At 33.7% G+C, this 72,089-nt stretch overlaps 1 protein-coding gene across 2 annotated transcripts; it reads left to right on the forward strand.

The window, feature by feature from the left end:
- Positions 1–1,892: 1,892 nt before the first annotated feature.
- On the forward strand, positions 1,893–54,654 carry LOC128224611 (uncharacterized). Of its 2 annotated transcripts, none has more exons than XM_052934534.1 (7): positions 1,893–2,043; positions 14,797–14,859; positions 44,889–44,997; positions 45,657–45,789; positions 50,613–50,684; positions 51,788–51,895; positions 52,615–54,654. In XM_052934534.1, the coding sequence occupies exons 3-7, from the start codon at positions 44,910–44,912 to the stop codon at positions 52,742–52,744; spliced, it is 531 nt and encodes a 176-aa protein (XP_052790494.1). In that variant the 5' UTR covers positions 1,893–2,043; positions 14,797–14,859; positions 44,889–44,909; the 3' UTR covers positions 52,745–54,654. The 2 variants fall into 2 exon arrangements, with proteins under 2 accessions (XP_052790494.1, XP_052790495.1); XM_052934535.1 differs by having other exon boundaries at positions 51,803–51,895.
- Positions 54,655–72,089: the final 17,435 nt, after the last annotated feature.

Genomic DNA, 72,089 nt, shown 5'->3' on the forward strand with positions numbered 1-72,089 from the left:
AAGATAGCACAAGAAACGTTGACGTAGGCAATTTTAAGGCATTGCCAGACACTAAATTCATTAACAACCCGAGCGCTCAGATGAAAAAGCAGTTTGTCTAGACATAAGTGTCAATTAAGAGCGCAAACTTTAAGTCAGATCGACTATTAGCGGACAGCCAAACAGCACATGGTACGACTTGATTATGAAGATATTTGAGCAGTATATTGTCTCTATCGATTATTCGATTGTCTTTCGCGATACATCCTTAATTTTATTTGTCTAGTCTTTAGCAATACGCTTTTTTATATTCAAATAAATCTTAGTTTTGGCTGATAAATCGTGTCCTGGAAGTTGGAGATCCAAGATTTCAAAATCCGAAAATTATGTCCAGAAAGATGCACGTTTCAAACCCACTAGTTACCAGACAGCCTGATTTGATTTGGGTTTGAATTTGAAATTTAGTATATAATCCCTGTTAGGAATATTGTATGACTTTCTAAATATGAAATCACTAGTATAAACACAATGTTTAAGAATTTTAAGAAAGTCCTTTTATGCAGGCATGTCCGTCTGTATTTCAGCCCAAGTCTCTTGGCATGTCTTACTTAGTACAACAGGTTCGATAAGTGTTTACTGGATAACTTCGTTGTGTACACACACATATAAATTAACAGCAATAAAGTATACTGAACAACAATATTTGAAAAAAATATTGAACGGTAAAAAGGTGAAATATTTAGGTCGTTGAAAGTTTCAATGTGAAATGTTTTAACAATGTACGAGGTTCTCATTTGTTCGCACGGCTTTATCATTAGAAAAATAGGAAGAAATTTGTAATAAATATTATATACATCCGTTAGGGAATATGTTTTTAAAGACTAAATCTGAATATATATCAATTATGCTGACTAATTGTATTAATAATCATGACTTGGTCTCTCATATTTGGCCTTTAATTTAAATGTATTTAAAGCTTTTTACGCGATTTGCTTATTTTATTCATTACTCCAGAATCGGTGATTTTGGTGTAACCATAGCTGTAAAAAAATACTAGTGTGTCCGGAATGCAGACACACATGTTGAGTTTCCGAAAGAATCAGCTAAGGTTTGACTCGAGATATGACTGAAAAAATGACTAAGAAGTTTGGACTAGAACTTTTAATTGCCCTTAGTGTGTTCATGGCGTAAAACGTACAAATTCACACCAGTAACCCATCAACTATAGATACAGCGGTATAACTTTTTTAGATCTAGTTAAGTGTGTTTTATACTTCAAAGTTTACTTACGCTATCAAATACAGCTGTGGCTTTCCTTTTTACACGAAATCTACAACACCCTATATGTTTGAGCATATTGTTGTATGTTTTTGCTGAATATAAAACTACAGCACAGCCGTTATTTATGATTTTTGTTGTTTTTCATTAACAACAACAGCTGTAAACTATAGTTACAGTTATGAATATACAGCTGTAGCTGTACATTATAAATTACAAGTGTAGCTATATTTAAAGCCTTACTGTTGCTTGATAGTACATCTTAAATAAGCTTCTGTAGTTACTTGTTAGTAAAACATTCTTAGGAATAATGGCATAAACATTTCACGTACCATTGTTGTGAATGAGAATAAGTTTAAATCTTACAATACCATTTTCATATTTTTATTTTCGAACTGATCCTTTTGTGTGAAAGTTTTCAGCAAATAAATAATTCTCCTTACATAAGTGTTACTGCACGGCAACAGTATCAGACATCTGTTTGTCCGATAAAACCTGTAGAATCCTTATTCCAATAACATACCCTTCCTTTAGTGATGTCATGAACCAGTCCAATATAACTGCAATGCGAATATTGATAGTCTTAGAAGAGCGAATTGTTTAAGCCATGCTTGTAAATAGAACTTAGACGTTTTTATTTATTGTCATAGTTTTTCCTGTTTAAAACGGTTCCTCAAAAAGTATGATTAATTTTTGAATAATAAGAAAGTGCAGTTAGACACAAGGCATATTTTAAATGTACCTTTATAAAAGGTAAATTGGAGATATACAAATTGAAAAGACAAGGTATGTGCTCTATCTGTAGTTGTTTGACATCAAAAGCAAGTTTTAATCTAAACATTTTAACAATATTTTTCACAAGAATACAGATATGCAAACAATATGTTTTAATGTCTTAACTTTATTAACGTTAATTTTCATTTTGAATTCGAGAAAGCCTACATGGTGTTTTCTTATTCAAACAAATCATGTTATAGTGTAAACGGACATAAATATATGAATGAGTAAGTATCAATGTGTAGGATATATACGCATTTAGTAAAAGGAACACATTGATAGAAAAACTCATTTTTGAATGTTCTCAGTCTCTTTAATTGCTGATCGCTTTTTTTATTTAATCTATGATGTATTTGAATACAGCGTAGAGGTACACATGTCTGTGAATTTAACAGTAATTTAAATTCATTTAATTTATTTGTTAATTTAAGTTCAATGGTAGCATAGTTCCTGTATGGACACATAACTGATGATTTTAAAACGATGTTCGAGGTGCTTATATCCGCTGTGATTTGCTCATTTATTGATCAAGTGGTTATGCGAGTGTATATTTTATTGATAACTTTATTTATCTCTTAACTTGAACATTTTGATTCAAAAAGTACAGAAAACTACGCAGAAAAAAATATTTTGCCAAATTGCAATTGATGTTATGCTGTTTATTACTTAGGGTAAAAAGGCCAAGAAAAACCAGCAGGTGCCCTAAAAAAGCAAAAAGTTGAACTCAGATGCACAAAGACCCCTAAGTCACAAACGTGCACATTGTTCTTTTGCTAGAACTTTGAAAAATAAAATTGCTGATAAAGTCATTTAAAGAGGTTTTACCATTCACTATTAATATTGCATTCAAATAAACTATAAACACTTTTGTATTAAATTTGAATTATAATGTTAAGGAAATTCGCATTTCTGAGTCTGATCTTGAAAATCAGTTCCAATGTGTTTGATAATGTTGATTTTTTTTAAAATTAACGCTCATTTTTATTTAATATTTTATTTTATTTTAATACAAATGCAAATTGTTTTCGTCAAATGATTTAACTTAAAGTTGCGGATCAGTTGGCAGGATCTGGACTGGCCGTATTTCACATACAAAATTGATATTGAATTTAACAATTAAATTTTGCAATTACTTATTTAATCCGTAACCAATAAAACTTTGCCATTTAAAGTGAGATTAGGTTTGACACATCCCTTCCAGTTGTGATTTGAATATAAAACATTTAATAACCAGAAAAATGGGTTCTATTGCATGATGTACATCAAATAACTTTTTTCATTTATCAATACTACAGTGAAATCTATAGCAACAAACCCAGTAGTCGCTCGAAACAAAACCATATGTTTAGTGACACACGGTAAGTGCCAAAACGGAAAAGTACTAGAGACATAAACTGATAGACACCACATACACAACGATAAACACCATAAACAGACCATGGACGAGAGACAATAAATGATTAACACCATGTACGAACACAAAAACAACACAAAAGACCATGTAAGAAACTTATAAACACCACATACACAAATACAATCACCACAAACAGACCATACCATCATCAAAATAGGTTAACCGATAAATGATGGGATTACCGCTTAAGAGGGCTTCTCAAAGAATGTTAACTTAATTGTTTTACTACGCATATTATTGATCACCTGAATAATTCTTCTGTCAGCAATTGTACTGCTGATATTTTTCTCGAAACAAAGTTGTTAATGTCATTGGTTTTCCGCGGATGATTTATGATTGATACGATTAGACTTGATTATGATAAAATTCATATTGATTACCGTCAGAGTAATATCACGTTTTAAACGACATATATGTCATACCTTATTCTGATCATTAAGCAAAACATCACGACCACTCTTTATTTCATTAATAAAATATTAGCATACATCACCACAGTAGCTGCATTTAAAAAAATCCCCTTCACATAGAGCTCATTTTACATACTTTGTTAGGGTAACAAAATAACATATATATGTTTTTTGAAGTCTTTTTATATCACTCATTATTTAAAAGCATTTAGACACCCAATTTTAAACCTTGCCCAAAATGATGATAACCATAGCAAATGATTTCAACGAAGCACATCCTTATTTGCTGCAAAGGTATTAAAGTAAATAATTTCAAAGCATTTTTTTTCAAACAGAAGAAGGCTCTGCAGGAAAAGATAACATTGAAAATACTGTAAATAACGCAAAAACTGTCGTTCATAGCAAACAAACCGTAAAAGGAATATTGGTCGACACTCTCTTTGAACAAACACAAGAGATAACGTCTCAGATACGAGTGTAAATACGGACTAAAAGCAGAGTTATCAGAATCAATCAGATATTCGTGAATAGAATAGAAAATCATTTTGATTGCACGCTGTTTGTGTAAAATACGATTCATCAACGAATTGCTTTTATTAAATAAGTTGGCGATTCTTGAATAGACGTCAACCATTTTCAAATTTACCTTTATACGTCAAATAGGCGGGCTATAGGAAATTACCATTGTCTGTTGTTTGTCAATGGAACTCTTTCAATCAAACGTTAAGCAAACTCAAGATCTCTCAAAGACATGTGCTCTGACACGTTTTTGACATCCCATTGTTCCAACATAACAAAGTCTGCTTAAATAATGCCTTCCAATATTTGGTTTTGGGCAACTCTGACTCTGACGACTATTGAGAGGGTTGGAACACATTGTTTCAAAGACGGAATAAACAGTTGTGCGGCACTTAATGCAAACAAGAGAAGAGTAAATAATTATTACACTTCATTTAAAAGGTTGTTTCCATTGGTTCAGATAATACACTATTCTAATATTTCTGATTGATAAAGCTAAGAATATATCACTATTACAATTTTAATGTAAGTGGTTTTCAGTACTGCGTTTGATCCTGGAGGTTGTATTCGACATGAGTGGATTTTTGTAGATTCGGATTTCACGAGGCGCTATGTGACTGGTTCAAATTTCAAGGAAGACACGTTATAGTGCAATAAGCTATATTTTTAATGACGTTCGTTATTGTTTTCTGATATATTTAAGCTCGCACAATAACACTTGTCATGACGTGACGTCAGCTGAATGGCATACGTCCATAATGCACTAGATGGAGTACGAAGACAGATATATGTATTATTGGCTTTAAGACAATTTATTGCTTGCGAATTATTCTTCCCATCGGGGCAATTATCACCCAAAAGCCATTGTCAACCATATATAGTTTTATAAATTATTGATAAATGGCGGGACAAGTTTTACCTTGAGAACTTGTAGACCGGTTTACTATCCACCTCTCCCTATGATCTTTTGATTGATGAAGAATTATTAAAGATATTTTGATATTAACTGTCGTTGAAATGTGACGCTTTGCCTGGCTCGATGTCTACCAGGCCTTAAACCCTGTGGTTCTACGCGAGATATTCGTTAAATATTAAGCTTATGCTAGTGCCTGCAATCTGTTTTGTATGTTTCAACGACGACGTTCGATGTTATTCCATTAATAATACTTTATCCGTTGGCGAATTCTCGAAACATTAAAATATGCTAAAATATTCAAGAAAAATAGGGGAAAGAAAATTATATTACGTGAGTGAATATTGATCGCCTGATTAATTCCACAAAACAGCTACGTACATTTAGCTGCGCTGGTATGACTATAAATATCGAGTGGCTGAGTGTCAAAAGCTTATAACTGCTTCTTTTCGCAGTTCGGTTTAGATTTATGTCTCATTCGCCGATCTAAATCCACGTGTCAGTGTTTCCCTACCTAAGGCATTCCCAAGTGGATTGGGTTGTGATTGATTGGATTATAACAATTAATGAGACAAATGATATTTAATTATAATATGGCATGTCTGGAAAGCATTTTTCTTATAGGTTGAGGGATTTATGTCATGAACACAACGTATGTCATTCATAAAATATTCGAAATGCATCTGGTCATAATTAAAATAAATCTAAAAAATATTTCTAAATGCTGATGCCAAACTGTAGTAAGTACTTAAAATATATAGAAATTCTAACTACATTCTTTCAATAGGTCTAGTACGGGATTAGTGTCGATGTGTGTGTTGTTTGCTGCGGGAACTGGTGTGTCTTTTACAACAGTATTGATATCATGAAAAGTTTAAATCTAAAGTATGATCAATTGAGAGAATAGTAAACCGTAACATTACATGTTTTAGATAATAAGCTAATTACGATAAGAGTATTGTTTTTGTTCTTTCTTTACACAATATACTGTTGTTGTTTTTTAAATAGTCACGCGTCTATTTACATAAATGTTATCATTATAAAAACGTCATGCACTGTTTAGTAAATCTGTCTCAAAAAAGGAATTTAAATATTAATTGTCTAAGAAGCTTGTTTTCCCATCCAATGTTGTTTATTTGTATATATATATGACATGTACCAAATGTTGATATAACGATGTGAACTATTTCTCAATGAATATATTTGAACTAACAATGTCTTATGATTTTTTGACGATGCATTTTCAAATAAGTACGATTTGAGATACAATATGCAACTAATATTATCACCATGGCCTTAATTTCTCAAAAAAGATATGACACTCTAACTAAATAAAAAAAAACGTGTCTAGAAAATGGATACCATTGCATTACATAAAGTACATACAACGTTATCATCTAATAGGCTCCGCAAAGACAAGCACAGCTTAACCCATGTTTAAATGACACGGATCTCAGACGTATACATTTCTTTATGTTTGTAGTTCATAACAAGAAGTATTTAACACACTTTGAAAAGTATGTTTGTATTTGAAACTTTGAGTATCGGTCACATTGAGAAAGACAATTTCAGTATGTTCAACACTGTCCCTTGCATCGCGGCATTCTTTTTTCGAAAACTCATTTGAATATTTCAATAAATATCGTAAGGGTGACAATCGTTAATTTCCATAGGGAGTAAGCCCGTTTTGGGCGTAAACTGCGTTTGAATATAAAAATGTAAGGATATGTATTGCATTGATTCCGCCCGTAACGGGTATACCTGAGCATTCTCACTCAGTTTAAGATTTATGACCCAGATCTACTATTGAAACCGTTTTTACAGCATATTGCAAAATACACCTTGTACTTCTTCTAAAAAACTTTTCAAATAACTCCTTAATTTATATTTGACAGACATTGAAATACAACACGACGCCTCTAATTGTGTTCAAGAACTGTTTGCATGTGAATACGCCATTTGAACAATATGTGGTAACTGATAACATCATGAGGGGATTGAAAGACACATCAATTATACTTATAACATGCCAGACTCTCGTAAAATCCCTGACAGTGAAATTGCAACGCATTTCTTTACAAACTTAATCATCATAAATTAACGCATCCATTTAATATGTGTCTGTCAACAGAGTCTAGCTTGTGTATTACCTTGCCAATCTATTTGCATATTGATGGCATTTGCACACCATCTTTAATTCATTGTTCATTAATGATTGATATTTTTGTAAAGAAGATCACGTTGTAAATAAACAGGAGATAATCAATATTCATGGGTCATTGTTTCATCAAAAGTAATTCTTCTACGTAAGTTTAAATGTCAGCTGATATGCACTTCAGCTGAATAGTCGGATGTGAATAGAAAAGCACAGAAGAGTTAAATTTAAAAAAAACTAAGTAAAACTCAAAATCGCGTTTTGTGTATGCCATTTGATAGTCCCTGGTCCAAATAACTCGAACAATTTTAATTCATTTATAACATGATAAAGCTAAGCACACTATTCTTGTTCTGGTATTATTGATGAGTTAAATTCTCATTAGGAAGAGTAATAAGCCTTTTAAAGGAATTTTGATAATCGCGATAAATATTTTTTGGTAAAATCTAGTTTTATTAATAATTTGGCTGAATGCATTTTAATACCTAAGAATGTTATGCAATGTTATGTTATTTCAATCGAAAAATCGAGAATATTAAGCCGAGCCTCGCTATTATCTTTAAGGAATTCATGATCTGGTTGTTTTACTTCGTTCTATTGGGATATGGTTACATTGTCACTTTTACTCTGTTGCAATGAAACTTATGCCTCAATTGTAAGTATCAAACTATGCTAACTAAGTCCAATAACATGCTAAAAATCAACCATAAGTTGATCTGGAAGTGTGTTAAAGAAAATTTGTTAATTAACATTATTATAGATATTTCTTTCCAATTGCTGCAATGTTTTCGTGCACTCCGTTTTGTTTATTGGTGTCCATGACCAACTTGACGTCATTGGCCATAACGTCATACGTCATTACCTTGGTTTAGTTTCCACGATGAGTAAGTTATAGTTTTCAATTATGTATTTATTTTACACCGATTGTGATTAAAATTAGATTGACTTATATTTAGTCTCTCTTGTTTGCGCGATAATGCGAGTGTTGTCATTTTTTGTGGGGGTATTCGGAGAAAAAAACACAAATGTCCTGCTTGGTGACTACTTACCAAACTCACATGCGCCTAGGCCGGGAATTGAACCGCCTTGATGAGAAGCGAGTGCGCTAACCACTGCGCTAACCGGACAACCTTGACCTTTATAAAACACGATACAATGAATGCTGGTGATACATTTATATAGCCGAGAACTGCGGTAACCCCACTCACTGTGCATACTGTGTACTCCTTCGTATACAAATATTGCTTAACATATAACAGTTTTTGAGAGTGTGCTGACGGAATGCCGATTTTTTAATTACCGCGCATCCCGAAATATATTCAAATGTCGACCTACGCCATCCGTCACAATGACGTATTGAATCTATCATCGTTAGACTACGATCTCAAATATAGTCATATATAGTTAATATTGTATAAGCCATCCATTTGCAATCCTATCCGGCAATAAACAATAATTAAGCAACAGCCGTTGACATGCAAACTGTCAATTTGTGACTATTTTTAGCTTTTGTGTGACATGCTATAGACTACGTGTTTCTTTTTCGAAAGATTCATGTGGCAGATATCATTTCATCGTGAAAGAAATTGTATTTAAGCCGAATTGTTTTTTTAATCCGAAATCATTGAACACCACTGAAAGAGTAGGCCGTTTTTCTAGGATAGAAATGCCCTCCATTGTACCTTATAAACACAGACAAACACAACACACAGAAGATATTTGTTGATTTCAGTGTAAGGTCGTATTTTATTTCACCCAAATAATGATCATAGATAAACATATAATTGATATTTTCACTATTGTTTTTACACTGAGAACTTTCCATATTTCATCGATAATCATGAAAGAAATAATTCTACCTTTATTCTTCTAATATTGTTTGGTGTAGAGAACATTTAATTGCCATCATGTATAACCCGAATGGGAATTATATGCTGTCCTTAATTATTTCAAGACTTGGAGCAATTAGATTAGCGCTATTTTTTATACAATGGTATGTCTCCAATATCGATTCTTGTACGGACAATAGTCAGTTGCAGACATTTTCTTTTCTTATTTCAATCGGTTAAAAAAATGTAAATAAAACGATCGGTCGCATTTTTCGTTTGTTCATTCTGTAATCTGAAGAAGCTCTAGCGCGCTTAATGTAATTAACTCCCGCGCTTCCTACGGTAACATCATGAACATTTTTGTGATGATGAGCGATTTAGGGTCTATTGGTCTAACCGGAAACGTACACTCTACCTGACATGCCCATATACAAAGCAGAACATAATAAGTATCAAGTGATGATCACCCTATGTAAACATTGCCGTGATAGAGCTGACGCAGAACGTATACAGTATCAAGTGATGATCACTCTATGTAAACATTGCCGTGATAGAGCGGACGCAGAACATAATAAGTATCAAGTGATGATCACCCTGTGTAAACATTGCCGTGATAGAGCGGACGCAAAACGTATACAGTATCAAGTGATGATCACCCTATGTAAACATTGCCGTGATAGAGCGGACGCAGAACGTATACAGTATCAAGTGATGATCATCCTATGTAAACATTGTCGTGATAGAGCGGACGCAGAACGTATACAGTATCAAGTGATGATCACTCTATGTAAACATTGCCGTGATAGAGCGGACGCAGAACGTATACAGTATCAAGTGATGATCACCCTATGTAAACATTGCCGTGAAAGAGCGGGCGCAGAACGTATACAGTATCATGTGATGATCACTCTAGGTAAACATTGCCGTGATAGAGCGGACGCAGAACGTATACAGTATCAAGTGATGATCACTCTATGTAAACATTGCCGTGATAGAGCGGACGCAGAACGTATACAGTATCAAGTGATGATCACCCTATGTAAACATTGCCGTGATCGAGCGGACGCAGAACATAATAAGTATCAAGTGATGATCACCCTGTGTAAACATTGCCGTGATAGAGCGGACGCAGAACGTATACAGTATCAAGTGATGATCACCCTATGTAAACATTGCCGTGATAGAGTGGACGCAGAACGTATACAGTATCAAGTGATGATCACCCTATGTAAACATTGCCGTGATAGAGCGGACGCAGAACATAATAAGTATCAAGTGATGATCACCCTATGTAAACATTGCCGTGATAGAGCGGACGCAGAACGTATACACTATCAAGTGATGATCACTCTATGTTAACATTGTCGTGATAGAGCGGACGCATAACGTATACAGTATCAAGTAATGATCACTCTATGTAAACATTGCCGTGATAGAGCGGACGCAGAACGTATACAGTTCAAGTGATGATAACCCTATGTAAACATTGCCGTGATAGAGCGGACGCAGAACGTTTTTTGTACAATTGTTGTTTTTTTCTCCAATCAGGATATTTATACATTTGATTAATATCCGTTTGATCTGTGAGGCACGTATTTTGTTAAAGATACAATATCTAGGGAGATTAATTTTAGTGCATTATTATGTTTAACTCTTTTGAATTTTTTTAACTTCAAAATTATAAAAAGAAAAACACAAAAAAATGGTTTGTGTACAAATAAAAAAGCCTTTTTAATGAGGTTTCTAATGAAAAGCTACTAGGCTATCCTAAGTTGAAAAAGCGTTAAAAGCTAATATTGTTTTATCTGTACCGACATACTTTTTGTGGGGGGAGGAGGGGGAAGAGTATGTTGGGGAGGGGGGAATCATCATTAAATTCAAATGCGTGAAACATAGTAATGGTTTTTAAATTAACACGTTTCTTTTATGCGTCTATCTTGATTTGTGTCTTTAATATCTTCCATTGGACCTTTATTTACCACCTTCATAGGGCGTCACTTAAAACATATTACAGTTTGAGGACTTATTTAGAAAAATCACGTATTTTGTGATTTAAGATGCACACGAGTCAGGGTGTATATATAAACGCGATTTTAGTCTCATTTCGCAATTTTACAAGTACCTTATGATATTAAATAACCCATCAATCCTTTAGCAAGTGTAAACATCCATTGAAACAATACATGTTTTTTTAATGATTGGAGACCATAAATAGATTTTATTCCATGAAAGAGGGATAAGAAACGCGCGTATAAGGCACTATCTGGAGGCCGTGAGATACTGTGTTTCATTTTAATTACTTTGCTACAAACGAATTGGGTTACTTCTTTCTGAAATTTAATTTCAATTTCCTGTTTTAATCCATCTTGGAAGCTATGAAACAGTAAACGCTAACATCGTGAACAAATAGTTCCTTTTATATTATATTATGTGGTGGGATGATTAAAGTGAGAATCTTATTCGTTCGGGATTGAATCTTACATTTCCTTGTTCATTAGTGTTAGGTACTCACTTGGTGTTAACAAAACAAAATTGTTGTGTTTAGTAAAGAGCAATTGTACACAAATGAAAGCTCCGAATGTGCCATTTATTTATTTAAACGGGCAGGTATTTTTACACCACGCATAATCTTTGTTTAAGTAATGTCACAAGTCCTCAATTCTTACGTTTCCGACAATGCAACCCGTCTATAAAATGCATAACGCATTTCAACTATGACATACAGTAACAGAGCCAAGAAATGGATGCATCGGTCCGTTTACATCGATAGGTATACCATTAATGCATCCATCCAGCAATCGCAAGACAACTTAACCTCAGACATTATGTTTGGAGATCACCACAGATTTAAGATAAACAGTTGACAGTTACGATATGGGGATACCGTTAGTACTGGTTATTGCTCATAAACACTTATAACACTTCATCTGTCTGGCATAAAATAGCTAAAATACTGCTACAGTGCAATAACCCTGCCAATGCAGTACAAATCGGTCACATTCTGATGCCAACTGCGTAGGATGTTCAATGTTGTTCATACAGTTCCATGGTCTAAACTCCTAGTTCATCTATGCTTTTGGCATTTTCTTTACTTCGGAGTATTCGAATCAAAGCTGCTTTTCCATCAGTGCTTTCAGCACCTTGATTATTCGAATACACGATGACTGTCCAGAGACTCTGTTCATAAATGGAAAAGTGCGCATACAATCTTCACCTTTTCAGATTATTATTTTTGAAAAGACACAACGTCGCTTACATCTGTCATAATATTCACCACTTGCTTATTTGTAAAAGAGGTATTTGTAACTGCGTTGATAAACAAAACTATTTTGTTTATTTTTCAAAAACCTAATTCTAGGACCAAACCTTTTTTTATTACTTGCTCATAATTAGTCATTTAGTGGTACATATATACTTTCTTTGGAGTCTTAACCAATGTTTTTATTTTCGATTAGAGAATGCACTTTTAAGAACACTTTTGTGAAGAACTCATTCATAATGTAAAACTAGTTTAAGATATTAACATTGGTCCACCCAGTTGCGGCCCCTTGAATATTTTGTGTCAAAATAACCGGTAACAGTTTTTTGGGTGGCATTTGAACTCCTATTCAATGCTTGCATAACACTTCGACGTATTGCTCCGTGCTTTGCGCTGGAAACGTCCATTGTAATGTCATTTTAAAGTTTCTTTATCATCCTTCAGAAGATTTTGAAATCTAGCACAGAATGAATGATTGCATTGTTTCCACCAGGCTTGTTAAAACATGATAACCATGCAATAATACACTTATGTTTGCAGATTAACTTTAGAAAAATAGAAGTAAATGTATTAATTGTATCTTATCATATTAAATTCGAAAGGCATTGTTAAAAAATCAAATATATTGAGACTTCAGGGTCATAAAGTGACAGCACCATAGGCCAGTGATATATGGAATAAAATACTTTAGATAACGTTTTTTCAATCATGGGTGACATTATTTTATCCTCTAAAATGCCAGCATGATGCCTGCGAGCCTGCAGCATATCTTGTTTGAATCCATTTGCATATCGTGACAGAAAACAAGGAACGGTCGGTTTGCGCGGTTAATGGATTTTTGTAGTAACGCTGGTGGTCTTTTAATGTCCTGTATTGTCGAAGCAAAGTCACTTTTAATTTGTCTATCTATTAATTGGTTTGATATATTTGTGATTATTTGCATTTATTTGGTCGTTGGATGCAATAAATCACGTCTGCAGGATCGGGGATTTGATTTTATCAGTAATAAATAGTATTTATACTGTCATAAATCAGTCGCAATGGGCGTCTTAATGTACTCATTATGTAACAACACTCCTCTCTGACTTCGTTTGGATGTTACAATCCATTGATACACTGTGATCTCCTTTTCTATATGAGTATTTTTGTTATAAGGTCTGTTCTCTCAACGGGACGTGCTGAATTCATTTGCCAACTCAACAACAGAGAAATATTGTATCAACTGACAATGTATCACATTGTTTTGAGCTTGTTTTATGGTTTCAAAGCTGCGACTTTTTAACCAGTTTGATAGGGGCACTTTCTAGTGAACTTTTCGACGGTTTGTTGCTAGGTGTTTTTTGTTGATTGCCAGGTGATAAAACATAAAAGTGTCAACGGTAAGTTCGGTTTGTTGAACACACGCTTTACACCATACAAATAAATGTCAAGTTCGACTTTGGTTGCAAACCACTTTTTTACGGATTGATGAACACTTTTCAACTTAGAATTTGCCAAAAATACGGTTTCCGGACAGTTAAACTCAGGAATGGTTGTCCAGACGATTATTTATGTATGTGGATTTAAAAATATGTACACATGTTTACCTCAATAAAATACAGGTCAGTTTCACTTTATATACTTACCACAATTGTTGACGGAGTTATATATATTTATGGTCCCTTTCCAACATTTTTTGGCGACATGTGTTTTTTCCGGATAATACTTTTTGACGAGAAGAATGGATTTAGATATTTTTGTTACACCAGTTTTACACTATAAAATATAGGTTATGTTTGACTTTGGTTAGAATCCAACAATGTTTGGGGGAGTTATGGCACCCTTTCAAATAATTCGTTTACATTCCTACGTCCAGGTGGCGATTGGGGGTAAAAGTCCCTCCAGTGGCAGCTCTAATTTGTTTCGAAGTTTTAAGGTAGCCTTTCGCACTGCAGGAATTTCCAAAATTGAATTTATTTCGTGAACTCGGTAATCCACTTCTTTGAAAGCAGCCATAGTTTTACCACATGATTGAATATTATCTTCAAGGCTAAAACGTGGGCTTCTTCTATCAAAAACAAACAAATGATTATTGTAAGATTTACCTAAATTTTCTATTTTTAACATCAACATAGTTCTCCAGTTGAGATTTACATTGAATACTAAAACATGCATTCCAAGACGTGTATGATACGAAAATGTTCGGGAAAGGACGAACATATCCGATTAGCTGTTTCGAAAGGTATTCTAAGTGATATTATTCCTTTCGTTTATTTCGTTTCAGAAAACTGAAGAATCTAACGATCAGAAAGTCTAGTCCAGCTCCTTTCAGTACTAAAATCAACTGGTGAGTCTCGTTTGTATATATATTGAGTGTGTTAGAAAATGAGCATATATTGTGCGCAGTATTTGAGATGTGTTCTCGTTTCTCCGAGTAGAAGAGCATGTAATAGTGAAAAGAGCTCATTAGAAAGCACATACACGAGACGTGGACAGCTTTGATATATAAAATGTTAGACCCTGCAGATAGAGTCGGGATTCCTAATCATAGAAGTACTTCGGGTTTACCTATACGTTTATTGTTATTTGTTTTATTATTAAGCTTCCTTAAGTTAATTCATACATTGATAAGATTTTACACTTACGTACTAACTTTATTAGGTATTGTTAAGAAGAGTGAGGTTGTGCACATGAAATACTTTAAACCTCCAATAAATTTACATTTTACTCTATGGCGGTACCTACTTGATAAACACATCCATAGTGTTTTGTGTATTTATCGTATATATAGTGTGATGTTTGTGGTGTTTTGTGTATTTATCGTATATATAGTGTGATGTTTGTGGTGTTTTGTGTTGTTGTTCCGTGTTTCTTGTTTGTGATTGTTTATGTTTGAACTTTCGACTGCTGTACTTGTTTTGGTAGCTTTTCATATAAATATCAATTCGAAAAACTAAATTATTGACATCTACATGGTCGGTCATATTGGAAGTTTTTATGCTTAATATCGGATACATGTTGGTGTTAAATGGTCGGTCATATTGGGAGTGTTTATGCTTAATATTGGTAACATTTTGGTTATTTCAATTCACTGAAATGACCAAGGTAATCCAGCTGGTCTGTCGAGGTAACGAAAATAACAATGATAGGCTATATCATTTTAACGCTAAAGTTAAAACAATTCTGCATTAATCTATCATTAGTAACGTTCTTAATTGTTTTTGCTTTTCAATGAATTTCACCGTATCTGAAATAATATCGTACTGAAGTGACCGCTATTGGCAAAACGCTTTATTGTTATTGCCCCGAAGTAACTTGTATGTGTGGGGGGAGGGGTGTCATGGTATGTTAGTTTAGTTTAAACATATTTATTTTACAACGATTGTGAAACAAGTTATTACAACATTATATTAATCACTCTCGTTGGCCCGATTTTACGCGAGAGTGTGGTCTTGTCCGGCTTGGTGTCCAAGAACCAAACTCACATGCGCCCGAGCCAGGATTCGAACCCGGGTCGCCTAGGTGAGAAGCGAGTGCGCTAACCACTACGCTAACCGGACAACCAATGGTATGTTAGCTAATGCTTTTGTATACACTACAATTAAACACAAGAATCTCTGCCATTTATTCAAGTACGACTGCATAACATGGTAATATGTTTTTAATGTTCAACACATTTGCGATTTATTGACATTGTCCACGAACTTAACGGACATGACTCATACTATCAAAGAATGAATCGGATTCGACAGTATTGATTCAACAGTGTCCCCAGCGTAAATTGAATGTTGGTCATTTCTATGTTCCTGAAATCAATCAAAGTTTTACGATTACCAGACTCACCCTTACTGAGAGCTATACAGTATATGATTCATGTTATTGCAATGTACCCACTTTCTGATTAGTTATTGAGTAATCAAGTGGCCTGAGTCGATATTTTACGCATGCCTCTTATACATCTTTCATTGAGTAAAGTCATTTCGATATAAAGAATGGCTTCGCACTTTATTTATCAATCCTATAAATTCTGTAAATGTGATATCCTTCCTTACATTAAGAAAGTGGTACTTCGCTATCCGCATTACAGACGCTTTTGCTTTACTCGGATTCTGAAAGTCGTTATTGTGCGACAGCATTATAATTGAAAAATGACAATACCCTCTGTCGAAAATTTCTTGTCAAAGTTCACTCTATTATTACCCGATAAATGCACAACTCAGACGAATGTAATGTAAGTATATCGTACATAATATTTGTTCATTTTCTTGAAAATATAAACGGCAGAATAAATGTCGGTTTTGCTAGTTTCAAAAAAGGTGTTGAGTAACGGTGACGCCTGAACATTTTCATATTTGTGTGTTTTAATATTTAAAGTTTGTATAAAGTACGCATGTATCGCTGGCCAAAGCGATCATAAGCCTATCCTCCTATACATAGAAACTAAACATGTTCTGTTCATGTTCTCGATCTAATTCAATGAATGGAAATACTCATAAAGGTACTGAGGTGCTTTTTGAACCTTTTTTATCTTTTATGCAATGTCATGTCTATGAATAATTGAGCGTCAATCAAGAAACTCAATTCATATTCAATCACACGCTGTTGCTTCAATTGAACGCCACTAACTACCATGGTAACGGCAGTTGTCATAAATGTGTTCAATATATACTTTATAAGGCTGTAACATTGTATTATATGATCTACACCAAAATGACTGGCCAGTTGTGATAAATTTGTAAACTATACACTTCATAAGGCTGTGACATTGTATAACGTGATCAAAAAAGTAATGACTTAGCGTTGGAGATTAAAAAGTCTGTGTACATATAACTTGTATTAATTCACTAGGTTGGACCGCTATTAGCTTCCTCGGAAAAAATAATATGAACTGTAAACTACGTGATTGCATTTTACTATTAATCTTTATAGTTAATTCAATAGTGTGCAGGCAAACAGGGCCCAGAGCATCTTGCCGGGTTATTTAATTAATAACACCTTCTAAAACGCCACGGCGCCGGATGTAACATCCTGTTTTATTTTGTGTGTTGATGCATCACAAATGTTTAAAAGGATATAACTGTGGTTACCCTCAATATGTTTTAGATTAAAAAAAATAACTGCCTTCATACATTTGTAATTAAAACCACTGACCACCAGATTGTTAGCTATTAGCGCTACTCACTTAGCTATCTTGTCAACCCTCAAACTTTAAAGCTGCACTCTCACAGATATACCATTTTTACAACTTTTTTATTTTGTGTCTTGGAGGAAGCAAATTTTTGCGTAAATATCTGCAAACCAATGATATAAGTTTGCTGACAAAAAATCAGATCGTAGATTTTCATATTTCCGTTCGAAAATTAATGTTTTATGGCCTAAACCGTTCCTAACAGTTTAAGGAAAATGGATAAAACATGTATTTTTGAACTTAAATATGAAAATCTTTGATATATTTTTTTTATCAGCAGTCTTATATAACTGGTTTCCATGGATTTCGCAAAAATTTCCTCGTTCCAAGACAAAAATTAAAAAAAAATGTTAAAACGTTCAATCTGTGAGAGTGCAGCTTTAAAGAAGCATATTTAACTGAAATTTAGTGTCCCTCAAAAGGAAGAAGCAAGCTTCATCTATGCAAATTGCACAATAGTTTTATTTCAAGCAAACCAAAGCATGAAATAGTCTTAACCTGATGTACGTTACCGTGAACTGTGTGGGTTTTAAAGCCTTTTCCACCACAATATTCTTAGCCCGTAATGTTTGTATGTAATAACATGCTAAATCATGCTTAATTTGGTAAACATTAATATATCTCAAGCAAAACAAACAACATGCAATATACGTAACACAATGTACATTAAGTTAAAGAAATGTTGTTTTATTCCTGATTTGAAAAAGCCTATGGTTTTTATGTTTAAGATGTTCTTAATTGTGTAGTTTATGCCTTTAAATAGTGTCTTACTGAGAACTTATCATATCATGTTAACAAATGCCTTGTGTTCCAACAAACTCGTTATGATGTAGTGTAAAATTAATTTACTTTTTCATCAGCTTCAAAATAGATGTATTCATTTAATACCAAATATCTCACAGACAACACTCACTTTGTTGCATATAGCACCAATTTCTAAATGACAAGAACTTGAAAATGGTAAGTTTTGATATGTTTTTTTAAGGAACATCATACTAAATAAATTCCCCTAAGGGAGGAACTGGGAATTTGTGGCCCACAGTTTATACATTTGTTTGCTTATAGATCGTTTGACATTTTTACCCGATATGGTCAGACCTTTCAAACGACGCAAGTCCACTTAGTTGCCAGACACCAGAACTATATGGTTTGCGTAACTGTAGAAGTTTTATTATTTGCCAAACATATACATCAATGCCCGTACATGAATACTAGCATAATAACTATGTTCTTCAAAAATGTATTCGAACGGTCGGCGCAATTATAGCACCTTTTTGTATTTTAACGGAATATATGATATAACCAGACTGGCCATTCTCAGACTTGTTTAGCATACTTTGTGATAACTGGATTACAAATGAGAAACAATTAATGGCATATTGACAAAACCCTAATACCTTTCTCGGAAATAAGAGTGTTTTTGTCTGTCTTCTGGTTTGAGATTGTATATTGGCCAGACACAAATAAATCACCATTGTCTCTTCGAGCAAAGGAAAGTGTTTGACAAAAAATGCAATTGACCTTCCACACAATATTTTGTCAACATTCCAACGGTTTAGACGGGCATATATGGAACCAAAATGACAGAATTGAAATGGAAGTCGATCTGGTTTAGCTTGATATCGTTTTGCGGGAATTATATTGACCACAAAGCTGTTATATTTCACCATATTCGCTTTCTTGGCAAATATGAAATATCAGTGACATTGACTTCGGGGAGCAGTCTAGTTGCATTGCAGTGACAGTTTTCCACAACACTATAGATTAACTGCCTTAATACAAATGATTTAATGCTATGAAACGTGCCTCGTTGGCTCCCAGTAGTGATACATTTACAATTATAGAAAATACACTTTGAACTCTAATTTCCCCAGCCAGATTACGTTTTCTAATCTTGAAGAGTACATGTCGTCGTATGATGACAATTGAAATTCAATAATCGTGTGAATCGAAAGCTGGTTTGATATAAAACAATTGTCAAATATGACGACAGTTTCTAAAATGACTAATTGTCATACTTCTCGCCAATTCATAAAAAAATGCCTGTACTCTATTAATTGAAAATTGCTACCTCTTAATTTAAACTCATTTTTGGTGTTACTAGTAATACGCATGAGGTCATTGAGTCTGTTTACTGGGTGTGTTTTATATGAATATCATACTACATGTATATTTATTCAAATAAGGAACAACACATAAGAGCATAATAATATTGTTTATGTTTTTGCGGCCCGTAATGCAAAATCCGACCAAATGTCACGCGCACAATCCGGTAACGAGGCTCGCCAAGCTTCCGCCAAGCGTTTCCGAGGGTGGGATTTTCACATTATTTATATTTTATCTTGGACGCACTTAATCATCACTATGTTTGAAATTGACGTAGAACAAGTATTTTTATACTTTTCAATAAAGAATGCGTGTGACGTTGTTTACTGACGCCATGACGTGTAATTATTTGAGATCAAGGGTGTCGTCAAAACGTTCCTCTTAAAATTGCCTATTTGATGCTTATATATTTTAATTGTGGTATTGATGTTTATGTATAAATATATATTCGATCGTGCTCTATTGAAACATTAAATTTAACTTGGGATGTCGGATCGAACTTTCTATTACGCCCAATTTCAGCGGAAATACTTATCTGATGTGCAAGATATATGTATCATAGTATATAACTAAATAGGACGTAAGTGGCTAATATAAAGTCATAGTTGCCTTTTGTATATTAGCATACAGGAAAACCACTGCAATGCTTTTTCGATTACTTATCTTTATTATCTACGTCTCGTTAAGTGTTGAGCTATTGCTTCACTGACCGTAACAAGGCTGTATATTCATTTGGTATGTGCCTTTTGTCTTCAGACGTTGATTTTTCTCGGTTGATGTCGTTTTGCTTTGCATCATGATTCCGCCTTTAATCAAGTTTTAATTTAGTCAATTTCTTGCAATGTATGGTGATGTATGGCAATGTATGGTAATGTATGGCAATGTATGGTGATGTATGGCAATGTATGGTGATGTATGGCAATGTATGGTGATGTATGGTGATGTATGACAATGTATGGTGATGTATGGCAATGTATAGTGATGTATGACAATGTATGGTGATGTATGGCAATGTATGGTGATGTATGACAATGTATGGTGATGTATGGCAATGTATGGTGATGTATGGCAATGTATGGTGATGTATGGCAATGTATGGTGATGTATGGCAATGTATGGTGATGTATGGTGATGTATGGCAATGTATAGTGATGTATGGTGATGTATGGCAATGTATGGTGATGTATGACAATATATGGTGATGTATGGCAATGTATGGTGATGTATGACAATATATGGTTATGTATGGCAATGTATGGAGATGTATGGCAATGTATGGTGATGTATGGCAATGTATGGTGATGTATGATGATGTATGACAATGTATGGTGATGTATGGCAATGTATGGTGATGTATGGCAATGTATGGTGATGTATGGCAATGTATGGTGATGTATGGCAATGTATGGTGATGTATGGTGATGTATGGCAATGTATGGTGATGTATGGCAATGTATGGTGATGTATGGCAATGTATGGTGATGAATGGCAATGTATGGTGATGTTTGGCAATGTATGGTGATGTATGGCAATGTATGGCAATGTATGGTGATGTATGGCAATGTATGGCAATGTAAGGCAATGCATGGTAATGTATGGCAATGCATGGTAATGTATGGCAATGCATGGTAATCCATCACGTGATTATTAAAGTAAAGGTTTAATATGAATCATCGTTTGTTAACATTTTACAGTTTGGTATAAACACACATGTATATAACTTGAGAGTATGACAATGCTCTTTGTTTGATTAAGACAAGTTCATAAACAATAATGATTCAAACTCTGCCCTTAACTAAACGGTGATTATTTCAATGTTATCGAATCTAATTAAATTCAAACAACTTGCACGCGCACTTTGATACAACGGGATGCAATCTAAGAGTCATTTTATGGCAATCTACCCGGACTGATAGTTATTTAGGAATGATTGTTCATCGTCTGAGTAACGATTGGAAATCAATATTTTACTCACGTCATGAATCCAGCTACTATTGAATAACAAATTATCTTGTGTCAATGGAGACTTTCTTCCATCAAACTATTAGAATGGTGACATTCATGTACATGCAAGTCACCGATCCTCTCAATTTCAAATATATCACTTTCAAATGTCAATATTATATCCTATGTTCATCCTGAATTCACGTGATTTTCGGGTGCATTTCAGAATGGTCCCGAAGATGGCCATTACACGAATTTAAAGGGACTTGCCCATTACTTTTTTGTATAAATCATTTTTGTATGACGAATAAAGTAGGGCAAATAATTAGGGGTGTAATATCAAAAACTTGAACCCTTCAGTAAATGTTGATGTTAACTTAAATATCGTCTTTAAAGACGACATTTTTCATTAGCTTTTAAAATGGCTTTGCTGTAGCGAGATTGGTTGATTTACATTATTATGTGATGTAATCAATGTATTGTTAGAAGGATAAGTCCTCGTGGCGTGGTGGTGTAGGCGTCGGTTTCTATTTTTTCTTGACTATACCGGCATTGGATTGCACCCCACTAAAACCAAAATACTTCAAATAAGCGTTTTTGATGTTTTATCGGGGAAACATATTTTGATCCAAAACATGAGCAAGTCCCTTTAAAGACACGTGAACGCTATGAGTAAAACCTTTCTCGAGGGTACATTGGAAGGAACTACACGGCAAATATAGCTCAACATTTGGTAGTCAATTTTGGAAAATATCAATCAAAATTCATTCGTTTTTAAAACTTTGTTTTTTGTTTGAAGTAATACTGGTTGAAGGGATCCAAAGAATAACTCATTGATAAGAACTGTTACCGAAGAACGGACCCGACTTTTTCCATTTGTTTCAAAATAACAGTTCCTTTCACTCGGATTCAGGAAAACCCAAAACCACAATTCGATTGTTTCCATCATTTTAGCTTAATCTAATTAAGTTAATGGAAATATGCAATAAGCTACACACAATAAGAAAATATGATGAAAATAGATATCTTGAAACTCGTTCTACATGACCTTTAAATTGTGTTCTCGGGTGAGTTCCACTTAATTTTAATTCAAGCAATCAAGTTTTAAGTTCAATCAAATATAGTATTTAATGGACAATTCATAAGCCTGTCTGTCCATTGAAATATATAATCTGCTTGGTAATCCCTTAGCTTTACGTTTAGATAATTATAGTTGATGCGTTAAAACTTGATGAAATTACCCTGGACTGCGGTCGCTTTGCGCTCCCAAATTATAACATTGAAGCTAATTATGAACTATAGTCTAAGTATTCGACGTACACCATTCATATTTATAGCCAATCAGACTAAAGGAAGATATGATATAATTTGATTACGGGTAATGTTTGCCTATTTCAAATATGTATAGTGTGTTATATTTCTTTGAATAAACTTTCTTTTATTATTTCATCGTGTTATCTATTAGCGTTCAATCGCATTTTGTAAAACAACCCCGATAATTCGTTTTATGAGACAACACCATTTGTAATATAGGTAAACAGAAACACGATATCACTTAGCATGTAGTAGACATTTAACAAAAATAATCTAAATCGAGAAACTCCAGCGTGTTTATTTAACAACCATATTCATCCAGACAAAAATACAACCGTGATTAGATAAATGTCGTCAAAAATGCATTGGGCTTAGTTATGGCACTTGAGTCATCTGGGAAACATCCAGGCCATCACTCATTTGATAAACCGTATATCATAGGTTTTGTATTGATACATGCTACTTTACACGTGTTGTCAAGGACATGGTTCGTTGAAATTTTCAGCGTCCTGATCCTGTCATCTGAGGCAAGTCATGCCTTTCAGAATTCCTTTACTAGTTTTCTCACCACTACCTGTCGCGCTACGAGGCGCCCACACGCCTGTCACGTTATGACGTTAAAAACTTAATGGCGCTGGCTGTTTGATGTATCTGGGCAAAACAAGGATGATTTGTGCGACTTATTGATATTGATGTCGTTGTTTGGTGGAATTATATACCCTATTTAACAGAACTGTTACAGATAGTGTCCATTTAATAATATGGTACATACTAATTGTTTAATATTTATTTTATTGACCTTTTTAAAAGGCTTATATTTTTCAAATACTTGCAACATTGTCCTCAGTAGAAAGACATGTTTTCATAACAAATAAATATGCAATGCTGTGAAATTATATATAATTCAAAAGTTGAAGAGTGAAAACAGACACAACAATACATGTGAATGAAATTTTACAGTTTGATAATATAGTGTTTTTTTTAAACAGAAAATTTCAAAAACGATGAAATTGTATATAATTGCTTTTATTCAATTATGGCTTCCATACCAATCACTCTTTGTTAAACGTATATAAGACCTCGACGGTTTTGCCAAAAATGTCCGTGTCGCGTTGGATGTTGTTTTCTATTTCTGTTTAAATGTACGTTGTTCACAAGCAGGCATAGTTATCTGACGCTTTCAGACAAAACCGACTACAGAAGCTTTACTGTACAACATATATTGTCAGGCCGCACCGACTTCACACGTGTTATTGTCCACCGGATATGTCAAGCCGTACCGACTTCACACGTGTTATTGTCCACCGGATATGTCAAGCCGTACCGACTTCACACGTGTTATTGTCCACCGGATATGTCAAGCCGTACCGACTTCACACGTGTTATTATCCACCGGATATGTCAGACCGTACCGACTTCACACGTGTTATTATCCACCGGATATGTCAGGCCGTACCGATTTCACACGTGTTATTATCCACCGGATATGTCAGACCGTACCGACTTCACACGTGTTATTATCCACCGGATATGTCAGGCCGTACCGATTTCACACGTGTTATTATCCACCGGATATGTCAGACCGTACCGACTTCACACGTGTTATTGTTCATCGGATATGTCAGACCGTTCCGACTTCACACGTGTTATTGTCCACCGGATATGTCAGACCGTACCGACTTCACACGTGTTATTGTCCATCGGATATATCAGACCGTACCGACTTCACACGTGTTATTGTCCACCGGATATGTCAGGCCGTACCGACTTCACACGTGCTATTGCTCACCGGATATGTGGACATTTCAGACTGTACCGATTAAATATGTGTTTTTGTTCGCCGGTAATTTCAAATCGTAACGAATGTACACGTGTTGTTGTTCGCCGGTAATTTCAAATCGTAACGACTGTACACGTGTTTTTGTTCGCGGGATATTTCAGTTTGTAACGACTGCACATGTGTTTTAGTTCGCCGGACATTTCAGACCGTACAGATTACTTATGTGTTTTTGTTCGCGGGATATCTCAGACCGTACCGACTGCACACGTGTTTTTGTTCGCCGGACATTTCAGACTGTACCGACTGCACGAGTGTTTTTGTTCGCGGTTCATATCACAGCACGCTTTTTATTTTACGCGGGACATTTCAGACCTTACCGACTGCACACGTGTTATGGTTTGCGGGACATATCAGACTGTAGCGACTGCACGCGCTTTATGGTTCGCGGGACATATCAGACTGTAGCGACTGCACGCGACTAATGGTTCGCGGGATATATAAGACTGTAGCGACTGCACGCGCTTTATGGTTCACGGGACATATCAGACTGTAGCGACTGCACGCGCTTTATGGTTTGCGGGACATATCAGACTGTAACGACTGCACGCCCTTTATGGTTCGCGGGACATATCAGACTGTAGCGACTGCACGCGCTTTATGGTTCGCGGGACATATCAGACTGTAGCGACTGCACGCGCTTTATGGTTCGCGGGACATATCAGATTGTAGCGACTGCACGCGCTTTATGGTTCACGGGACATATCAGACTGTAGCGACTGCACGCGCTTTATGGTTCACGGGGCATATCAGACCATAGCGACTGCACGCGCTTTATGGTTCACGGGACATATCAGACTGTAGCGACTGCACGCGCTCTATGGTTTGCGGGACATATCAGACTGTAGAGACTGCACGCGCTCTATTGTTCACGGGACATATCAGACTGTAGCGACTGCACGCGCTCTATTGTTCGCCGGATATACATTATATGGTTAGCACACACATGAAATCAGTACGGAACTACGAAATATTTGTTTTCTTTTGAATAGAGCATATACTTGTATTTGTTGTCCACTTAGAATTTGTCTCTGTGTAAAGTTAAAAAACCAACGTACCTTATATTTGCTGACTTCGAACGTGCTCCACCCGTATAAACACAATAATGTAAAAATAAGTGTTTTTTTCGGTTGCACGCCTTTCGAAAGATTCTCGGCCATTTTTCGTACCAGGGTTCCTTTTCCTAAAACATCTTAAATCATTTCTTAGCTCAAAAGTCAAAATGTTTGTAACATAAAAACATGAATATGAAATACAATTCATGAAAATGAATTATTTTAGGCAATTTAAAGTTATTATATCATATGGGTAGTGAGATACTTAACGCGCGGAACTGATTTAAGTATAGTGAGATACTTAACGCGGGGAACTGATTTAAGTATAGTGAGATACTTAACGCGGGGAACTGATTTAAGTATAGTGAGATACTTAACGCGGGGAACTGATTTAAGTAAAGAAATTACTTAAGGTGTTTTATGAATACCGGCCGAGTGTTTTTTGTTATTAGACAGAGTACAGTTTTGGTTGGAAATTTATCTTCGACAGTTTTATATCCGTACGAATCATGTCAGCTTACTTGGTATGAAAATTGAATTGTCCATCCCACTATCCCCGTCCATGAAAAGTAACAGTTGTGCGGTAATTGGATTTCAAATGAGAAACAATTAATGACATATTGACAATAGCCTAATACCTTTTTCGGATATAAAAGTACTTATGCCCTTTTCCCGGTTGTTTGAGATTGGATACTGGCCAGACAAAAAAAATAACGAGTTTAGCTTAAAGCAAGCAAAGGAAGGCTTTAATCCAAAACGCGACTGACACCCCCCACGCCCCCTTGAAAGTTGAGATGGACATAATTATTTTGTGAACTTTGAAATTTTAGCCAAGGATTGCGGCATTAAATTATAAACAAATCTGAAGTAATTCACACGTTTAGAAGCAGAAAATAGAAGAGTATTTTAAAGGCTAAGAACTATTTTCATATTTGTTCGGTCAAAAAGGTTATTTAGAAATTAACATCTCTTGCTTGTTTGTAAACATCAGTAATAACCCGTGGTGTCCCATGGGAAAACCCCTCGCAGGTCACCCTGCAAATGTGAGTAGTATTCATTAAACAGGAAGTATAGAGGCACAAGATTCAATGCCTAGCAGACAATTTACTAGAAACACACAGTGTGTACGACTGCCTTCGAGCACATGAGCGGTTTTCACAACGCAATACATTATCGGTGCAGAAGTAAACAAGTGGTATGATGACTTTCAAATTTGGAAACAAAACAACATTTTTATTCATTGCATAACAAAATAAAATGAAAACTTGGGTCGTTCGAACTATCGGATCATTCGAGGTTTAATCTCGGACCCTGGCGTCCCCGGGCGATCGCGGTTTAACTTTTTTAATGGTCAGGTTGACTGGACAAGTTAACCAAGTAGTTTGGTACACAATCGCAAACTTAATACTTTTAATGCCAAAGTCTATCTTTATATATGTTTTGAGTTCATTATTGACATTGATTAGATAGACAGAGTACCGTTATTCTTTCTGGTAACATGAAGCTGGTATGAAGATTAAGGGTCCGTGGAAGAACATATTAGTGATGAAATATATCTAGAACGTGCAAACAAACATGTTTAGAAATTTGGAAAACTTAAATCCTTTTTTCTCGAGGTACTCTTTCTTGCATATGTAAAACAGGTATCCTTTGCTACTGCTACATGATTTTCTGTGTTAAGAAGTTGGGCGAATTTAGTCGAAAGAATATATGATCCCAGTTTTGTTAGAATTCCGTTTGAGTCCAAGCGCAAACTTGCTTCGAACGTCAAAGTCATTTCAACTTTAAATATATTTCTATCTTTTAATTCTTTTGACTTAGCCGATGGTCGTCATTTTGTTTAGAGAAAATAAAAGAGTACACTTTCTCTACATGGAAGGGGCATTTGTTTCACCATGAGTTATAGAACATGCACACTAATTTTGTCAATTTTAAGTGCTAGTAGTATTTTGTCTCTGTTTTAATACTTTCATGTTTCAACTTTTACACCATGTTAATGATGCGATCCACTTTGATCATGAATAATATAATTGTCATCTGGTATCAAGGGTTTTAGCCTTTTATGCAACTGTAATTATACATGTAGTTGGTTCAATGTTGCATATTTGGGCGATAACTCGACCTTGTGTTGCTATGGAATCTGTCTTGGACGGTCCCTATATTAGGTATACCCAATTTCGAGCAACTAAGATAATGTGCTTACAAATTATTATAAATTTCATGCATTGACCACCGAAGCATTGACAATATAATGCCAAAACAGCGAACTATTTTCTTTTAGGCAATTAACTACAATTACAATTGTCTTCTAAAGCATAATAAAGATACTTTGTAAATACAAATTAAGGTAGACGACAATGATCGTGAGTTAAATGTAATATGTATACCCGTCCTTAAGCCCCCCCCCCCCGAGAATAAATAAATAAATGAATATAAAAATTAATAGAATAATTGATTACTAAATCGTCCAACTTAACATTGTGTTTCAGTGAGGGTGATGAAAAATACACTATTTAGGAAAAGAAATTGTTACAACTATCTGTGTGAAGCACCCCCCAAACCCTCTGCCAACAGTTTAAACCAAAATAAATTTCGGATCTGAGAGAGGGTCGCAAGTCAAAAGGTTCCGCACCTAAGTTACGCCCCCACCCCCCCCTCTAACTTCAAGTCCTGAATCTACCCCTGCATAGTGTGACTGTCCAGGATTTTAGGACAGCGTGTGTTTTGTTATTTCAGAAATGCAACCTGAAAATCAGAAATTCCAATAAACTGTTCGAAATATAAATACGTGGTTAAGTTGGATGTAAACTGTTTGTTTTTCTTGTCTAGTAAGGGAACCATTATTGTTTGTAGTAATTGTGTCACTTCTTGTTGTATTCCATGTTGCATACATAAAGTCGTAGTTTGAATGATATAGATAATTGTGTCTTTTTTCTTTAAAGTTTATATATTTTCACGCATGCTTTCTGGAACAAATATCGCTTGGATGCACAAAATAAAAGTAATATAGTGTGAGAGGGGTCTAGTAAGTATGAGAGTGATATAGTTGCAAAGGTGTCCGCCTCTCATCCAAGAAGTTCAGGGTTTAAGCACTGCCATGGTTATTTTTCTCATGACCTCTCAAAAGGATGATATTCGTTATTATACGTAGGAAACTATAAGCTCACAGCCTTCGTCACAAACGAAATAAAAGACATGGTTATTATTAAAAACTGAAGTAAAGGTACAAGCATAAAATGGCCCCCACGGCTGAGTACCGACATTCAGAACTCCTCGGCCATTTTTTTTTCAAAAACAACCTCGGATGTATTTGGACGGTTTACATACTCAAAAAGTGGTACGTTTAAGTCCTCTGCAAGTAGATCGCGTAATAATTTTATTTAGCAGTTAAACTTTGTGACTAAACTCTTGGGATTCTTAATTATGTTTGCAATAATAACAATTCAATGGCAATCAATTTAAAGTTAGATCAATATATACAACTCTAAAACACTACAATTAATTAATGATATAATTCAAAATTTTACGAACTACTTCAACTGATGTAACGGCATACATCCGAGGTTGTTTCCAATAAAATGGCCGAGGAGCTCCGAATGGAGTACCGATTGGAAATCGATAGTATACGCACGTCCGTATTACACCTACCATTGATGAAAACTCATTTTGATTAATAATTTCTTGACATTGTTGTATTGAACCAATCCTCTAGAGATAATGGAGATTTTCCTTAATCAAACAAATCATGTTTCAACTCTTTCGCCAAGTCATACGATGAAGCACTCGACTAGAAGCATTGACATTTGACAATGTGCCCTCATCCTGATTATTGAGTAATCAAATTTCACTGAGTGCGCAATGATTGAAACTTCTTTTAATCGTGTATATTGAATTAAATAATCATTTTAAAGAAAAAAAACTGGTATTGTTTCATTAAACCAGTTAAAAATCGGTCAGTATGGTTACAATATGTTCGTATGCAAAGCGCTAAAAGTAAACAAAAATAGTAAATAATAGCAGTTGTATTGTTTACTAAATATTCAATTATAGAAGTTAATTGGGATTTATCTTTGTATACAGGTAACATGAAATTGGTGCAGTAAGATTTTATTTACATATTTTCCTGTTTTGTTTTGTAGTTTATGTTAAAAAAGTATAATTAGTATGCTTTTAGTCGAAAAAGATCCCATCTTACTAAAATTTAGTATTTTTTTAAATGTTGTTTTCAAGTAAATAATCAATCTGTATCAATTTTCATAGGATTGTCTGGTGGCTTTGCAATTCTCATTTGAACATTATTGAGTAACTATTATTTAACTCGCTATTGTGTCGTCTTCAATCTTGACAACACGATGATGCTGGCTAATCTACCTTAAAGGGACTCGCGCATGTTATTGGACCAAAAATTAAAAAAAATCCCGTTAATGTATTTGAAACCCATAAATTGATCCCGTTTGTAACGGTAGGTGCGGTTTATTGACAATAGTTGAGCAAATATCAAAATTTGCTAAAGGGTTCCATCTGTGAGGATCTAAGTTTTAACACTTCTAATGTTTTGCATTTCTTATTCAAACTAGTATTTTTCGTAAAACGCGCATTTAATAAAGTATGGGCGAATCCCTTTAAATATTTAGGCAAATTCTGGCTACTGGTACTTATGGCTGAGTTTGCAGTCCTTTCGGGCAGTATTACCAGACATAAATCTTTGATTATGAGAATTTCTTTGGTTTAATAAGACACTGGTCAGAGGGATGCAAACATAAACATGAATGAGACCGTTAGAATGCAGACATAAAATTAATAATTACTATGACATTGACTCTGATTTTAGGCATCCTAAAGATAATTACATCCTGAGCTGAAATCGAAATTATGTTGTGATTCAGTTTCTTTTTTTATATCTAGAAATTACTAAACATCACCGTGTACTTTCAAAAAAAATAATCACCATTTCATTTATTTGGAGGAAAATACTCCATAAGGTGCAACAAAGAAGAATTTTAGGGATGAAAACTTTAATGATGGAAATTCATAACACCCAAATGAAGAATATCCTGTACCTTGCTTTAATTGGTTCCCTCGATGCAGTGTCAGGTTTATGAAAACATCGATGTCAGTTAACTAACAAAGCTTATAGCGCACTGCCCCCAATTAACATTTTTAATGGCAAGCTTCCCATATCTAACGTGTTCAATGAACACATCTGAAGTTATAAGTTAGTGTCTATTTATTCAGCCATGAGTTTCAATGTATATTTAAAATGAAGTTTTAGTTTATGAATTACAAATTAAAAGAACTTAAAATAAAATTATGCATGTTGAGCCATTTGTATGACACAGTTGGCCACAGGTAATCTTTCAGTTGCACGTTTATGCTTTTTGAACTGATTAATAGTAATTATAGTTTATAGTAATTATTCGATAAATATTGAGCAATCAATACTCTCTTTGGATAATTTAGATCAAACTTAAGAACAAACCACTTTAATATAAATGGCTGCTGGTCGTTATTGGTCCCTTAGAGTAATTAGATACGTAAAATAATTAACAGTAACAATCTGCAATTCCGTCCCTATTTTTCATGTGACTACCTGCCTTGTACGACCGTTCTAAGTCCATATTATGATTGTAAACGTTAGTTGAACCCAATTATGCGACCACCATTCAAACGTGAAATAATTACGTAAAACACTCGTGATCTCGAACCATGACCTGTATACTGTAATCTGTGATTTGCAAAATAATTGTAACGTCATCAGATAATGTTTGGTGACTGATTCATGCGTATGCACTTTTAAAACCTTTCTTATGTTTTGAATTGATATTGACGTATTAAAATGCAATTACTTTGACTGCAAGCGTATTAAAAAAAAGGTGAACAGTTTTGAGAACTATTTCGGGAACGATTTATGCATAGATACCGAGTTTGATGACGTCATCAGAGAAAAACAGTTGTCCCCCTTATTTTAAAAAAAAATAATATTTTTTTAAGGTTATGCTTAGTGTTTAAATAAACGAAGTAACAGGATAAATAGAATACTAGGTTAGTGCCGTGGATGGAGAAAGTTTATCTGGCTCGGCTGCGGGATTTATCCTGCGGAATTTCGCCTTCGGCTCACCCGATTATAATTATCTTCCATGGCCGAGAGTGTAAGATAGGTTCATTCCGACCCAAACGTAGGGTGTTTTGCGTAAACTAGGTTAACCTATCTTACACGAGCGGCTATGGTAGATGCTTTTTCTCCCATCTCAGTTAAACAAAATTAAGTAAAAATGTATTTTTTGCTGGAAATCTTTTGTGCTTAGTGAAAATAATTGCGTACGGATATGCTATTATTCGTGGTTGTCATGGATATGCGCGCAGTGATTCAGATTATGTTAATAGTCAAATCGGTCTTTAAATAGTTCTAGGAGGAGCATTTTTTCTTGAAATGTTCGTGAAAACTGTTTTATGGTGACATTTGAAGCGAGAAATATTTAATTAGTGTTCTAAATATTGCCACAAGACAAGGTTTCAAGATGCTACAGACGACAGTCTTCAACAAGGGAGGTAATTACAATGTGGTGACCATTAAAAAGGAGTTCCATACGGGCATTTTGTCTTCCGCCCGTGGGCAAGATAAGAATTTCTAGCACGGTTAAATTATTTGATCTACTTATCTGAGGTGGGAGAAAAATTCCTCCGCCTTGCACTTCCTCCATCCACGGCACTAACCTAGTATTTTCTATATCATTAATGTTAATCAAATGTTTTGCAGCCTATCAGATACTTCGCAAGCTTTGATTATTCACAGAAAATAAAGCTAAAAATAACTTGTTCCCGTTAAACTTTCTTATCTGAGTTGTTCGCTGTAATTAAACATCGACAGTTGAATGCCTGTATCTTAAAGTACGCAAGCATTATTGTTCACCGGAAATAAATTTCGCCGATTCTGCGCTGACAAAACATACGTGTGTTGTTCATATTGAGATTGGATTGTCCAGCCAGCTATCTGTGTCGTATTTGAAGCAGAATGTGTTTTAAGTAACCGGATTACAAATGGGAAACAATAAATGAAATATTGACACAAAGCTAATACTTTTCTCAGGAAAAAATAACTTGTGTCTGTCATTGAATTGGCCAAGCGAAATAAATCACCAAATTTAGCTTAAGCTTAGCAAAAAGTGCGATTTCTTAACGCCTCGTCAAATGTCACCGCACCCAAACAGACATATAAACAGTAAAACTAAGCATTTATTTTTAATTTTTGTTTTTGCTGGTAGGACATAAATAGGTACAGCTTCAACATATTTACATCTTGGAAGGCCACATACTTATATAAACGTAGCACTGGCGCTTTGCATGATCGCTATTGCTGAATGAGGAGAAATATTTTACTTCGGTACCGGTGGTCAAACCACTACGCGCTTTCCATGAGAACTAAATTGTCATTTTACGACGAAATGTACTCTTCGAGATTAGCAAACAGGGAAAATAACAGTTCAATGTCAGTTCCTGTAATTGGAAGATGCTCAATAAATCAAGATAATGCTTCGACACTGTAAACCCTTTAATGCAGGAGGCTCGATGAGGCACCTGGTGATTCATATCTTCTGGCATGTCCATGATTGTTTCTTGAATTACATTTCAACGTTGGTTGATCTGATAGACACTCCGACCATTTTAAAATGTGTGTTTCGTATTTATCAGTTATTGTGACATTCCCGAGACATACCACGGTGTGTGTTTTACTACAAAAAAAATAATGTTTTCTTGTTTATATTAAAAACAATCAAAATAACTTTTATTACGGCATATAACTATATTGATTATGTAAACAGGATGTACATTTACAACAAGGGACCATTTAACCATCTATTATATCAGTATTATTCTCTGACTGGACAAGTGAAACGTATTTAATCAATGCAAAAACTCAAGTATTATTACATAAATATATATTCCAACACTTGTGCTAGTAAGGTTAATCATCCTTTACTTGCTTTTTCCTGCGGTCGTTGGAATGTTGATCGGAACAGAGCTACATATGAAAAAAAAGACAATTATCAACATAAAGACTTGTTCTTATGCCTGTTCTTTGTTTACGATGACAGTTTTTGCTAGACACATCCTCCTTACCAGAGGATCTGTTTTGTTTTAGGGACACCTCTGTCAATTCAATGCAAATAAAAATCAATCGACACATGTAGGAAGCCACACAGCATTGTATTGAATATAAGCAGTCGGAAATTTATATGATGCGCAATTATAATTGGTTAATACAAAAGTACATACACAAAATACACATTGTTGTTAACTTAATAGACGTTATTGCTCTGCAATGTAGACGAATACCCTTGTAATCTGCAGTTTTCTAACAAGATTTGAAACAACTTCAAATGTACTTGTTTTATTCAAAGACATGAGCACATCATAAACTGAAATACCTTTTTAAATAATTAACGATGCCGTTAACAAAGTTGTTGACGCTAACACAACTCTAAACAACCGACCCATTGTGTCAACAATATTAGAGAAGCATGCAATTTGTTGTACTTTGGTGTTGAGAAAAGGATGAGTCCAATTGGATCGAATATACATCGGATTTCTTTCTGATCAATATTCTTCGCAAATAAGAAGAAATGTCTATGTCCGGCAACCACAATCACATAGAATTTCCGTTTCAATTAGTGCAATCCTCTGTTAACATATGCTGTTCTAGGATCTTAGGGGTTGTAATATTAGATTTAACGTTATATATTTGGTTACGCACACTATGCATCGTCTGTTGCTTTAGCTTCAGGAGTAATTTCTTTTGTCAAGTCAATATTCTAATCTCCAACCAAACGGCTGACACTTATTTCAGAGAAAGGTTTTTGTTAATTGTTCTTCTACATCGAAATGACTTTTTTATGTTATACGGGTGCAGAACACTTAAATTCATATATCTGTCATTAAAATTTTAAATACGGGGCTGTCTATTTGTAAAGTCAACGAGTAATTGCCTCTGGCTCAAAACAGGGACGCTGGCGTGGTTATGCTACCATTTAAGTAAAGATTAATTAAGATTAAACCGTAATTGTTTGAACAGCGTTTAATAAAACTTTTGCAAGACATTGAATTAAAATTGAACTGATATTACTTGTATACCTTTATGTTATGCTGATCATGGATAGAAATATTTAAAACAATATTTTTACATGCATCCGTCTGTGTGCATTTTTCTACAGTTATTAAAATCAAAAGAAAAAAAATGAAATAGTGTTAACTTTTCTTTACATGTTAATGAAGCTTTGCTTATAAGAAATACCTGATAACTTTTTATTTATTATACAAACAATTTTGCATTACATGCTGTAATACAGCATTTGTATATGTTAAACCATTGTACATTCGCGTTGACCAAAATATATGAAAAATCATGTAGTGAAGACAATGTACGTTCCACAAGTCTAATTAAACGGTATGTTATGTTGTGTTCTGTGCTGTTTATATTGGTTGTGTTGTCTGAATGACGCATTGTTATCTCTAGTTGATATTGTTTCCATAAAATAATATTTTCAAACGAAATCTCCTAGGAAATCAAATTTAGTGAAACCATTTATGCGTTTAAATGTGTTGTTTTCTTTTCCTAATTCCATGTTAAAATGTCATTGTCTTCTGCAATGTCACATGAAATTCAAGATTTAGTGGTGATAAAACCCCACAATGCGCCAATAATATTATCAGCCTGTGTATATACCTGCTACCGATATTGGAAAATGACGACAACATATCGTCATCCTAGCACAAGAACCCTAGCAATGAATATAGATATAGAAACTGTAACTCATTTCTCGCATTAAAGCTGCACTCTTTGTCTTGGAACTTGCCAATTTTGGCGCAAATCCATGGAAACCAGTTATATAAGACTGCTGACAAAAAATAGATCGCAGATATTATATTTAAAGCTGCACTATACAGATGGAACGTTTGACAACTTTTTTTTTATTTTTTGTCTTTGAAAGGGCAATTGTTTGCGTAAATATCTGCAAGCCAATGATATAAGATTGCTGACAGAAAATCAGATCGTGCATTTTTATATTTCCGTTCGAAAATAAATGTTTTATGGCGTAAACTGTTACTAACCGTTTAAGAAAAATGCATAAAACATCAATTTTTGAACTGAAATATAAAAATCTTCGATCTTATTTTTTGTCGGCAGTCTTGTATTTTTGGTTTCCATGGATTTTCACAAAGCCGGGCTCGTTCCAAGACAAAAATAAAAAAGTTGTCAAAACGTGTCAATATGTGAGAGTGCAGTTTAAGTTAAAAAATATGTTTTATGCATTTTTCTTAAACCGTTAGTAACGTTTTAGGCAATAAAACATTAATTTTCAAACGGAAATATGAAAATCTGCGATCTAATTGTTTGTCAGCAATCTTTTATCATTGGTTTGCAGATATTTACGCAAAATTTTGATCTTTACAAGACAAACAATAAAAAAGTAGATACTATACGATCATAGCTTTTGTCACAATCGAGCTAGCAGACATGAGTATAAACTAAAATGAAAGTACAAGAAAAAAATGGCCCTCTAAGCTGAGCAAAGAAGAGAAATCGAAAGTATACGCATGTCTCTAATACACCTAACATTGACGAAAAACTCATTTTGATTCATAATGTCTTTGTATTTTTGTATAAAGCCAATCCTCTAGAGTTAATGGAGAAATCCCGTAATCAAACAAATAATGTTTCAACTGCTAGACCAAGTCATACGATGAAGTGCTCGACTAGAAGCATTTACATTTGACAATGTGCCCTCATCCTGATTATTGAGTAATCAGAGTTCACTGAGTGCGCCATGATTGCAACAATTTTTATTCGTGTATATTGAATTAAAAAATCATTTTGAAGAAATTAATTTTTTTATTGTTTCAATAATCCACTTAATAACTGATCAGTGTATAACATGCTTCTATACAGAGCGCTAAAAGTAAATATAGATTGTAGTATTACTTATTACTCAAAAATCAAACATAGACATTTATTTGTTTAATCTCTATTTACTGGCAGTATGAATTGTGTTTAGTTACATTTTATTTCCATATTTAAAAGTTTTGTGTTTTACTATTATATTTTAACAAAATGAATAATGCTTGTACTTTTAGTCGAAAAAAATTGCAACTTACTTTATTCGTGTTTTCTATTTTCCTTTCTTGTTTTTCAAAGTAAATGATCAACCATGACAATTTAGAATGTGCAACATCTAAAACAATTTGTATAGGACCGCCTTGTGGCTTTGCACGTCTTATTTTAAATCATTAAGTAGCTATCATTTGGTTTAACCAGTATCTATTGCAGAAAATATTGAAAAAAGTTAATAAGCATTTGAGCTACAGAAAAGCAAAACATACATACAAAATAATGAGTGGTGAACTGCATAAACAGTGTGTAAATCAGAGAATTGAGAACCACACTATGTTTTTCTAAGTCTCTCTTCTGTATCTTGCATTTAACTGGCTTGTGACCTCTGCAATCTCAACAACACGATGGTGATGGCTGATCTTCCTTAAAGGGACTTGCTCATGTTTTTGGACCGAAAATGGGTTTTTCCGTCATTGCACCTAAAACCCTTAATTTATCATTTTGTTACTCTTTGATACCGAAATTGTACAAGAAAAATGCAATTTAAGAATAAAATATTTTGCTGTGGTGTAGTGGGGTGCCAATCCACGCTGGTAGGGTCAAGAAAAAATGGATAGCTGATGCCCTAACCACTAGGCCACAAGTATACAACAGTGTATGGATATTTTGACCTTTAGAGAATACACTGATAACTTCACGTGTTTACGTCAATCAACCAAACACACTACAATGAAAGAAAGAAATCGCCGAATCTCGTTCGTCACGGTATTCAAATGTGTCATCTTCAAAGACAATATTTGAGCAAACATCAAAATTTGCTTAAGGGTTCCAGCTTTCAGTAGCTTAATCTACTAATGATTTGCCACACTTCATAATAAAAAAGTAGAAAAAAATCGTGCATTTTACAAACCATGAGTGAGTCCCTTTAAAGGAATACGTAAAGCCGGGCTATCGGTAGTTATGGCGGCGTTGGCAGTCCTTTTCGGATAGTATTATCAGGCAAACATCATTGATTTTTTACAGTAACAATGATACTGACCCTAATCTTAGGCATCTTAAAGTGCATTACATTCTGAGCTGAATTCGAAACGAATTACATGTGATTCAGTTTCTTGTGTTGTTGTTTTTCTCAAAGGTACTAAACATTAATTTTGCTCACCGTGCACTTTCAAAATTTAAAACAAAATCGCGATTTTATTCACTTTGCGGAGAATACTCCATAGGGTACAGCAAAGAGGAATTTCAGGAATAAAAATTTTAATGATAGAAATTCATAATGCCCGGATGAAGCATATCCTGTACCTTGTTTTAATTGGTTCCCTCGATGCAGCGTCACGTTTATGAAACTTTTAACATGTTTAATGCACAAATATGGAAGCCAACACATATATTCTACTTACTTAAACCTTAGTTCCAATGCATATTTCAAAGGTAGTTTTAGTTTTTGCACAATATTACAAATTAAATTAATTTAAAATGTATCAATGTGCAATCTTTTGTATAATGCTTGGTTAAGTTGTACAAAGGTTATCTTTAAGTTTACACATTGAAATGTTTGAATTTGTTAATAGTTGTTATAGCTTATAGTAATTATTGGATAAATCATCGTCAATCAATACATTTATACAAATGGCTGCCTGTCGTTATTTGTCCTTTAGAGTGAATGAATACGTTATATAATAAAAAGCTACACATGTATTTCCGACGAACTTTTACAAGCGACTACCTAGTACGGCCGCTGTTAATCGAGCGAGCGAGCTTTTTAAACGGTCATTTAACTTAATTATACTTATACGGCCACCCGTCTAACGCGACTTACGACCTATACTCTAATTATTTAGCATCATTTTTAATCGAATGTTGTACAGCCAATAAAAAAATTCGTAAGCTTTGACAGTCGACCGAAAATAAACCTTAAAACCTTGTTCCCTAACTTACTTTTCAATGTTCTTATCTGAGTTGTTCACTGCAATTAAACATCGACAGTTGAATGTCAGTATCTAAAAGTACGCAAGCATTGTTGTTCACCGGAAATAAATGTCGACGGATCTGTGCAGTACAAAACATATATGTGTGATACATATAAAGATTGGATTGTCCAGCCAGCTATATATGTTTAAGCAGAATGTGTTTTGCAACAAGATTACAAATGAGAAACAATTAATGACATATTGACAAATACCTAATACTTTTCTCAGGGAAAAAAAACTTGTGGTTGTCATTGGATTGGCCAAGCGAAATAAATCACCAATTTTAGCTTAAAGCTTAGGACAAAGTGCGATTTACTTAAGGCCTCTTCAAATGTCAGCGCTCCAAGCAACTGGACAGATATATCAACAGTTAATATTTCTTTTGAATTTTGGACCATGTGTTTTGCTTGTAGGACATATATCAGAACATCTTCAACATATTAACTTGATGAGAAAGCGCTCAAAAAGTGAGCCATATTTTACATATACGTAGAACTTGCGTTTTGCCTTCTCGCTATTGCTGAATGGGGAGAAATATAATACTTCGGTACCGGTGGTCAAACACTACACGCTTTCCATGAAAACTTAAGTGTCATTTTACGACGACATGTACTCTTCTTAATTAGCAAATTTAATCTAACCGATTACCGACCAAGGTCCATTCCTGTAATTGGAAGGTGCTAATCAGTTAATATGATGCGTCGACACCTTAATCCTTTAATGCAGGAGGCCCAATGATGCATCTGGTGATTCATGTCATGGCTCCATGAGTGTTTCCTGAATTCCACGCAAAGTTGTCTGATCTGCTAGATAGGTCTAGCTTTAAAAATGTTTCTTTCATATTTATCAATCCTTGTGACATTCCCGACACATATCAGTGTATGTGTTTCACAACAGGACAAACACTATTAAATGTGTTAAAGTCAACAGTTATTATTATCATTGGCCGATATGTATTCCGCATCATAAGCGAGTGGTTGTGGATAAGTATACACTAATCACTGGACGTGCTTTTACAACAAAGGCTAATCTAACTATCGTATATAACACTATTAATCTCCGAGTGGATAAGCGTCACATGTTTAATCAATGCAAAAGCTTTATAAATTATTATAACATAAGCATAAATTCCAACATGAAATTGTTTGTTTTAGTAACTGAATAATAAATGGATCGAATGTTCATTGGATTTCTTTCTGATAAATACTTATAACAACTAAGAGGATATGTCGATGTTCGGCAACCACAGTCGTATAGAATTTCCGTTTCAATCAGAGCATTCTTTAGCTAACATATGTAGTTCTAGGACTTTAGGGGTTGTGATATTAGATTAAACTTTATCTATTAGATTACTTGTGGATCTTTTGTGGTTTTCAGGGTGATTTCTTTTGTCAAGCCAATATTTTGAACTCACACCAAACGGCGGACACTCTTATTTGCAATATTTTTCATGTTTGTTTATACTCGAATGAAAAACCAATTGCATGTGATTTTTAAGACCCGTTTTTATTTGTTGATGTTAATAAAATACAAATTACGTGATAAACATGAACGCTGGCAGGGTTTTAGTATCATTTAAAAACAAGATTTACATTGATAAAATCGTCACTGTTTGAACAGCGAGTAATAAGGCATTTGCTAGACAAGTTGATGAACACTCATTGTCTAGAAGACTATAAATGTTTGATTAATGAGGTGGTCTATATACAACTCCACACAGAATATGATTAGATTTCGGCAATAGGACTTCCAGCCAAGTTGCTTCAATATTTTCTTGCTGTAAATTGATGCGACTGTTGAAAGAAAAATCTTTGCGTATATAAACGAGTACTCCAACGCCTTGTCGTGTTGAACTAAGTAATTTTCGAGTGAGATTTCTGCATCCGGAACCGTGTCGTCCAGCAATGTTTCTGTCATACAAATACTTGCTGCTTTTGTTTGACTTGAAATAATCCGAATTTCATCCAATTTGAGAAGGAGGCTTCGCACATAAACATGAATAAAATGAATGCCATCTTTGGTATAAATGCCTTCTAATTGGCAAAGGTATCACTGCCATAAAAAGTTCCTAGGCATGGGTGCATATCGCCACATAATAGTAAGCATATTGATAAGAAGCTTTTATGTCTCTTTATAAAATAACACGACTGAGTGATTTTCGTCGTGTAAGTGACATACAAACTGGTCAAAAACCGATAAAAACTAAGTTGACCATATGAAACTGTAGTATTTCAACAGTGTCCGAAATCCAATTGACGTCCGAATAATGGTACACTTTGTATGTACATCAACTGTTTTCTGTTCTGTTATGTTTATATAAGTTGTGTTGCCTAATGGCATTGTTCTGTTGGTATCTCTATTTTTTATTTTTTGCCATAAATTGATATTTTCGAACGAAATCTCCCCGGAAATCAAATTAAGGGAAGTCCTTAATGAGTTTTAAAGTGTAGTTTTCTTTTCCTAATTCCGTGTTGAAATGCCATATTCTTCACGAATGTCACATGAAATTTAAAATTAAAGGGCGATAAAATCCCAGAATGCGCGAAGAACATTATCAGCCTATGTACAAACCTGCTAGTGCGCATCTGAAACTGAAATGACGACAGCATATAATTACCCTAGTGCAAGAACTCCAAACCTGAATAAGGAAAATGAAACTGTTTCTTGGTTATTGTCTAAAGGACTTAGTTGTAGAACATCTGAGGACGTTTTTGTTGACTGGTTTAAAGGGATTCGGTGGTCTGGAAACCTGTTTCACAAGGTTTGCTTGAAGTAAAAAATGCATGGTTGTGAGTACAAATTCAACAACATGATGGCGCTTCTGTATCTATAGGCATTATTTCTGACTTTCTTCAAACAATGATACTGCAGATGGTCGTTTGCCTGTTTTACCTTAATGGTGTTTCAACACACTTGTTGGATCACTGTCCACCATGTCGTTGTTGTGGTTGGAACGACCCGACGAAACCGCATCCAGGGGCTGTTTCGATAGTTTCAAGAATATAAAATAAGTAATAGATCCACACATCTTTATATCTCATGTATATATGAACTGTTAATAGTATGATGAAATAATGATTAACATTTACATGATCAGTTTGAGTGAAAATGTTCAATTAATCGAGTTTAAGTTTTCAAGAATGATATTAAACGTGATTGTCCAAAGTGTAAAACTTGACCAATAAACGGACGAAATGATACAAAATTGTTAATTATATTTAGTACCCATACTACTAAAGAAAAATTAATTGTTGCGAGTTCAAATGAATCAAGCTATTGAGTTAAATAATTGCGCTCTTTGTGGCAAAAAAAAATATTGTCATTTCATTTAGTAACTTCTATTGACATTGGAAAGCCCGCCTTAATCCTTGATCTTTGTTCCTCTTAATAGGTTTATTGATAAACGGAACACCACGCCATTTTAGGTTGAAAACAGCATCAGGTGTATGCTGGTGCATTAAGAAGTTCGTTACATTAATGAATTCATTTTATTAATTGTAGCGTTTTAACGTTTGATTTGTATAATCAAGTTTAAATTGATTCCTAGTGAAGTGTATTATTGTATAAATAGTTATGGTTCCTAAAGTTAAACTGCAATTTTAAAAGAAACTACGCGATCTACTTTCTACATAGGTAAATGAAAAGAATTCTGACTTAAGTTTGTTAACCGTCCATATACATCCGAAGTTGTTTTAAAAGGAAAAAGTATTCTGATTGCTTCATGCATAAATGTTTTCGCTTCTGAGCTTACCTCTGTAGTTTTAGTGAAATTTAAATCAAATTAATACATATCTTGAACTTTCTTGACGCTCTTTGAAGCGTTTGTTTAACCAGTATACATGGTATCCACATTTAAAGGGTATTCCACAGTTCAAAAGTCGTTTGAAGGACCAAAATAAACAAAACCAGTTTAAAACATTCAGTTGTTATTCAGTTCTAAGGTTAAAAATTTAGCAACCATCATACATATATCCGTAATCCAAAACGTATAAGGGTCTACCACAGTGCAAATATACATCGCAACGTGAGTAGCTGTTAAAAGTTTAGCAAATTTTACGAAAGAATATTTTATCAGATTTCCAATCAAAATACATTTGCTTTTTTATGGAAAATTTCTTTATACAAAATAAATGTGTTTTTGTTGTTGTTGTTTTGTCTAAATTATCAGTACTACCCAATCAAAAATGTCTTGTGGCTTTGTGGTGATAACAGCTATTTTTAAAAAAAAAGTTGTTCAAATTTTGGTAACCAGGGAATGAATTGAATCCACTATTTTTCAGTATTTTAGTGAATATCTTTCTTATTTGCAAATACATCACCAAGACACCACAATACATTTTTCATCAGGTAGTCTGTGACATTTTGACACAAAAAAAACATAGTTATATTGTTGACAAACTTTACCGAAAAAATTTCAAATGTTTTTTTTCCAAAATCTGATAAAAAATCGTAAAAAAAGGTAAACTCCCTATTACCCCAAACCGCGTTGCACCGTACGTGTTACTCGCGAAAAGGATTGTTCCTCAAAACTTAATTAAACATTTTTTGAAATGGCAAATCGGTACTCGTTTTGCATGGTGATAGAATCCATTATCCGGTACATTTTTCTTGAAATCGAAAACGCATTACATGCATATGAACGTATGAATATTTTATCAGAAATGTTAACGAATGATTTTTCGTCCATTTATAATATTAAATTATAATAAAAAATGTTTGCATGCTCTTGAAATCCTGGCGTGCATTACACTAGCATTCAGTCTTGTTTCAGAGATAAATCAGCGTTGAATACAAAGGATAATAAAAGAGGAGCGGAATTTTTCATGGATTTCAAGTATTTTCTTTTGTTTTTTAGTTTTTAGAATTATAATATAAATCATTTAACGTTGTCTTAAATATTTTTTAACTACACTCAGATCAAAAATTTGAATTAACTGGTGCTTAAATTTGAAAATGAGTTTCTGTGTTTGGTAAGCAAATAATGTTCATACATATTAAAAAGCATGTATAGAAACGGGATGTATAAAAAGGGATTGTGTGGCATGCATGAAATCTGAACCCAAGTATAAAGCTACATTTATTAAACGTTATACTAGTATAATTACATCATTACATGTAATTTTACCACGTCTCTAATTCCCGGCATTTTGCTATCAAATTTACACAATACGCTTACATGACTAAATATCATAAGGGAAAGGAATTTACATAGAGTTTCTATTTACTTTTTTTCTGATCCTTACTTTTTGTTATATTGTAAATGTTTGTTGTATGTTTATTTTGAAAAAAAAAATGAACTAAAACATTTAAGCACGAAAACGTTGTTCAACCAAACGTAAAACGCTGACAACATTTATTTAAAAACTCATTTATTATTAGCTTCTCTCACTTTCCATCTTATAATTTCAGGTGCTTAAAAATTATATTATATCTCATTTCAGGTGCTATCACATATATTTCCATGTATTAAAACCTCAAACATATATTCAGTACTTTTCCATGAAACACGTTTATGTGATTTGTTTGCAGATATTTTCAAAAAAAGGATAATAAATTGATCAAAAGGATTATTTTTTACAATTGATACATGCATGTAAACTGGTGTTCATTTCAGATTACTTGTCGAGTTGAGTCGTGTTTAAAACGATCAAAACTATTTCAGAAATTGATATATTTGCTAGTTGATGCATGTGATAGAAATTGCCGACAAAAACAATAAAAAACATGATTTGCTTTTAAACGTTTCAATATATCGAAATGTATTGCTCAATATATGTAGACACTTCGCAGACAGCGTTGTGTTCAAACTAAACATGGTGTTTGATGTCCAGGATTTTTTTTTATTTTATTTTCAGGTGCTATAACTGTTCACAAAGATGTACGATTTCCAGACCATCGCTCAATACACCTGCTTGTCATGTGCAATAGCTTCTCTATGTATATTATGCCAAGTGTCTTATACAGGTATGTTTTAGTTGCATATATGTATTGCCCTTCATATGCATTTTAATTATTTGTATATATGAGTGTACATTATGGATATTGTCCTTATAGTATTTCGGGTTTGCAAAATATTCATACAGACGACAAACAAGTGTCTAATTTAATCATTCTATAAATGTTTTCTAACCTCTTACATGTATATTACACTGGTTGTTTATTGTTCTCTGCTATGATGACTCCTATCATATGAGGTCAATGACCAAGAGTAGATGCTTTTTTTGGCCATTAGCTAACAAAAAACAAGGAAGTTTTTATCCTGCTTTAAAACAAGGGCGATTAAACATCACCCGGGGATTAACATGCCAGGCATTTAACAAACACTAATTTTAATACTCGTATTTGGAAGCGCATACCTTAAATAAATCATCTAGTCAGTTGATACGATTTGAGCCTCTATCCACAATTAACGTCGGGGAACAGTTTTTTGAATGTTTGAGGTATAGTTGTTCTATATGTGAAACAATAAAAAAGGATTGACATATAAGTCGAGTATAGCGAACCAATCTATAAGCAGTCCCAAAAGATGTCCCTACAGTACAATTCGAATCGGATCTTAATATAAAGTATATAATATATAAATATTGATAAAATAATCATTTTACCGCTTATTTTCTTTCCAGTCTCAGAATATTCGCCATACGAGACTTACAGTAGCTCAGATATCAGAAACCTGTTTAGTCCCCAATCTGGGTCTGAAGACGTCAACATATATGACGTCAACAAAGACGACGAGTATCTCCCTATCGATAAAAGGTAACAAGAGGCTATAAACGAATTACCTTTATCCAATTAGCTTTAAATAGGTTGTAGACTAGCTTCATAATCTTCTCATACCATAACATACATCTACATTTACCTTCAATGATCTTTATAATGTTATCATCATATAATTTATTTAATTAATATATTATAATAATTTACATTTCGAAACCAATAGAATCAGAAAACTAAGAACAAAACCGGAAAAACACTAGATTTATTAATAGAGTGACATTTTATATTTAAATCATAAGTGTGTGGAAAAACACAGTGAATATAATATATTATATGCATCATCGATGGCCGTGTGAACCGATCAGACATTATATCAGGCCTCCAACATAAATGACGCAACGTCATTGGTCCAGGACTTGTCACGTGGTGACCCCGTATTTTTTCATTTTTGTTTCCAAATTTATATCGTCCCAAAATGGCGCCTTTTTCCGATTCCGATTGTATATTTATATGTATTATAATGAATGTAAGTAATGTATAAAAGTAAATGATTCACCCATGTTCTTAGGTATTATTCCGCTGATGCTCTAGTGTTATATCCCTTTATTTGAGTTATTGTTCGTGCATTTGCCGAAGCACTAAGCACTGACAGATGTTATGTTATTTCGTTTACAGTAAAGTTATTAATTTCTGGGCCTTTAGGGTCCAATCATCGTCGGATACCCCAATAAACTTCTTCGCTATGCTTTGTAGTGTATATATTATGGAGTGTAATTGAAGAAAGTACCGTGGTTGTCGTCGATGGGATCCAAAGAATATGTCTCAATGCAGAAGGCATAAGCCTTTGCTTGATGGCGTTGACAGTGTTACAGTTATTATAACTGTTATTAAGCAGTCTTGATATGAGACTGCCCTTTTCAAATGCTGAATGAGTGTTTTTCTGTTTTAAGTATCACACTTCAAGAATGTATATTTTCTTGTATTGCGTGAATTTTAACATGCAAACGGCACTAAATGTAGAGGAACAATAAATATAACAAAACGTAAACTAACAAAGAAAATACAGTCCCAATTTGTTTTAGACTGTTCATTTACGGCACTCGTAGGTGAAATATCGCCAATCCCTGACCACGTTCATGGCCCTCAGTTTTAAGAAACATTCTTTAGACTCACGATCGAACGCGAAATAAATATCTACACTGTCGAAGAAATGAATAACTACACTTTCGAAGAAATAAGTAGAAAGTAATTTCTTTTGTCTGCTTCATACTCAATCAAGCACTCAAGGGAAATCAATTATGACAAGACAATAGAGTATTGTTGCACGAATATGTCATTTTAAGTTTTATGTGTGTACTCCCGTGATCTTTGAAGGTCAGTTATATTCTGAAAGTCATGCCATACCAAACGTACTGTACGTAGGTAATTGTATATATATATATATATATATATATATATATATATATATCAGACAATCTGTTTGTAACTTAACTTTAATCGTTCGAACATCGAATGGATATCTTAACTTTTGGTGAAAAGTCACGTTTCAAATGTGATTCAGTGGTGTTCAGGTTGATAAAGATTAGGTCTAACGAAATAAAGAAACAAAAAAATAAAATTATTAAGTGTTTTATGTTATATAAGAGAAATATGAATCCAAACAATATATCAGATGGAGGTCATCACCTCTTAAAACGGAGTTTCAGTTGCATTACATAATGGCTGCACTTGTAAGAGCGTGCATGCTACAGTAAGTCATGTAGTAACTCGAGATCCTCATAAATGGCTAGTTACCTTTAATTGTGCAAAAACTAATTTAATTTTGTTCTCCAGAAAACGACTACCGCGTATTTATCAAGATTTGTCTATGTATGGTCAACAAATCTCAGAAATCAATTCGCATAATCATCTTGGTTTAGTTCTTTATAGTGACTGTACATGGCATGAACACTTTGAGTACATCGGAAGTAAAGCCCTTATAAAATATGCATCATGCGAAAGCTCAAGTGTCGTCTGGACAGAAAATGTCTGGAAACTATTTATTTTATCCGTCCGATTCTTGAATATGCTGATAGTGTCTGTGATAATTAGTACTTACTACGAAAAAACGAACTGCATAAGATTTAAAATGAAAATGTAGAATGGTCTGTTGGGCGACTAAGTTAATTTCGAGTAATGTTCTCTGTGTGGAGCTATGTCGGCCTATTCTGTCAGAAAGTAGCATTAATCACAAATTATGTCTCTTTTACAAAATGAAAAACGGCCTTGCCCCAGAATATCTGTCATCCCTAGCACCTTTAAATGTCAGTTCACAAAATTATCCACCACGTAATACATCTAACATAAGAACGGTTATGTCACGCACTGATTCTTACTTTTCCTCTGTCTTACGCTGATTCTTACCTTCAACTGCACGAGCCTGAAATGAACTTCCACAGAATGTACGGGATTGCCGTTCAATTGCGTCCTTTAAGTATGCACTTCGTAGTAAATTGCCAGTCTGCCCGCATTACTATTATTACGGTAACCGCCGATTGCAAGTAATTCACACTCGACTACGTACTAGCTGTAGTGGTCTTAACTATCAGCTTTATTGTAAAAATATGATTAACACATCTCTTTGCGAGTGTGGTGGAGTTGAAAATAGTTCTCACTTACTACATACTGAATGCCGTTCTGAATGACCCTCATACATATTACAGTGGCCAATAAAATAACTCGATATCCTCTTTTACGAGCTTCAGTTTAACTACATACTGAATGACCCTCCTACATACTAAAGTGGTCAATTAGCAACTCGATATCCTTTATAACGAGCTTCCGTCCAATTACATAATGCATGGTCCTCCTACATACTACAGTGGTCAGTTAAGCTACTCGATATCCTCTATAACGAGCTTCAGTCCAATTGCATACTGCATGGCCCTCCTGCAAACTACAGTGGTCAGTTAAGCCACTCGATATCCTCTATAACGAGTTTCTGTCCAATTACATAATGCATGACCCTCCTACATACTAAAGTGGTCAGTTAAGCAACTCGATATCCTCTATAACGAGCTTCCATCCAATTACATAATGCATGGCCCTCCTACACACTACAGTGGTCAGGTAAGCAACTCGATATCCTCTATAACTAGCTTCCGTCCAATTACATAATGCATGGTCCTCCTACAAGCTACAGTGATCAGTTAAGCAACTCGATATCCTCTATAATGAGCTTCCGTCCAATTACATACTGCATGGCCCTCCTACATACTACAGTGGTCAGTTAAGCAACTCGATATCCTCTATAACTAGCTTCCGTCCAATTACATAATGCATGGCCCTCCTACATACTACAGTGGTCAGTTAAGCAACTCGATATCCTCTATAACGAGCTTCCGTCCAATTACATAATGCATGGCCCTCCTACATACTACAGTGGTCAGTTAAGCAACTCGATATCCTCTATAACGAGCTTCCGTCCAATTACATAATGCATGGCCCTCCTACATACTACAGTGGTCAGTTAAGCAACTCGATATCCTCTATAACTAGCTTCCGTCCAATTACATACTGCATGGTCCTCCTACATACTACAGTGGTCAGTTAAGCAACTCGATATCCTCTATAACGAGCTTCAGTCCAATTGCATACTGCATGGCCCTCCTACATACTACAGTGGTCAGTTAAGCAACTCGATATCCTCTCTAACTAGCTTCAGTCCAATTGCATACTGCATGGCCCTCCTACATACTACAGTGGTCAGTTAAGCAACTCGATATCCTCTATAATGAGCTTCCGTCCAATTACATACTGCATGGCCCTCCTACATACTAAAGTGGTCAGTTAAGCAACTCGATATCCTCTCTAACTAGCTTCAGTCCAATTGCATACTGCATGGCCCTCCTACATACTACAGTGGTCAGTTAAGCAACTCGATATCCTCTCTAACTAGCTTCAGTCCAATTGCATACTGCATGGCCCTCCTACATACTACAGTGGTCAGTTAAGCAACTCGATATCCTCTATAACGAGCTTCAGTCCAATTGCATACTGCATGGCCCTCCTACATACTACAGTGGTCAGTTAAGCAACTCGATATCCTCTCTAACTAGCTTCAGTTTAACTACATACTGAATAGCCCTCCTACATACTATAGTGGTCAATGAAACACTTGGGAGCATATCTAACTAAACAAGAAGAACCATACAGCACATAGTACAAAACTGTATTTACATTGTCAAGATGTCTTATTGGATTTCCGTTTTAAAAGGTTCTTGAGTCCATTACTAAATAATGGCTGGTTTTATTGTTGTTTAATCCAATATGTTACAGTTTCTAAAAATCATAAAATATGTATTATTAATGATATTATCTTGAAGCAGTTTTGACGTGGACATGTTCATTGCAGTAATTAGGTATCAACTAGCTTGAATTAACATCTGATTTAATGTATTACTGTTTGCAATCTTCATCAGTAGCTAATGCATAACATTTTTTAAGCGTAACATTTAATAATGATTTCCCTCAAGTAACTTTTCCCGAAGCTCGTGTTTCACGAAAAGCCATTAAACTGTCGCGGTTTATTGGTAAATCAGCGAGTTATTCTTAACCTATGAAGAAAACACTACTCAAATGGAAATATAATATCAAATTTGCTTTGATTAAAAAATCGTATATTCCAGCATACGATGGATGTAAAAGAAAACAATCTGAATCATACCCAAACATTTTAAATCAATTAGCACGAATGATTTATTTAAAAAAGATATTAACCTGAAGATAAGTCATGCGAAGATTGCCTTAAGTCCATTTAAGAACTTTAGCAAACAAGTTCAAAAAAATAAAATTAGAAAAAAATAAAATATTATTTTTTTCAGATACGCCAGCTTGTCCTATTATTATGGCGGAAGACCCAGAAATAAAGGCTCTCCAAGATACTATCATAACAGGTAAATATTGTTTTCCATCATTTACAGGTACTCTTGAATATTTGACAGGGGCATACAACGAAGACATTTTTCAGATCGTGTATAATGTGAACAAATTACTTGTAACATTTGTTTATCGTCGTCAAATAATTCATATAAGAGTTCTTTAGTTCTTAAGTATTAAAAACTGTTAAAAAAAACTCCATTTGGCGAAACACATTATTAACGCTTTTCAAAATTGGGTGAGTTATGTTTAAATTGGCTAATTTATCATAAGTAAGTCTGTAAGTAACTGCTTGCTATTGTTAATAGCAAACAATAACTCTATTCGAACTCATCTTAAAAAATGTCGTGAAATAAGGTGAAAGAGTCTCTTAAATCAATATGGTTATTACTATGTTCTCGTGAGCAATAATTCCTCGGTGGATTTCGTGAGGAGGCAATGCTGATGTTTTTATTATAGGATCAGATTAGTATTCATTGCGAGACAGTGATAACGTTATAGGATGTTTTTGTTATGTTTCTGTTACACGACTAGAATACAGCGTTCAGTTGACCCATCATATATACGTATACCACACCAGTGAATATTCATCTGCTTTGTATGCAAAGGTAGCTGATGAGTGAAGCATGTATGTATTGTATGTTTCCATTATGTAAATAAGTTATTTTTAAGACTTAGTTAGAAGTTCAAGATATTCATATCTCATTTTAGAACAGTAGCTTCATATCCTTACGTTTCTGCCAAACATTAAAACGCATCTCGAGTTAAACCTCAGCAAAGCCATAAAAAGCTTGAATTGGAATGCTAACAATACGTCTATGAATAAACGCGTGTTTAATAGTATGTTGAAACTATGTATTTGATTAGAAATTAGCAAATTTATATTATAAATATATATGCTACCTAGTTACCTTTATGTACACTTTTAGGTTCGGAAGATATACAGATTTTAAAGCTAGTGTTAGTTTGCTTTTCTTTGCATATAGGATTTAAAAAATTAAAATACAATATTGAAAACAAAGATTTGGCAGATACCAGTTACCTCCCTTCCCTCTTTTCCCAAACAACATACACCATTACGTAAATCATCAGGCTGACGGGTAAAACCGTACGTTTTCAGATATTATCGTTCTAGATATTACCAAAACTACCACAAGCCCTGGATGAATCTAGACGACAGGGAGTGCTTCCGGGAACAATGCCAGATGGATAATGACTGCTGTCGAAGGTATTTCAACAAAGTCCATTTGCGGAAACGGACAATCCATGTATTTTATGATAGAACAAACCGTGTACATTTTTCCCACCCCATATAAGTAGATCCAAATGTTTGGTCATGCTGGAAATCCTTATCTTGACCCCGGGCAAAGATGAAACAGGTTCCGTTGGGAACTAATTTCTTCACTACGCACAAAAGAGATCAAGCGAAAAATATTTCACTACATTTTGTTCAACAGAGTTGGGAAAAATGTATCTACAATGGGCGCTCGTGTAACGTAAGTTCATCCCAATCCTCGTGCAGGGTAAACCTCCTTTCCACAAAAAAACCTACGCTTGGGTTTGGATGAACCTATCTTACACTCTCGGCCATGGAAGAGACTTATGATCTCCATGTATGTAAAACAAAGAATACAACGATCACAACACGTTTATATTGTATTTCGAATAAGTAATAATGAACGTGTTTTACTGATGTAAAATGCAATCAATGCAGTAAACAAACTTATTCCGAACACGAAAATAGTATATTATCTTAAAATTTTGTTGTTTTCTTTATGGAAGTTACTGCAAGCAAACGTTACAATGATAGTTTAAAAATGATTAAATGCTTACATCTCTTCTCACTTATCGCAAAATGGGTTTATGAATACAGTCACAGAATTTACTTAAAACAATTATGACATTGTTTTATCACGTTTGATCTATTTATATTTTTTGCTATCGCAGGTACAGCAAATGTGATCGCTCTGCGCATGTCTGCTATAGTTGCTGGTATGGACACCCTTGCAGGAAGTCACGTGACTGCTGCGAACGCTATCCGCACTGTGATAAAACCCTTGGGAGTTGCACAGCATAGCTAACTAAACAAATGTTTGAATACTACCACAACGCTTGTCTGACAAGGTTTTAGATTTTGAACATTGTTTATAGTTTATCTCTATTTTAAATAATATTCGCCATAATGACCATGTTATTATTGAGATTCCTGGACTGCTATGTATGTTATCTGCATTGTATTATAATCACGAGATACGTGCACCATACCTTTGTACTTTGTACTTAGCTTTAATTACAACGTGGGTCGTACATTGATTTATAAGGCTTGAATGTTAATGTATTTCAAAGACATTTATCAAGTTCATGATTTGAATACCATGTTCTTGAGACAACATTTTAGGTTGGTTACACTGCTTTTAAGTGCGTTGTGACAGTTATCTTCATCCTGGTTTGAATGCAAACTATTTATTACAATTTGTCCAATTTTGAATACTGCTTATGATGATTTAAACGATATTTTAAATATCCTTTTTGCTTCTCAGATTTTGAATTATACTTATATGCTACCGCTACAGTAAAGATCCTTGTCGTAACCTTTTACTAACCATTTAATTATTAGGTTTTAACTGAAATAGTTCCTATCGCTTTCTGCTTTGAAATGATAGTGGTATATATCTTACTGGACAAAGGTGCTAATGTAATGAAACAGTGTTTGACGATATTCTATGGTTTAATTATTGTTTATATTTTGTTGTTATTTTAAAAGCACTCGCCATTATTTACATGTAATTGTTGAGACTTGACTGTTGCGAACGCCATCCGCATTCTAAAACAAGACTTGATACGACTTAATGTAACGGATACAAATTTGAATTATTGTCACGTGAGCTACCAGTTAAGGAATTGTAATCTTCTTAAGATTTATCGCTATTTTGAAGACCCTTACTTTCTTTATCTTTTTGCTAAGATACGACTGAGAATATCTTATGAGATTCTGTTTCACCCCTCCCCCTCCATATCATTCTCCTATTTGAATACAATGTTCGTTGAGATATTGAAATGTGGTAATATCTATCCTTTATTTTAAAGACCATAACCAAAATTCGCATTAAGTTATTAAACAAATACAATGTTCGACAGATAAAACATTCGATCTTGCACCTAACTGATACTTACCTGTATCTTCATTTAAAAGACCCTTTCCGCAATTCATTAGTAAGCCTGTTTAGTGACTGATATTGTCGTTAAATGAATACAAGCAATTCAACAGAGCATTGAAAATTTGTTTTTGCGAAGAATATATACTATTCTTAATATTCTACGATACTCTACTCATTCATGTCTCTTTTTGTGATGTAATTGTTTACTGTTCTGTAAGATTTAAAACGAAATTTTGCTGTAGCCTGTTTTAAGCCTGTAAAAATATCATTGCTGCTGCAATCAAAATGTGCATATGAACACATTGTTTGCTTTATATTAGCTATTTTCTTATCAAGTGATATCATTTTATCATGGCGAATTAAAACTTGAACTTTTTCTTCAACATTTAAAGCCCTATATTTGGTAAATGTTTAAAGAACTTAAACGGGAACAGTAAATCGTTTACTTGAATTGAATTACATTAAAGAAAAGAAGACTTGCAGTAGTTAACAATGTTGTCATTTTTCATTTAGACATCATGACCAACCAATTATAAACAAAGATTGTTTACGATGCCGGGAATCTTAATTATGGATGCCGGCATAGCTCTTCCCGTATGCATAGTTAATGAAAGTACCGTAAATCGTTTCTTATTTAATGAATTGATTGTACGATTGTTGCTTGTGTTCCATTTGTTTGATTGTGTCCTCTCTTTTTTTAGTTTACATAGCCATTAAACGGGGTTTGTGTTTATATTTTTGGCTACTGAGCTTGTTTCTGTAGCTTTTCATATAACTATTTCTGTTATTGTATTGTATTTATGAAAGAGGAATATCAATAAAGATAAAGCATAAAGTATGGTGTTTGATTATTTTCTCCTATAAATGAGGTCTCCAATAAATGGCATTTCTATAAGTTTTTCTCTTCAAAAATGATTACTGCTGAAATGCAGAATACACGAACTATTCACCAAAGTTCGATTCTCGGAAGATTGGAACCGAATACAAATGGGGAAAATACCGACATGTTGACAGGAAGACCCATTAGTTGGTTTGTTCAATGGATTGATATAACAAAAAGGAACACACTTATGAAATGATAACGCCCTTTTGCAGTACACAATGTGGTGATATTCACATGTTTTACCTGCAAACATTCTCACTGAAATGTTTTATTTGTATCCTTTTTGCCAGTTTCTTTGTGAATAGTGTCGACCATACAAGTAGTATGCATCCTGTAATTTCTTCGTGATTAAGTAACATTAGCAAGTGGAGCGTAGCGAAGCTATCTTGGTGTTTTATTCACGACGAAATTACTAATTTAACTCAAACCAACTTAGTGTTAGCCCTCCCAAATTGCATCAGCTTAAAAACTACGTCATGCGTCTGTCAAAAAGACATATAAATCACTGACTGGTGATAAAGTGACGTCATTTAAATCAGCGTTGACACTGAAATAGTGCCTTTACATATGCGAACAGAATGCGGTGGCATATGCACACGCGCATTTAAAGCAATTTACCTAATCACGAAGATTCGTCTTCGGCAATAAGTAACGATTCTTCGAAAATAAGAAACATTTTAAAATCTAGCAGCCCTGATTGGGTGAAAATTTAGGGCAAACTTTAGGAAAAAATAGTAGTAGGATGTGTTTTATGGCCGGCAAGCAAACACACATGGACTGTCATATTTCAATCAGTGCTAGATTGTTTTGTGCCTTTGCTGGTTGCTTTAAGCTGCAGTGGTGATTCATTTTGTCTGGCCAATATTCTGTCTCAACCAAAGGCGGAAACTCTTATTTCTGGGAAAGGTTTAAGGCATTTTATCTTTTTGTCATTAATCGATTCTTTATTGTAATCAAATGTAAGGCATTGTGTCCTATATAAGAGCAATACCGATGGACACTATCGCTAAACAAAGGTTTCACAAGGGCGGAAATTAACATTTTCTTGTATTTGTAATTATTATCCGCTTCAGGCAAAATCTAGTATTTCAACGTCAGACGTTCAAGAAATGGTAGTATAATGGCCTCACACATATCTGTTTGTTAAATGCCCATGTGTATTTGATTGAGAGAGAAAAGAAAACTATTAAACAGTTTCACATTTAAAAAAAAAAAAAAAGGAAACATTTTTGCCTCAAAGAATTTTTTGTTTAAAATACCTGTAAATATTTAATAACCTGCATGAAGATTTAAGTATATTTTGTAACATAAAAATTATGTCTTTGTTTTTTTTTAAGTCATTTTAGTTACGATTCCAAAATATAATTCAGAACTGCCATTTACAGTGTATCGTTTCATTTAGCCTCTTTAGATTTATTCATTATTGTGTGGCATATATGATTAGGTTTCAATAGTCTATAACTGTATAATCTTACTCGCGACTTTGTAATTTGTTTTGATATTAGATGTATAGAGATAGTATCTAAATGTATATGTGACTCTAAAGAAAGACACTGTTTGGTATGGTTTCGATATTTCGATTCACTATACCAAGCATTGCACTCAACAAGTAATCGTTCCGTTGGCGTCATTACCACCTTTTGAGCGTTAAGCGTATTTGCCTGACCGTTTGACGTGACATCTACGTCGTCGTCATTTCAGTGATAGGGTCGTTGTAAGAAATATGAGTATTGTTACCACCGTCCTTGATTGTATTGTTATCCTATATTTTGGTCATAGGTGGATGTTTTCGAAAAAAAAATCCATTGTCATTTGAGTTTAATGAAACCACTTATTAGTATAAAAGCGTTCCTTTTTCTTTTTTGATTTCGAGTTAGAATGCCAATGGAAGCCATTAAACTGTCCTGAAATTCGAAACAACGCGGAGATAATATCGGAACAATTAATGTGACAAGAAATCAACAACGTTTGGAAATTCCTGCTTTTTAATGAAAGGAGAATTGTAGCGCCATCTTTGTTTGTCCTTCTTAATTCTTTCGTTTGGTTTGAGTTAATTAATTGATCAATATTTACTTTTAACCAACTCATTTAAATGTGCCAACTAGCAAAATATACTTATTGGATAACTTATCCAAGTTATATACAGTTGATTGCAGATGAATGAATTATTGAGTCGCTAGACTTTAGGATAACGATAATACAATGATAACTACAAGGACCAGCCCAGTTATCGAAAATCCAAAAATGAACCTTGTGTAGGGTCACAAGGCAAGGGACCAAGCGACATTGAGCTAGAAACGCAAACATATTAACACCGCATACACATAATTACAATAGACATTTAAGCATTTTAGACTTTATACACAGATAAATATCTATTTATGAAAGTCGATTGCATATAATAGATTATTTACCAGTCTAAAACAAGTTAGATTTAGAATTATTATTTGTTTTAGGGTCAGAATCATTCAGTTAAATGGTTCTTGTAACAGAGTTCCGTTGAAGACGTTTCTACGAGTTGTTGGCGAGGATGTCCTTATCCTTAATGGTAGAAAGCCTAAATAAATGGACAAAAGAAACATATTAATTTTAATTCATTATTTAATTTAACTCATTTGGTCAAAACAAAATGCATATGAATTTGCGCACAGATAAAACTATATCAGCGATATTTTGGTGCGTTTTATATGGGAAGGTATGGACACGCAGCCAATGGAAAATCCCATTTACAAAGGCTTATTATGTTTCACCTTAACACAAAACATATGCCTTTTTGAATATCGAGCCAAACGGGAATGCTTACAAAGAGTAAAACAAAATTTGACCCTACATCCAGTTCAATCCAACGAGGAAATCGACCTAAGCGATATCGAGACAACGGGTTTCGACTGAAATGCAAGTAAATACGTTTCTTTTTGCATTTATCAAGACTATCTACCTTAATGGAGACGAACGCGTTCAATCAAACCCTCACTTCAGAACGATTACTCCAAAACGTATTAAACACTTAATCTGTGAAATAAGTTTTCAATTTAATTTATCTTTATCTCTTTTGTTTTCAATTAATCAAATGGAATTATTTTATTTTCTAGTATTCTTTCATTATTTACACCGATGAAACCTTCTATCAAAATTTAAAAAACAACATGTATTTAAGTATTATAAATACTGTAAAAACATTAATCTTAAGAAAACGTTCGACATTAATTTGTTCTCCATGAAAAGAATATCAGTTTGCCACAGACATAAAAAACATAGAATAAATAAAATATCAACAACTAATGGGAGTATTCTGTCACAATATGGATTGAGATATTAAGTCTAACCAACCAAATCCCATTTGAATGATATAACCTGGGAATTATTAAGTCTTTGGTCTGAGTTTGTTTTTGTTGTAATCATGTTATATAGAAGCAAAGATGCTAAATATTACGCCTCCTCTAACGTCAAATCCTGGATTAAAATAGATACTTTTCATTTTTGCATTTATCTAGACAATCTACCTTTAATGTAGACGAACACGTTAAATCAAACAGAGACATCGGAATGATTACTCTTCAAAAACGTTTTAAACACTTCATTTGTGAAATACGTTTTCAATTTAATTTATCGTGTTTTCGTTAATTAAAGTAATGGAATTATTTTAATTTATCTTATTCTTGCATTATATTTTGTTTACACTGACGAAACCTTCGATAAAACTACAAAAATAAGTATTTATAAACTCTTTTAAATACATTAATCTACAGAAATCGTGCGAAATTAATGTGTTTTCTAGGAAAAGAATATCCGTTTGCCACAGACATTAAAACACTTTGATTAGATAAAATGTTAACAACTAATGGGAGTATTCTGTCACAATATGGATTGAGATGTTAAGTCTATCCCACTAAATCCCATATGAGCGATAAAACATGGGCATTATAAACACAAGTCTCATGCTTATGTTTGCATTTGTTGTAGTCATGTTATCATAGAAGCAAATATGCTAAAAATTGCTGCACATGTTACAAATGATATGTTCTACAATAAAACACTCATCTTTTGTGATAGATAATTATGTAACAGATATTTTGAAACACTTAAAAATTCAGTTGTTGGAGCCTGAGTCTCAGACTCATAATGCAAGTGAAGACGGACCCAGGGCCCGCATATCAAATTGTCCTGAAACTGTTAGAAACAACATAGAATTCCTTGTAACGTTTTTTTTTTAATCATCTGATATCCTGACACAAGTGATTCAAAACGTTGGTTAAAGGGATGCATGTTGTATAATTCCCAGTGAGCTTTAAAGTTTTATGTCACAGTTATTTCCTAAGAATTTGCAGGAAAATGATTCCCGAGAGTGAAATTATCTTTTACAGAAATGGAATGTTTTCTAAAATGATTTATCTATTTGTCCTTTCGAATTATTACGGGAAAGACAGACATGAAATGAAGATATTAACATTTGAATTAAGATAGCATTTTCATTTTTAATTGTTTGTTTGAGTAAATTATTTCACCGAGTGAGCACCAAACGCTATATTTCACGATTGGCGTTGCCCTGAATGAAATATTTCCTTTTTGGTGTTCACGAGGTGAAATACATTGTGATCATACACTGAAAATGACAAAAATATTATACAACTAAAAAGTATATCAAATAAGATTAATTTCTTGTTTTTCAGCAACATCTGAAATTTGATTTGGAATTGAGAGCGGACTGTGTAAAATATCAAAATTTACCCAAAACCACTATGACAACACCTTAAAATTAATTTCAGTTCTGAGGGAAAAGCACAAGTCAAAAGATTACGCCCCTAAGTTACGCCCCTCTTACGTCAAATCCTGGATTAAAATAAATACGATTCTATTTTGCATTTATCTAGAGAATCTACCTTTCACGTAGGAACATATTCAATCATACCGAGATATTGGAACGATTTCTCTTCAAAAACGTATAAAACACTTTATCTGTGAACTTAATTTTCAATTTAATTTATCTTCTTCTCTTTTTTAAATTAATGTAATGGAATTATTTATATTTTTAGTATTCTTGCATTATATTTTGTTTACACTGAGGAAAACTTCGATCAAACTACAAAAAAAAATGTTTTTATCTATTCTGTAAAAGCATTAAACTACAAAAAATCGTATTAAATGAAAATGTTCTCGCGTAACATAATATACGCATGCCACAGACAAGAAAAAGCTTTGATTAAATGAAATGTTAACAACTAAAAGGAGTGTTCTGTCACATTTTGGACTCAAACTCAAGAAAGCAAAATCTTAATTTTGTTGTAAAATGCTATTATAGAAGAAAAGTGCTAAAACTGCTGTTCATGTAACAAATAATCTGTTATACAATCGAACACACATATTTTGTATTAAAATATTATGTTAAGATCATTTGAAACACATAAAAATTCAGTTGTTGGAGTCTAAGTCTCTGACTCAGACTCAAGATGTAAGTGAATATGGACCAAGAGCCCGCATATCAAATGTCCTGAAACTGTTAGAAACATCCTGGATTTTTCTGTAACGTTTGGAATTTAATCCTGTGATATCCTGACACGAGTGGTTCTAAACCTTGGTGAAAATGAAGCATGTTGTTAAATTCCCAGTGAGTATAAAGTCCAAGTAAATTCCTAAAATTAACAGAAAAATGACTCCCAAGAGGAAATGATATTTTCAGAAATGAAATAATGTTTTCTAATATGATTTATAAAATTGTGATAAAAGATAAAGACATATATGAAATTATGGAAATAAAATTTAAATAAGAATACGTATATATAGAGAGAGATAATGTTGTTTGTTTAAGTAACTTATTTTAACGAATGAGCACAAAAAGTTAAATTTCACGAGAGGCGTTGCCGTGAGTGAAATATTTATTTGTTGGTGTTCAAGAGATGAAAAACATTGCGATCTTACACTGAAACTGCCGAAAAAATATTATATAATTAAAAAGTATATGAAATTAGTTTAATTACATGTTTTCCAGAAACATCTGACATTTGATTTGTTATTGAGGGCGGACAGTGAAAAATATCAAAATGTTATTCAACTGTTTGAAACAGTGAACTATAATGATTTAGCGATAAACTCTATTAACACCGGAAAACATACAATTAACATTCATCATTCTTTTTATGTTCATGAGTATACAACAGAACATACAGTGTCAGTTTATAGAACAGGATTAAGTTATGAACACAACAGAAAGTAAAAATAAAATGAACATTTGAACACGATATAAACTTTTGATCTGTTTAGTTATGTAGTATACTGTTAAATTAATCTTGATGATAAAAGGACTATAAATCAAAACCAATAACCAAAATATAGACAGAAAGACTAATTTCTCTGTTTGTTCAGAGGTTTGGGATGTCAATTAGGGCCAGACATATAAATTCTCCTTCGTTAATCACAATACAGCGACCACGTCCCTTCACAGTACACAATGTGACAATATTCACGTGTAAGTTCAAATCATGCTCACTTAATATTTATAGTATGATTCTGATGCCTGTTTTATTGTGACATATACAATATCCAAATTATATGTATTAAAGCTGCACATTCACTGATAAACCGTTTTGACATTGTTTTTATTTTTATATTTGAATGAGCCAATTTTTGTATAAATATCTGAAAACAAATGATATGAGACTGCTGACAAAAGATCAAATCGCAGTTGTTCATATCTCCGTTCGAAAAGGTTTTCTTTATGTTTTATGGCTAAAGGGTTATTTACCTTTTAAGAGAAAAGCATAAAACATCATTTTTTTGAACATACATATGGAAAGTTTCGATCTGAATTTTTGTCAGCAGTCTTAAATCACTGGTTGGCATGCATTTTTGCAAAATTGGCTCTTTACAATTCAATTTAATTTAATAAATGATCATGTTTAAATAATTATAATAATAAAAAAGAAATACCATTTTGGTATTTACAGATAACAACAGAGAAGCAATATCTTTGCGCGTTTTAATTGGGGACTTTATGGCTATGTAGCTATTAAATGAAAAAGCATTTATAAAGGGAAATATTTTTAATATGTACCTAAATCATATGCTTTTTGTCTTAATAAATAGTCAAATCGTGCTCCTTTAATGTGAACATTGACGTAGAGAAAAGCAGAAGGTCAGGCTAATTGACCATGAATCATGCACAAGACGCCTTGGATAAATTTCCATTACAGTTTACAAACTCGTCGCTGTTTGACCTGACATATATTTTGACGTTTGTCAAAGTGTGTTTCGTTTTAAACAAGTATCTAGATACTCACGTTACATACTCGTCTGTGTTTTACAACAAGACAAAGCAAAGTTTTCCAACAATATGTTTTGTTAATACGAACAATATATAAGTAAAGTATTATAACTTTGGGCCCAAATTAATATCGTAGGCAAACATTTGTAGTGAAAAATGTACGTTCATTTTTCATGTATGATGTCATGACTATTAATTAAAAAATGTAATAATTGATGAAGGCGAACTGGCTAATAATATTTCCTTGGCTAAAATACAGGTAACCCGGTAGATCAAGCTTCCTAAATGCAAACATCGTTACCTTCGCTGTCTACGAAGGGACGTATGTTTTTGGCCAGAAAGTATGTAATGCGGTAGTCCAAGCTTTGTTTCCATATTGTACATATTGTAACTATGGTTGTCTACGTTTTGACGTATTTCTTTATTTTATATGGAAGCATATATCTAGGAAAACAAATTTAAAGTGACACTCTTATTCAAAATCAATACATACACATGTATTACAAACTTCAATATTGACTGATAAACCTTTAACTACTTACTTAATAATGCGCTTATGCAAAACATTAATTATTGATAACATGATTGTATTTAATAGCAGAAAGCGTAAAAATATTAAATGATTAGTGAATGCTTAAAATTTTACTGTGGTCTGCTATAGTATAAGGTAGAAATACCATGATTTATGCACATTTCTTTCAAATTAAACTCGGTATCCTTCATAAGAACCATTGTTTCGACATTAATTTATCATTTTTGGAATATGAAAACAATTTTATTAATTGTGGTAAATCTTATTTTGGAGTAATAGTGCATCTTTAACCATTATTGAGTGCGACTGTCGATTTATCTTAACTTATTTATGTGTTTCAGTTCGTTTGTGAAGCCGAGAGTATGTCTGCACCCTGAAGGGCAAGACTACACTGCAATATCGCCATACACTGGTGTTATGGTATATGAATTTCAAGAATCATTAAGTTAAACTGATCCCTAAGGATTTTGTTACAATAACTACAATGTTTCCGGAAGACACACAATGTCATTTATTGTGTCTGCTCTTTACCTTTCCGATTAATAGATGGATATTTTAATCTCTTTAGAACAATAATATCGACACGCAGAGAACACGTTTAGATCTAGTAGTATGTACGTACATCACTTTAAGGTCAGACAGGCATTTTATATTGGCTGCTGTACAAATCATGTCAGTATTACAAAATCACAGAAATGTATGTGTCTTATCTAATTAAACTTCCGAAAGGTACCAACTAGCGAAGCTTCGACCTTCTCCGGGGGGCACAGAGGTGACCGGATTTGCACAATTCTTTTACCTGTACGTCGTGGTCACGAACATATTAAGTCGTGACAATATGTAAGTTATTCGTGCCAACAGTATTACTTTGCCTTGTCAGCGACACACTAAGTCGTGGGAACAAGTGAGAAGGTTGTGGCCATGAGATAAAAGAAAATCACACACATCAGTCCAATGCCTTCGTATACCATCCGGCACCAGGATAACATTGCCAAACAAAGTGTGTGAAGAAAGCCAGTTTCAAATTTCGGTTTCATCTATTTTTCAGGTACAGTATTTCTGCAAGGGTTGAAAATAATAATAATAATAATAATAATAATAATAATAATAATAATAATAATAATAATAATAATAAATATACATTGTTACTAAATATGCAAATAATATTTAATAAAAGCATCACCAACCAAATATGTATATACCATGACTAAATTTGAGATAGTTTTATTGATGTAACATTTATTTTTCGTCTGGTTATATTACGGTTATGAAATATCCGCAATTAACGATATTAAATTTAAGATGTGTCTGAGTAGTCGTTTTAATTTCAGTTATTAAGCATTAATTTCTAATTGATAGCATAATTTTATTTACGACCATATGTGATTTTTATCATTAGTTAATTCAACGCATCAATTAGTGATGATTTCCCCGAAGCATTTTTTTTTAAGTTTATGATTAAAACTAATGTCATTAATATACCTCATCATAAAACCAGTAAATGTACCGAATCTGAACCGAGGATAAATATAGCTAATGCATTTTTACAGTTTAAATAAATTCAGCACATCCCAAAAACAGCAAAAGCGAGCACGATACTGACAACTCCAATTACAATTAGCATTATTATTGCAATTTCATTGTCATTTAATCGCGTCATGTTTTCTAACAGATATAAGCCGGAAGGAGACATTACAGATTAATGTTCATTGCTATAACTCGAGGTCGAACGCCAATAAGATGCACCAGAGACTCAGTTTGGCACTTAAATCACTTCAATGGGGAAAGGTTTATTGGAGCTGATAATGAAATATGTCATCTGACATGCACCATGATTGCTTCTTGAATACAACCTCAATGTTCTTTCATCTGACGGATATTTGGACGTTTAGTCAATATGTGTTTCGTTGTTAATAACAGTCCCGAAAACCCCGACACATGTTCATGTATTTCTAACAATGTGTTTTACCTATGTTTTCTGTCTTCCTTTATAAACTTAACTTCTTGATATGATTTTTAAGTTAAATATTATCTCTTTTGCCCCAAATGCATGTCGCATTATAGAAGCAAACATTCATTGTGAAGAACAATGACGCCCCGCAAATTCTCATTGTGATGTTTCAAACAATTGTTTAACTTTAATATAAATAAAAATGAGTACTGTTTTTTCAACAAACAATACACAAATATTGGATAAAATTAGGTATAGATTAAAAAAAAGTGTTTTTGTCATTTTTCATTATTTTGAGAACTATTTTATTGATTTTTCCTGTTGCCCTATCCTTAACCAATGTTCGTATTTTGTCTTTGCCTAGCGTTTCACAAACATAGTATCTTGTTTCAATATTTTTGACGTGAAAAATACTGGACTTATGTCCAACTTAACCTTCTAAACATATAGTTTATTAAGAATTTGCATTTTTTTTATTTAAGAAAAACACGTTTTGTATATATTTGCATTATAAAATGCCAATATATTTTATCCTAACATAGATTTTAAGCGATTACGTTTGATTTGAATTGTTTTTGTAAATTGATGGGCTGAAAATGAACCTTCGTGAACATACCCTTTTCAGGTGATTTATAGGTTAATAGTAATTGATTGACCTATCAATAAACATTTTGGTTAACTTTGCCCGAACCAAGTTGTAGTGTCAATGGTTTTATAAGGTAGGTTGGAAGTTTACAGCAATCATTGATGACGAAAGAGAGACGATGACTTTTTCTTGACTACTGTGTGCATATACTAGCTGAAATAAATCATTTTCCTTTTTTTATCGTAATTATCTTTTTGGCTCATGTTTCTGTCTCCTGATAGTTGTTGTCAAAATAATACAATGAAAATATGAGAGGTATATCTCAAGGGTTTACACGACAATGAACTATATATACAAACGCACACCAACGAACATCCCACAAACCTACCAGGTTAGCTTTACCGATAAACGATGATTGCCTTGGATATTTCTTATTCAAAAAGAAACATATGTATTTTTTCCTCGTCTTAAAGTATGACGACGAGTTTAAAGATAATTATTCGACAGTAAACAAAATGGGAAGGGAATATGTTCGAATAATTGTTATCTTTTTTTGCCCTCATTTTACATCTATATTGGAGCTAATGTAGCAAACAGCTACCACAATTTTTGAGGTATCACTCTTAACTCAATTGATTTTAACTGTTTATAATAAAAACAACTGAGTTATTTTTTCAATGTTTTTTTTATTTCTTGTCTTATATATATATATTTTTTAAGGACAGAAAAAAATCGATTTGCTCTAATATATTATTCAAAACGCATATGCTGAGCAATAGAGTTGCCTTGTAGGAAATCTACTTGATTTGATCGGATAACAGGTACTCGACACCTTGCACATGAAAATCTTTGAGACTGCAGCGAGTAACTCCTCCTAGGTAAGTCAAATCTATTCATATAATTTTTCACAGTGCGATAGTGGACCAACGAAAAAGGCAGATTTAAATGTTATCTTTTTTTTGGGGGGGGGGGGGGTGGTTCAATTTGGTAGGAATAGCATGTGTATTCTATTATATAAATGTGTAGATAATTTGAGAAATTACGATAGAAGATTCAATCGGTCTTTGATTCCAAAGAATTTGCATTTGTAAGCATAAAACACAATTTCGAATTGTTTTACGTGAGCAAGAGTTAAATACTATCCAATCTTTAATGTTTTTGACGTTATGGAAATATTTCTCAATTTAATAACAAGGAAACGAATGTAAGTCCCCTGAAAGGGACATGATATACTGTACAAACGCGAAACTGAAAGCACGCAGTAACCAAGTTAATTGGTAAATTATTATGCAATATTTGTTTGGAATTATAGTGTTTTACGGTCAGTGAAAACGTTTGCGATAAAACCACAATACAGTTGCCAAACCTCACTCTTGTTCTGACAGTTCAAATCTCCATACATTTGGAAAACTATACAGGTCACCAATGACATAAGAGAAAGAAAGTCATTACCAACAAGAAACACCCATGTGAGTTTGATCAGTCGTAAGCTGGTTTAATGCAAAACTTCACTTCACTTGTTGGAACGAGTGCGAAGTTGAGTGCCCGGTCAAAGCCAAGCGAATTTCTATGCTGTTTGTGCCTGGTTGTGAACTAAATGAGGCTTATATCTTTCATTTAGTAATAAATGATAAACGTTGGAAAACGCGTGGAGACAAATGTGTGGTTATGGCGCCATGCGAACTTATTTAAGCCTCCAGTTCACTCGGGTTCCATTGACCGTTCCTAGACGGTAGTCCCTTCATTTATCGGTAAAGCTGTGTCGATAAGTCTATGGTTTATTTGCGGTGTTTGTATTTGGGTATGTGGTGTTTATGTTTTCGTCTATAGTTCTATACCGTTTTGGCCCTTACCTTGAGTAACTAAACATGCTTTATTTTCGTCTATTGGGCTTGTTTATATTATTATTTGTATCTGTAAACAAGATTGAGAAACGTCTGAGCATGTCTTTGGCTTCTGTAAAATATATATTTATCCAGGCAAAACAAGGACGTAGTTTGTTACATACTTGTTTCTGAACATCATAAAGGGACACAAATCTCGAAAATTGCTTTATAGTCTACATCGTTGTTATTCATACTGAATTTACTGTTTAACATATCAGTGTGTGTATATCACGTGATAATTTACGTCATATATGCTACGTCAGAAGACATCATTTTGCTTAAAATGAAGACATAAATCGAAGATAACGTTTCTTTTACTTCACCATTTTAAATGAAACAAAGGGTAGTATATGCCGCTTAAAGAGCCACGCCTTCGTTTAATTACTGGAGTTTGATAAGGTGATTAGTTTCATCAAACACTTCGACAAACCCGTTTCAAAAAATAATGTTTTGATAGTGCTCCGTCAGGAGACCGTATTGTGAAAAGGTTTTAAAGTGTTTTAAGAATGTCCACAGTCAAACTCTGGTAAACGACCGAAGACTGGGGCTCCTAAAACAGCGTAGACTGCGCTATGTTTATTTTAAAATGGTGAAGGAATAGGAAAGTTATTTTTGTTTAAAGTCTTCATTCGAAGCAAAATATTGCCTTCCGGCGTAACATTTAAGACGCAAAATCACGGTGTATACACACACTGTATATACCATGTTCAAAGTTGTTGTATTTATTTGGACGATTGTGTAAAAAGGCAGGCTCCATTGAGATCTTCTTATACCGAGCCCTTTCTACTTGTTACTGTAAGAACTAAACCGACAACGCAACAACTGTGTTAATAATAATTTGCAAAATACGTATAACAGAAAACATATTTTGATAAAAAGTGAGTGTATATTAAGTTATTGCTGTTATTGGTGAATGTTGCAAAAATGCTTTACATTTCCGTTTAATCCTATATCCTTCATATTAATAATCTAATCCGGGCAAGCATTTTCACGATTCTAGTACATTAAAGATTTTTATATATTTGTTAATAGGTTATGTCGGTGTACAGGAAATAAAGGGTAAATAACCAACATCCGCCAATTTTGTCTATTAAAATTCGATTGCAATAAAATCTGTTTACAACACAAATTCGTCCAAACGGTTGTCTTTGTTTGATAGTAAAGATAAACGCGTTCCTGCGGGACCCGTCTTAAACGATATTCCCTTTACATGTATAACTAAATTCAAGGAACTTAAACGGTATTCCCTTTTAAAAAAACATTGAATTTAAGAAAAAAAGTAATTTTATCATTAACATTTTTTAATTAAAAGATAATTTATCAATATGCAACAATTTTTTTATGAATTCATATTTGTATATGTATGAAATCTTAATTGCTTGCACATCTGTGATAGGCTTGCCCTTCAAGAAGGTCATCGTAGATTGTTTTGATACTCATGGTCTTCTCAATGTAATTTTCATTGTGATTTTTGCTAAACTCGGTTGAACTAATTAATGTCAAGTGACTAATAAAACTTCATACGTATGTTGCAATTGCAATACAAAAATTGTTCCCGTAAATAGGCATGCACTTACGTTGGGAACATATTTTGCACGTATTGTGAATTTATTGCCATTTTATCTTGAATTCAGGAGGGATATATGAGTATCTTTACACGAATATAGCAGAGTAAAAGAACCACTTATGAAATAATTATTGATTTCGTTTAACTTAAATGGCAATGGAATTTCGTTTAAAACATACATTTATGACCAATTTGTAAAGAAAGACATGTTTAAGTGATCAAGGGTTTAGTATGAATAGCAATAACAACATCACCATCAACAACGTTGGTAACAATATACATATATCTAACAGAAACGTTGGTGATCACTGAAACGAAGTTTAAATGATTAAATATGTGCTTGTTATATGTTCAAGCAATCATTGAACTTGTATTAGTATATGAAATATGACATACTTAGTAATGCCGACGTAATTAATTTATATGAAATCATTCCATAGAGACAGCTACAGATGTCTAGTTTTTCGATATAAAATATGAACATTGTATGACCAAAGCAAAACAATTAGTTGAATATTTGCCGAAGCCTTAAAACCTTTCCCAGAAATAAATATATATGTTCTTTGGTTTGAGATTACAGTATTGAGTATACTAAATAAAATACCATTGAAGCCACCCCTGGAGTTCTAGGTGCATAAATGTTAATACGTCATTCACTGATTGAGGTGTGGAAGTCAGTGTGTGTTTTCCTGTCAAACATAAAAGCCATCTTCATGTTAGTTAATTATAAACTGTTATGAATATTTATCATCCGAAGGCGTTTGATGCATGATTCATTCATGGTCGATTCGCTTGAGATTCATTTGTTTTCTCAATGCCAAAGTACACATTAATGCATACTACTTGAATTTTGTTGACGCTTTGTCACAATGGAACAGGCATAAGTAGAATAACATAAGTACTAAATAAGAAATAATGCAAATATTACCCGATCGTGTTTTGAAAAAGGATGTGATCGCTACGTTGAAATAAACATTTAAGAATTATATGTCTTGCCATTGTAGTCATCCCAAGACATAGAACAGACTGAATTATTCATCTGTCTGTTAATATAGCGGTAATTGTGTTTAATTTATAACACTTTTCAATTCAAAATTAATTCAGCTTTCCATAAAGAAGGCAACACTTGGTATTTTTATGGGGGCAAATATTAATCGGGGAATTTTAAAATGGTCTGTTCATTAATTTTACGTTGATCAATTCTGACCAATGCACGAAAAATAGTTTCATTGTCCGTCTATTTTTCCAGCAAGGCCTTCTTGTTTAACTGGGTTAGGTGTCAGCAGTATAAGATAGCACACACTTGGTGTTTGCATTGTTGTATGGGCAAATGACAATCGAGATTTTTTTTTATTTTCTAGTTCATTGAATTAACGTAAGAGTCCAATTTTGACGATCGCAGCCGAGGTACGCCTGCTCTATTGTCCATGAATTGCCAAAATTGAACTCTAACATAATGCATAGACAATAAAAGTAACTAAAAGGAAGGCATGTAAAAGAAGCCAAGTTGACTGTGCTGAAAATACATCTTTTTGTAACAAATATGAGTTAGATATTCGAATGACTGTTGCGAATATATAACCAAAGCGGATGAAAGACATCATGTTAAGCAAACAAAGGGTATTGGCATCAACACTGGAGTAACAACCTTTCATACTCCATGGAAAATGGACGTAAACATGTTACAAAATATGTTTGCCTCTACTATGCGACGTTTGGCCAATAGTAATAGCAATTGATTAAAACAAAGCTCATATAAACAAAAACAAAATGTTAGAACTCATGCATCGGGTTTATCGCGAGCATTGTTAAAATACAAACACACATTGACATCAGATCAAACAGAGTTGAGCTTTTTCTCCAATATTTAGGAAAAAGTACATAGAGGTTACCTTGAACTGTATATTTTATATCCGGATTGTATTCGTTAATCATGTAACGATGTAAGACAATTTAGTTGAAATAATAATGATAATTGTAATCGGCGATTTCAATGTTGTGCTCGCTATTGCTGTTAATTTATTTTTTTCCATTAGTTATATTTATCCTCGCTCCTAGTTCGATATATTGAATGGAAATTATGATGTTAAATAACATACATTAAAGTAATACTGAAAATCAAAATATAATAAATTATTATATTTTGAATTTCAGCATTACTTGAATGTATCGTTATTTTTAATAATATTTAAATATTTGTCAACGAAGCTATGCTGTACACATCACAACGTGAATAGCGTTCGGTGCAAACATATAATATTAATAAATAAAGGGTAATAATTGCTACAGTGTTTACAAACGAGATAATGCAGTTAATGTTAAATATCTAAAATATTGTCAAACGAATGTATTCACATTAAATATTGAGACTGTTTTATGGTTTTATCACTATGAGGATAGAGTACGCAGCAGTCACGTGACTTCCTGCATGATACCAAAACTAGCAACATAAGCAGACATGCACAGAACGATCATATGTTTTGCAATAGTATTCTTATTGCAATGTTACTGTTAAAACTTTTTTTAGATTAAACAGATAACAAGGAGGTGTTTTAAGCTTGTAAACGTTAACTATTTGATAATGGGCTAAAATATCTAAATATATACAAGTACAGCTGAAGCAGTTGTCTTAAATCCTGTTAGGAAAGCAGTAGATGATAAGAGTGTAATTAAATAGTAACGAGTTAAAAATTAGTAATGAAATTCGTTTCATCCGCTTAAAGAACTTATTAAGTATGGTACACCTGTACACATGTACACCTCTACTAATTGAACTTAAGTTATTTATCTATTGTCATGAGAAGTAGGAATTTTTGCTCAATGTATGCTAGTCGAGTCCACTAGAATTGAATAAAACCTCCCAGACCCAACGAGAAAAATATAAATAATATGATATGGGTCCTGTATTCCGATATGACTTTTCTGATGTGTCGAATATCTTTAAACACATTTCCTCGAGTCAACAACTCTTTTATGTAAACCATATTCGTTCTTACATCGCCGTAATGCATTGAAAAGTATGGGCCTTTGATACAAACAAGTGAACACTCTCTTTGATGCAAAACGATTTTTAATACTGACAATATACTTACGACAATATTAAGAGAGTGCTTGCTTAGGTAGCGCTAAGGGCAGGTTTGATTCAGTAAAAAAGCAAGACCTTTCAGTGTCACCATAACTCGATAAGTTTATTAGTTTATTAAAGTCTCATCAATACAACATCTATACATCACCTATTAAATATACATTCAAATATGCATTGCCATTCGATAACGAGCAGTGTGTGTATACCACGTGATGAAATTGCGTCATAAATGCTACGTAGGAAGGGAATATTTTGCTTTAAGTGAAAACTTTAAACAAAGAAAACTTAAATATTTCTTTACCATTTTAAACGAAACATGAGCACAGTCTACGCCGCTTACAGAGCCCCGCCTTCGGTCTTTTACCTGAGTTTGATTGAGAGTTAAGTTTCTTAAAACACTTCGACAACCCTTTTCGCAAACCAGCTGCCTGGTGGAGCAATGTCAACACATTATTTTGGAAACAGGAATGTGAAGTGTTTGAAGAAGCGAATCACTTAACCAAACTCCGGTAATAA

This window comes from Mya arenaria, chromosome 17 (genome assembly GCF_026914265.1).
Source record: "Mya arenaria isolate MELC-2E11 chromosome 17, ASM2691426v1".
Taxonomy (NCBI): Eukaryota; Metazoa; Mollusca; class Bivalvia; order Myida; family Myidae; genus Mya; species Mya arenaria.

Bases quoted from the DNA above. Each gene is read 5' to 3' on its own strand.
- LOC128224611 (XM_052934534.1), top strand. From the start codon at position 44,910: ATGTACGATTTCCAGACCATCGCTCAATACACCTGCTTGTCATGTGCA. The intron at 45,790-50,612 runs GTAACAAGAGGC...TATTTTTTTCAG, and splicing joins TATCTCCCTATCGATAAAAG to ATACGCCAGCTTGTCCTATT. The intron at 51,896-52,614 runs GTATTTCAACAA...TTGCTATCGCAG, and splicing joins GATAATGACTGCTGTCGAAG to GTACAGCAAATGTGATCGCT.